Source organism: Gossypium raimondii, chromosome 12 (genome assembly GCF_025698545.1).
Source record: "Gossypium raimondii isolate GPD5lz chromosome 12, ASM2569854v1, whole genome shotgun sequence".
In the NCBI taxonomy this organism is placed as follows: domain Eukaryota; kingdom Viridiplantae; phylum Streptophyta; class Magnoliopsida; order Malvales; family Malvaceae; genus Gossypium; species Gossypium raimondii.
The window spans coordinates 20,078,624-20,150,712 of NC_068576.1; the positions used below are offsets into that span (position 1 = coordinate 20,078,624).

Below are 72,089 nucleotides of genomic sequence, written 5' to 3' on the forward strand. Positions count from 1 at the left end.
GATGGGATGATCGGAGATGGTGAGTAGAGGATGGGGGTAGGATTCGTATATCCGTTCTGTTTATCTGATTCTGATATCTATATATGTTATTGTCTTAGGTCTGAATCTGTATTTGACTGATCATAAGATTCTGTGTATGTTGCATGGCTATTTCTATTGCGTTACACACTAAGTTTACGAAAACTCACATCTATTTGTGTTCTATTCAGGTAATCCATAAAATTAGACGGGTCGGTGCAACGTAGACTCGACGGTGACCACTCGACAGAGAATTGTTTGATTATTTAGTAATATTGGTTTTATTCTAAAATTTGGTTTTTCTTGAGAGTTTGTAATTTTGGGGACTCTCTGGACTGTATGGTTTTAACTTTTGGACTTGGATTTTGGTTTTGCATTCTTTTCCGCGATGTGGACAAAAACGCTTTACGTAAACAAATGGTTTGGTTTTAAAAGAATTTCAAACTTCCGTTACGAAATGAATAAGTAACTTTAAAGAACATCACATAATGGTTTCAGTAATGAATATGCTTTACAATACTTGGACGTTTTATCAAATAAATAAACATGGTTTTATCGAAGTATCATCGATTTCAAAACCCTTCTTTGTAACACTTTTAGATTTAGCCATATGTCTAGGCCGGGTTAGGGGTGTTACATTTAATAGTATCAGAGTCGGGTTCCAAAATTCGGGATATGAATTTTGTGTTCCAAAATTGTGTTTTGAAAAAAGATTGGTTTTCAAATGATTTAGATAATATTTAGTAAGTATGTGATACACTGAGTTTCCGGCGCCGATCTTGTAAATATTTCTGAACTTAAAACATTCTGAAAACACTGTAGTTAGTACTTTCTAAAATTGTACTGAGTTAGTTAGAGACTAAAACCTCTGAAATACTTTGGAACTTCTGATAACTTGAGCATAAAATATCTGTTAATAAACACTGGAACTGATGCATAAAATTTTATAATGTAGATAAAATTGAAAATACAATAAGCGCTCGTGAAACTCGCGGTCGTGGTATTCGTGGGGCACAATGGGTGCCGTAGGGGGGCTCGAGCGGAGTCTTCCTCTATGGGCAGTATGCCGAATTTGGATACAAGTGAGACACTAGTTTCACCTGCTACTGAGACTGGGTCTCAAAGCTGCTCAGCTGGGGACGAAGCATTGTCCCAAACCATGTTGAGAGTTTTGGAGAGGGTCGTTGGACCCCATTCTAGATTTAAGGGCTGCGGGTCGGTAACTAAACGACTCTGATCCAATGGAGTTGAGCTGTTTAGGGGCATCACTAAAGTTGCCCCTACTGTGGCCGAGTATTGGTTGGAGGCTACCGAGATGATTATGAACGACATCGACTGCAGTCCTGAGCAGAAATTGAAGGGTGCAGTTGCTTTGCTTCTTGATGAGGCATATCAAAGGTGGTTGTCAGTTGAGGAGGGTACTCAAACGGATCGTCTGAACTGGGACTACTTTAAAACTACCTTTCAGGGGAAGTATGTGGGCGGGTGTTATGTTGATGGTCATAGGCATGAGTTCATGAATCTCACTTAATACACACTTTATTACTTACGCACTTTAGTCCCTATATGCGAACTAAGCCCTAATTCAATAAAATTTCTTAACCGAAATTCAATTCACTTCTAAAATAACTCTGTAAATATTTAATAAAAATATTTACGAGTTTGATTTACGAGAATGGGGTTTCAAAATCACACTTTTTGACACCATTGACTTTCGAATCGTTACATTCTCCCCTCCTTTAAGAAATTTCTTCCCCGTAATTTACTTGGAAAGAGGTGGAGTACTAAAATTTAATTTAACCTATTTATATGTTATAACTTTATTGATCTTTCTTGGAGTCATAACTTTATTGATCTTTTTTGGAGTCAAGTCAAATACATCGATTAACTAACTTGTATTCCAATCTAGCATCATAATTGCATCATCGTATAAAACCATTATAATCATATTATCACATAAGTGTATCATCGAATGAACAGACGTAATTATACCAACATGTAATTGCATCACCAGATGAAATTGAAGCTAATATACTAGCACACATAGTTCATCATCGGATAAAACCAAAGAAAATATGCTGGCACATATAGTGCATCATCAGATATACCGAAGCAAAGATACTGGCACACACAGTGTATCATCGGATATACCAAAGAAAATATACTGACACAAACAGTGCATCATCGGATAAACTAAAAAAAATATGTTGGCACACACAATGCATCATCGGATATATCGAAGCAAATATATTGGCAGACACAGTGCATCATCGGATAAACCGAAGTATAACCTGTACATCAATAGCATAACTAGTTTTCAATTTCCTTATAAATTCAATTCACGTTCTAACAATCTCCATTTACCATTCTAATACCATATATAAATATATATATCATAATTCAACTTAATTTCCTATCGAGTACCACCTATCAATTAAATTGTACTATTTTCTATTTTATTAAATTCAGTACCCATAGTCACAATTCAATTTATAAGATAATTATGAATTCATTTTAATTCACCATCATGCGAATAACATAATTTTATAACAAGTACATTGATATTAAATCTTGAAAATATGTACCAAATCCTCGTGCTTTTGATTCACCGATAATCTTTCCCTGACCTTTTTCTATCGGATTAGATCTCTAAATAACAGCAGGAATATTATCAACATTTCTTGGACAATTTCGAGTGATATGCTCTAAAGATCCACATCGAAAACATGCTCCAATTTTCTTCCAACATTCACTTCTGTGTTTTTTGCCACAAATTCCAAGTTCGGAATAGTTATGTCCTTTTTCAACTTCTTACTATTGCCAATAGATATTGATGGTTGTTTAACTTGATCTTTCTCAAAGTCTACATTCAGTGGACCTGGTGTCTTAGAATCTCGAGACTCTCTATTTCGTTTAAATAGAGGCTGTGAGCCTATAGTCTCTACTCTCTTTCCAAATGCTTGAAGAGGCTCGTCTTTCTTATCTAAGCCCAAGGCTTGTTCAACCATTTTCACTTGTTAAGCTAGGTCGGCAATTATACTTATATACATATACGCAATTATATTTATATACATCACATCTCAAAACAGATTCAATTTCATATTTAAATTATTATACGTTATTTCCAAATCTATTCACTTTAATCCTCATTACAAATAATAAATTTGAATTGGATCAATTAAGCTCTTTTTATCATTTATAGCTTACCTTATAATCTTCTCATGCAATATAGTTCATAAATGCAACAACTGAAGTTGTTCGGGTTATAAACAAACTGTAAACTCCGAGCTATTTGTCGATAACCTTGTCTTTTCCTTCCTTTCTCGGAGATTTCGAGTCGACGTTAGCTACGTATTAAAACAAATATAATAAATTAACACTACACATCCCAATTGGAATTCAATTGTTAAATTATACAACTTTACATATTATTCAATTTAGTCACCAAAACCGGGACTACAAAAATTTTCACATTTAATCCCTAAAATCTAATGCCAAATTTTCTAGAGTCCTTATAAGACTTCTTATTTCATAATTACACCTCCAATTTCAAATTTTGCACAATTTAGTCCTTATTGTACAAAATCATCAATTGACTTTACAAATTAGTCGTATTTCACATCTAACCTTAAAAATCTATCAAATAGTCCCTAAAACTTTAACTAATCGACAATAGTAACATCTTCAGTCTTAAGTAGTACTGAAAAATAGGACATGGGTCAGCTAGCTCTAGGTTTCGGGATTCCAAAAACATAAAAATTTCAAGAAAATTGACTAAATTAACTAACCGATTTAAACTTGAAAAACCAAAAACCCAAGGCCGTGAGTTCTCATTCTTCACCCTCAAAGTTTAGACCAAAATGCATGCAAAATGAAAAAATGTCTTTTGTTTTCCACTAATTCATGTTATTATAACTATTTACTTTCCATGTTTTTATAATTATTTTACCAAAATTTAGACACAATAAGTCATGTTACCGTCCACTACTCTTAAATTTGGTTTAATTACCTTTTTAATCCCCTTTATTAAGTTCTAATTGGAATTCTTTAACAATACACACTTTATCACTTACACATTTTAGTCCCTATACGCAAACTAAGCCCTAATTCAATAAATTTTTTTAACCGAAATTTAATTCGCTTCTAAAATAACTCTGTAAATATTTAATAAAAATATTTACGAGTTCGATTTACGAGAATAGAGTTTTGAAATGACACTTTTCGACAAAAATGACTTTCGAGTCGTTACAACATCCCTACAAGGAAATTGTTGGCAAAATCACGACATCAGGGGCTCAAAGTTGCAACACTGAAGGTGAAAGTTGCAACATTTTGTAGGCAATGTCAAAACATCAACAATAAGAGCCAGAGTTGGGAGTTATCGTAAGAAAGCATCAAAGTCTCGACATACACAAGAGGAAGTCATGACATTGAAGGCTAGCCACACGAACTCAAGAAAATTGTCCACAAAGTCGCGACATCGACCTTGTGATGTTGCAACATTGAAGCTTGATGGGCCAAATTTTTGAAGGGGTATTTCTATCATCATAATGCATCTTTTTACAAATAACTCAAGGAAGACTTGCACAATGGAGAAGTGGACTCACTAATAATATAAATTTAATTAAGAAAACAAGTGAAGAGAGCTTTTTTGGGGATTTTGTAACAGCCTGTTTTTCAGTGGTGTCGGAAACAGTAGTTTCAAGGCCACCAAATCCGATAAGTAAGTTTATAAATATTATTATTTAATATTTATGAGTAAAATATGGTTTTAAAAAGGTTTTTAATTTGATAATTTATGTTATTTAAGCGATTTATTAAGTTCTAGTGGTATGACCCTAAGGTCAAATGGTTTTAGAAAATAAGGTATCGGGACCTCGTTTCTATAAATCAAGTCATAAATATTTTTATAAATATTTACAGAGTGTAATTAAGGTAGTATTAAAGTTCCGTTGAAAAATTTCAACGTTTGATGAGTTAATTAATTAAAAGGACTAGATCGTAAAAGATGTAAAATTTAATCGCTATTTGATTTAAGTGATTAAATAGCTTAATGAATGAAAATATATAGACTAATATGGTAAATATACCATATTATATATGAGTGGGTGGTTGGCTTTATCTTATTATAAAAATATGTATGTTTTATTAATTAAAATAAAACAAATTAAAAGGAAATAAAATAAAGTTAAAAGATATCATCTTTTTCCTTTTATTGTTTTGCCGAATTTGAGAAAGAAGAAAGCATTGATAAACCTTCATGCTTCAGCCAAGCTTCATAGGATGCATGTAAGTTCGTTTCTAATAATTTTTATGTTTTTGAGATCGTTGCAATTAGATCTAACTAGTTCGTACTTTCGATTTTGAAACTGTTAAAGATTTTAATTGTTACCATTGATGAAGTTATTTCTAAAAAAATAGTATTCTATCATTCAACATAAAGCCTTTCAACCATCTTTATATCCATTTCAGTCGAGCTATATTTAAAATAATAAAACATAAACAAGAGAGGCGTGACCATTTTGTAACCATACTAAAAGAAGTTAAAATAGATAAAAGAAAAAAATAATTTTAGTATTAGATATAAATATTATAAATGTAAAAGAATAAAAATTAAATGTGAGAAATTTGAATCCAGTCTCTACTAATTTAAATGATTATACAATGTAAAAGAGCCGACTAGAAAATAATTTTTAATTTATGGACCAGATAAGCTCAAATATTAAAATAGAAATACAAGAAAGTGTACATTGTATTTCATCTTCAGGTTTGAATATTAATGCTTCAAAAGAAACTTCCTGGAAGGATAATATAGTATCAAAATGAAAAGAAAGAAGTAAATGTGGAATACAAATATTGTAACAATTTATCACAATAAACTAGCAAATTTATGCATTTACTAACATCTACACTAACTTCTCAATTTTTATCATATTCTAACCAATTAAAATAAAAAGATTTAACTTTTAATTTTTTAAATAAATGGGTGAAATTTATAATTAAAAATTTGAAACTTACGCAACCTAAAATTAAGTTTTAAGACAATATAAATTAAATAAACCTAATTAGCAAATCATGAACAAGCACAAATTGTGACAACTAAGGGTTCCGTTTTCATGTTTGAAATTTAGAATTAATAGACCGTTGTCTTTTCATATTTCTGATTACTGGTCATATGTATACATACACACATAGTGATCTTGCGAGAGCAAAAATCGAATCGATAGTAAGACAGTCAGACCACTGAATTTATTTTTAATTTTTTCTTAAAATTTTAAAATTATTTAACCTTAACCATGTGGTCGAGGGTTTAATCCTCATTTATGGTAATGGACCATATTTCATGGCCAATCATTTACCTCTTTGAACAGCATTTGTAGCGAGAGGATTAGTCATTGTTGTCGACGGTGGATACCAACAAAAAAAAATTTATTTCATATGTATGCATATCTATATATAAACTAGTGGTATATATCATGATCTCCAAATAGAAATGTTCATGAGCTAGGTCTAGCCAGGCCGATGTAGTGATATTAGCACACTTCATACTTCCTCAAGCTTGATTTGACTCGAAATATAAGTCTTGAGTTTTGCTCAAACCCACCCATATTTGAAAATGACTAACCCAAACTCGTTTTAGGCTTACCAATATTTTTAATTATTTTTAAAAAAATATGTTATTTTTAATTTAATATTTATTAATTTAATGTTTTTTTTGTGAATTTATTTTATTAAATTTTAAACATAGATAACTTAATATATTATATTATATTATATTATTTATTTTATTTTATACTATATAAAAATAAAATAAATATATATTACAAAGTAGAAAGCAGGTTGGGCTCGGGTTTTGAATGTTAAAGCCCAAGCTAGACTCATATTTTACAATGAACCTAATTAATTTCCCAAGGCCATTTTTCGCACCTCATACTTTTGTTTAAACTCTCCCATTTTTCGAATGCACCTTCAACTCGGGTGAGTAGTCCATTTCTTAAACAAGCCTATCTCCAAAAAAGTTTGTGAAAAACATAACACACATGAAAAGATAATATATTAAATATAAATTTATATTTAAATTAATAATATTTCATATATAAATTTTGAAAATAATAATCTTAAAATTTTGGATAGGTTTTTTGTTTCTAATAATGAGAGGTTACATGAATAATAATAATAATAATAATAATAATAATAATAATAATAATAGGTAGTGGTTTTTTTTTACAAAAACAATAGATAGTCTAAATTGAGAAAATATTTTTTACGCAGTTAGCTTGAGATTACTAGATATATTTAATTTATAAATGTTTAAATGATAGAAACATCTCTGTTTAAAAACAACAACTTTTGGCATTTATACATATTTTACTTGTGACACTAAACTTAATAAAATATTTTATTATGATGTTATAGATATATAACTATATACAAAGTAACTTAATTTTTAAATCATTACCCATCCTTTCATTTTTTTTCTTTTATAATTATTGTTTACATATATTTTTATAATATATATAATATGATAATAAATAAAACCATTAGTTATGGTACTTAAAAGATTCAATTTTTCCATAATATCAATAAAAATGAAGTTTAATAAATTACATTTTTTTCTTTTAATTTTTAATTTTTTAGCGGAAGATATTTTATATTAATTATATTATGAGAAAGTATGTTTTTGTTAATTATATTATGGAAAAGTATGTTTACATTTTGATATTCTCCATATTCATTTTACTGTTCATTTTAGAGTTTATAGCTGCCACTCTTTGCAATGTCATCTCTAAGATTTAAACATATGTCTCTCTTTAAGAGTGTGATTGTCTTCTTGTTATATTAACACTTGTTAGAAAAGTATGTTTGCATTAATTTTATGATCGGAAGAAAAAAAGAAGAAGGAAAAACCACAAAATTCTATCAATTAGGATATTCATGTAATCATATAGTTTCTAAATAAGTTCTAGATAAAAAAAATACCGTACATATAACAATTTATTTTTGGCAACAATCTCTTAACTCAGTGACAAGAGCATTATGTTGAAAATATGAAATTCTAAGGAATATTTAAATAGAAAAAGTAATGAGGGAATAAAGGTACAACCGTACAAAGTCATTTCACTGAAGGGAAGGAATTATTGTGCATTGATATGATTAAAGAAAAGGAAAACAACAACAACAAATATTAAAAATTTTGACCAAACTCACCAAACCTTCACCAACCCGTCCCAAAAGAAAGCAAAGTAAAAGGCCAAAGCTAACTTTCTCCTCTTTAATCCTCCATTCTCATCTCATCTACATTTTCATAGGTTGGCTTATTCATCTAAACTCATAAAACCGGTTCAAATATATACCTAACCTATATATATATATATATATTCCTTTTTCTTATTTCTAGTTGTTAATACACTCATCAATGCTTTTCACATTTGTTTTATAATGATTAAAGTTTATATAATTATTTAAATTCTACCACTTACATATATCTTTATCAGACAGCAATGGATATAACATTTGCAATTCAAACTACTCATCGTTTACCTTCACATTTGTAAGATTAATCGATAAATTGCCAAGGTTATAAATAGTAATTAAAGTTATTTTATAACTACTAAATAAATTGTATTTCTTAGCGACATTTAAAATTCCACAAGTAAAATTACAAATTTGTCATTGTGTCTCATGTTTTTATATAGTTTTTCTTTTTAAGTTTTTACTATATCTTATATACATCATCATCTCGATCTTGCTTGTGAAATTTTTAAATTCTATTCCCAGTGTATCAATTTTTTTTAAATGATAATAATAAATTGAATCTAAATTTACTAATAAAGGTTGGGTGCAATGGTAAGGTTGATTGCACTCTTAGGGGGAAACTTAGGTTCAAACTCATGTAGTTGACATTGTTGGAAGGACACCCACAAACTTTAAAAGAATTAGTCTTTATGAACCGTAAAAAAAACATGAATGATACATTAATGGGTTTTTTACAAAAATAATATAAAAAAATAAAAAATTACCAAAATGTTATAACTTTTTTTATTTACCAAAATATATATAATTTTTTTATTTACCAAAATATATAAAAAAACAAAAAAACAAAAAAAAATAAAAAACAGAACTGATTTGACAACTCCCTGGGTGTAGGGAAGCAGGTTGGCGGCACCAAACAAGGGATCCCTGTTGGCGGCACCAGTGGAGGGATCCCTGTTGGCGGCACCACCCTTGAATTTAAGGGTGGTCGGTTGGTGGGGGGAAGAAGGAGAGGGGAAGAAGAAGAAAGAAAGGAAGAAAGAAAAAGAAGGAAAAGGAAAGGAGAGGAAAGAAAGAAAAAGAAGGAAAGAAAACGAAAGGGGAGGAAAGAAAGAAAAATAAGGAAAGAAAAGAAAAGGAGAAGAGAAAAAAAAAAGAAGAAGAAGAGGGAAGGAAGGAAAAAAAAAAGAAAATAAGGTAATTTTATTATTAATTTAAGATTTTGTAATATTTGTGTGTTAAAAATAATGTTACGTACATTTTACGTATTTTATTAATTTATTTAGGATATATAATTTTGAGATATATTTAGCATGAAAAATTCATGGTATGTACATTATATGTTGATTAAGAATTTTTTATGAAATTGACTTAGGATGTTGAAATTAGTTTTGTTAGGAAAATAACATTAAAAGTAAAATGATAAAGAAATATATTCAAGAAAACATAAGATACGAAAAGAAAAACGAAAATTATATATTCACGAAAGTAAGAAAATGCGAAAAAATTAAATCTTTAATAAATTTTAAACATAATGCACTGAAAAATATAAAATTATAAAATTTAAAATGACGATATTTTTAAAATAATAAAATGCGGAGAGAAAAATACAAACAAATGGCCAAAATAATAGTGTATTACTAACTTTTAAAAATTGAGAAATAGTTAATACAAATATTTTAAAAATGTAATGAAATAATATAAAGTAATAAAATAAAAAATATATTTTTATTGAAAGTAATAAAATCGAGAAAAAATACGAGCAAATGGCGTGGATAAGGATTTTTTCTTACACCAAATAAAAACCCGTTTTAGTATTTTTTATTTTGGTAAATAAAAATATATATAATATTTTATTATTTTTTAATATTTTATTATTTTGTAATGTTTTATTATGGGTTTTATAAAAATAATATAAAAAATAAAAATTACCAAAATATTATAACTTTTTTTATTTACCAAAATATATATAATTTTTTATTTACCAAAATATATCAAAAAAGTAAAAAATAAAAAACAGAAAAAAACACACTAAATTTATAAATTAATTTTACACTAAATACACTAAATAATACGAGTAAATGGCGTGGATAATGGTTTTTTACACTAAATTAATTTTAAAACACACTAAATTAATAAATTTAAAACATTATGTAAAATTATAAAATTAGAAATGAAGATATTTTTAAAGTAATAAAATGCGGAGAAAAAAATACGAACAAATGGCCGAAGTAAGAGTTTTTTACTAACTTTTTTTTCAACTTGCAGGCATCGCAATGGCTTCATTGATTAGCAGCAAAAGCCACATATCTGATGCGGTTAATAACGCGGTATGAGTTATTATTTATTAATCACGGGTTTTAAGGGGTCGTGTGAGTGTTTTGAAGAATACTCCGGATGCACGGTTGATGCCGTACTTAGAGCTAGCCGGATTTGGGTCCGTAGGACAGATCCGGTACACCGTCTTGCACTTTGATTTATTATCTGCGCTAGTGGAGCGATGGCGCCCAGAGACCCACACTTTTCATTTTCCGTGCGGGGAGTGTATAGTGACCTTGGAGGATATAGCGTTGCAGCTTGGGCTCCCAATTGATGGGAGTCCCGTAACGGGATTATCTGCATTTACCGATCCGGATGCACTTTGCTATCAGCTTCTAGGAGACTCACCAAGGGACGATGAGTCATATTTTTCAGGTGTACAATTTACATGGCTGAAAGCCAAGTATGGACAATTATCAGCGACAACCACTGAAGGCGAGTTGATGTGCGCTGCTCGAGCGTACATCATGCATATCATAGGGGGAGAAATCATGCCTGATGCAAGCAACGACAAGGTGCATTTGATGTACTTGCCCCTGTTAGCTGACTTGTCCACTGTTAGCTCCTATAGCTGGGGCTCAGCCGTGCTAGCAGTTTTGTATCGAGAGCTTTGTCGGGCAACAGATCGGAAAGTTCGCGACATTGGCGGATGCCTCTCATTGCTGCAGTCCTGGGCACTGTATCGGATGCCATTTTTGGCATCGGTTAGACACCAACCGTATGTTTATCCACTGCTGAACAGGTGATAAAATATAACTTCTCGTTATTTGTAGTCATAATATATTGACTAATGTTACCAACCAACTCTAAACGATATATTTGTTTTTTGTAGGTGGAGTGGTCGTTCGGGTATAGGACAGCCGTACAATGTCCCGCTATACCGCCTCATGATTGAACAGTATGCCCGGGATGGGGTAAGATGCTATTCTAATATTCATGCTGTTCTAATATTCATGACATCTTACTTTCTATATCTTACGCACACGTTATGGCTAATGATAATCATGTTATTAATCATGCAGTTTATATGGACGCCGTACCGAACGCCAGAAATTACCGCCGTGGTACCCTCGTCTGCATACGTGCATTCGTACATATGGTGCACTAACGCACCAATTATAAATTTCAACATGGTCGAGTGATATCACGGAGATCAGGTGCTACGGCAGTTTGGCTTCATCCAACCTATCCCGGATCCGCCGTGTGAGGTGGGAGAAGTTCACGGCAAGAATAAAAGTGGAAAATCGATGATAGATTGGGAATTAAGCACCGAAAATTTGTGGCGCTGTGGAACGATCGATTTCTTCGAAGACCTTAGATGGTTATGGCTACCGACTCGCAACCATCAGAAGAGTATATGCAATGGTACTTTAGTTGCGGGAAGCCATATTTATACGGAGGCCAGTCGGTTGTAATCCCCCCGCACATGCAGCGACATGGGGGATCGGCCACAGCGGTCCAGCATGATCTGGATCCCATGGCATATTATTCTCCGGAACCACCGGAGCCCGAGCAGGAGCCCCAGCCAGATCCGGAACAATCTGGATTTGTCGGTTCAGATAGCTATCATCCGGATTTGTCAGGCACTGAGAATTTGTCGAGTTTCTCAGGGCCAGAATATGCATACGACTTTGAACTATTCGGATCCTACTCGCCCGGCCCATATCCGCAACATTATGGGACTCCCTCAGGTGCATCAAGTTTGTCGCTGTCGAACGAGGGACCTGCTCAAAATGATTTCCTCCCTATTTTTACTACACCACCACCTGTGCCAAATGATAATGTCGATCGTCGCGGGCACCCAGAACGTGACTGTCGACCTCCGAATAGGTATACCCCTAGGACTACACCATCGAACCATCAATTTTAGGGGTGTATGGCACATGTTTGTACATTAACACGTTTGTACTTTTTTGTATCAATTTAATTATTCTAATTTAATTATTCTAGTTTTAGTTATTGTGGTTATTGTTCAATTTCTTTTTACCAATTTAATTATTTTAAAGTTGCATTATATTAAAGCTTAATTTAAGGTTATATGCCTCCATTTTCAATATAATATTAATAATTCCAAACGCCATATACTATTTTATAACTTAATTTGGATACAATGTAATCATAATCATTTGTATAATTTTTTATCATTACACATAAAAATTTTACAATATTAGGTCAATTACGACCCGATCCGGACGACCCGATCCGGACGACTGTCCAACATGAAAGTTTCGGTTAGGGCATTTATTCTAACTATGACCACTTAACCTACATATTCCACAACACTTTCCGTCAGACTTCTCCCTGATGTCCATTTCATTACGGATTCTGCTTGACTGCGGACGACCTCTCGGATTCCTCCGCAGCCCTCTGTCTGGGAGAAGCTCGAAAGTCGTCAGAGGCACGAAATGTTTCCAGTCGTCGTGAATATATTTCTACATTCATTGACCTCGCCAACCGACAGTTTGCGACCATTGTATCCCTGACATGTTCGACAAACACGTGTCCCGCCTCAATCTGGTCGACTTGCTGCTGACCCATTCTTGGCATCAAAGTAGCCAGCTTGTAGAAAGTAGCAGAAAATACAGATGCAATCGGAAGATGACGTGTTTTTAACAAAACAGCGTTGATTCCCTCGACTAAGTTTGTGGTCATTTGGCCATAACGAAAGCCCTCGCTTTGAGCCTATTGCTACGGCTCCATTGTGCCCAACCATTGTCAGAAAGATGTGTTTGTCTGCCCCTCCATGTCACTCCCAAGTCGGATCATTTTTTGCCGGAACATATGTGGCTCTAACCCGTACGCTGCATACGTATTAAGAAAAATAAGTTCTAGTAACTCGATAACATGAAATATTACAACTTATATTGAAAATATAAGGTTATCATTTACCCATTGCCACGACTTGTCTCTTCCATCGCATTCTTGTAATCTTTGTGGAAGTTAGCATAATGTGACGGATGCAAGAACGGATCTCCACGGCACACCGTAGCGCTGATTGCTGCAATTAAACCCTTCCTCTATCGAGATGATGGAAATGTTATCGTTGCTAATAACATACCTCCGCAGGTTTGTGAGGAAGAATTCCCAAGACTCCATGTTCTCTTTATCTACGATAGCAAATGCTATCGGGAGCACGTTTCTGTTTCTGTGTTGAGCAACCGCAATAAGTAGGATCTGTGTATATTTTCCATACAGCCAGGTCCCATCTACCTGCACAAGTGGCTTGCAGTGGGGAAATGCCGGTACACATGGATCGAACGTCCAGAACATCCGATGGAAAATCCTTTTTACTGACTGTAACTAGCCGTCCGGGCCGTAATATGTTCTTCCCTGCAACTCAATCACAGTCCCCGGTACATAATCTCGCATAGCAGCTATCCAACCTTGAAGCTCGTTATACGATGAATCGTAATCTCCATACAGTTGCTCCATCGCCATCTGTTTAGCAATCCATGCCTTCCGATATGAGACTCGATACTGGAATCGTGCTTACATTTCGGCAATCAGTATCGAAACTTTAATGGTCGGCATGTCCTTCACCATTGGCATGATACACGTACAGATTGTTTTTGAATCAAGTTTTCCATGATCTTCTGTCATACGTGTTGATGTGCATGTATGAGGACCAACAAATTTTCGTATCTCCCACATCTGAGAACTTTTAATGAATGCAGCTCACACCCGCCAATTGCAGCCTTCCGCTGCCTTCCAACACTCCCCAACATATATTGTCGGAGTAGACACTGTAACTTTATAATCAACTGATATATTCATGCTGTACCGTTTGATGGCATATACGCACTCTTCTTTACAGCTGAATCTCTGGCCTATGAATAACTCATCATCATCAGATGTTACGGCCAGCCCGTGACGATGAACTATTTCAGGGTACTCTGGGAACTCAGCTACATACGCTGCGTCGGGGTCTATGAGCGACATGTGTGACCCAGGATTATTGTGTATCAAAATATGCCGCATCTGCTCCCCGATCGAAGAAGCGTTAATGTATTCATCGTCGATATCATCAAGTACATCGTCCACATCGGGATCACCGTCACTATCGACCTATTCATCCCAATGATCACCACCACCTTCTTCTTCGCAACCACATTCTTCTTCACCACCAACCATATCAACATCGGGTGTAATATTCAGGTCGATACTGATCCCACCCATAGTTGATTCACTATCAACATATGATATTGAAGCCACCATCCGCGGTTCTTCAGCCCCGTCTTCTTCATCAGATGCATTTTGCTCCATACCGACTAACTCAGCAAATAAGTGAATCGGTGCATTCTTGTCACTCCCATTCCCACAGTAGAGATCGACCATTATCTCAACGTCTTCGTCGTCTGCAAGTTCCATTTCGACGAATTTGACTAGATTTGTCGAAACTGGAAACTTGTAGAAAATTTTTACTATCCTTCTCCCACAACGTCTTAAAATTTTTGCATTAATCATTGCCTTCATTTCATCAAACGAGACATTTCTATTAAATCTCATTGCTATTTGTTGCTGACATTCAAATACACATCCAACACTTGTTGTCAAGATGACTCCGTCGAAATAAACGCATACAAAAACTTAGCATCCATCTTTAATATTTAATCATCAAAATAAACAAAATCTCGTAAAACATCTCGCACGGATAATAAATAACTTAAATAAAAAATTAATGTTTCAATATTCAATTTTGTACATGAAAGCCATTTAACCACTAATCCTAATAGCTAACACAATAATAATATTAATAATTCTATATACAAAATAATACTAACTAAAATTATTAATAACTAACTATAAAAATAATACTAGTTTTTACAAACAATAATACTAAGTAACATCTTAACAATAATAATAATAATAATAATAATAATAATAATAATAATAATACTATAAAATTTTATTTTTTGTAATATTTTATAATAAAACCCTAACTAAAACTATCAATTTGAGTTTTATTGATTTTAATCTTAATAACTAAACTAAAACAAAAAATACAAATTATACAAAACAATAACATAATCAATTATTTTAAAAAAATACCTTATTTTCTCTTCTCTTTTCTATTTTTCTTTTTTTTCTGCACCTCTTCTTTCTTTTCTTTTTCTTCTGATTTTTCTTGTTTCAGCTGGACAGAGTTCGTGTTTATAACACGAGTAGTGCCGCCAATCTGGTTGGCAGGACTGGTGCCGCCAACAGGGATCCCTTGTTTGGTGCCGCCAACAGGGATCCCTTGTTTGGTGCCGCCAACCTGCTTCCCTCCACCCAAGGAGTTGTCAAATCAGTTCAGGTTTTTTTTTGTTTTTTTATATATTTTGGTAAATAAAAAAATTATATATATTTTGGTAAATAAAAAAAAGTTATAATATTTTGGTAATTTTTATTTTTTATATTATTTTGTAAAAACCCTACATTAATCTTTACAAAAAAATACTAAATTTGCCTTTGATAAAGATTATCTATGGCTTGAAGCGAATATATGGATCTAAAATATTAAATCCATTTAATTACATAAAATAAATAGTTAGAAAGTTTTAGGTGTAGCTACAAAACTATATCGTTTTTCTCATTTAGGTACCTAAGACTTTTCCTTATTAAAAGTAACACTTAAATTATCAAATTTATCTTATTTTCTGAGAAAGTATACAACATGACACATGTCATGTTCTTATTAATTGATGGTTTAGATACCACTTTTAACCAGAAGAACTTAAGAAACACAAGTGAGAAATGTGATATAGGTCGAATGTCAATTTTACATTTAACTTTACATTTTAATTTACTTGATTTGTATGATATAAATGAGTGTGACCTAAAATATTTAATAAAAAATTTATGAAAGTACAAAATCATATTAAAATTTGAATTAGTTGCCTAACATTTAGGTGGGGGAACTCCAAATTTATTGGATAAATAGAAGCATTTAATTTGTGATGAAGTGGAACTATGAAAGATGTATGAAAAGGAAGGGCCTAAATTACAATATTCTACATGTATTTAGTGGTCAACCATTGTTCAGCTCATAGTCACCACGTAGGAAATAATATCAGCACCGACAATGATATTGGGACAAAGGTTGTAGCAACACGCAGTTTCCTGACTTTGACTCTATAATCTCTTGTTGCAGACTTCTTTTCATTACAAATGCTGTGTATTTGGTCGGTTTGGTTTCATCTGATTCATTAATTGCTAAATGTCGCCAAAACTGTTGGTTAATTAGCTATATCTTTATTTAGTCTTACACATTTGGGTTCTTCAACCCAATTCTTTTTGCTCGGCTAAAATTAAATATATTGTTATATCATAAACAGCCTACAACATGTGAACCCGTATTGCCAATCCAATATTGAATTGGAAAACAAGTGAACCCTGTCATTTGGTGACTACTCCTCCCTTTTCACTGTTTCACTTTCTTTTAATACCCTAAACTACACGACTTTCCCAGGCAACTCTCAACCTCCAACCTTCATTAAACTCGACTCCAGAAATCAATCTGCATTAATAATTTTCTCTATTTTTATTGTATTTATTACGGTGCCATCTTCCATTCAAGTAATATCTTTTCTATTCAATTAACAATTATACATTTCAACACAAAGCACCCCTTTATGCCTCATATCCTGCCACGGTATATCCCTTTCTCTACATAATTTTTGCTATCTCTCGAATAAAAATCTCACCGTTATCTAATGGGAAAGAGGAGGCTTGAGAAATTTCAAGTTATAACTTTAAAGGAGTTCATTTTTAAGTTATCTCTTAATTAATGCATGCCTTTTTGGTAGAAACAGTTAATGCTTGCTTTGAAACAATGTAAAATACACAAATATTCCAAAATATTTTGACAAATTATAACTTACATTAAAATTTTATGACAATATTTATTAAGTTTATGGGTGAAAAAATTTACGTAATAATTTATAATAAAAATTGATTTAAAAATCAAATGTAGTTTTTATTGAAATTTAAATTTTAAATTGTGTTTTTTTTCAAATTTTGTTATATATATTTTTCAAGATTTAAACAAAATGCCTTTAAAATAGTATTTATTGTATAAAAATAATAATTTTTTGTAATTTCATAATTGAATTGGACACTATTAATGATGACAGTTAATCAATATATACATGCCTATGAAACATAAATTTTATGTTTACTACATTATGTCACACTTACTGTATGAGTGAAAGAAAATATTATATTTAAATTTTTTAAAAATTTATTTAATAATGATTATAGGTGAAATAGTAAAAATTATATATAATTTGTACTAAGGATATATTTTATTTTTTTAATATATAATTTTAATTATTTTATGTAAATATTATATAAAAGTATGAAAAAATAATAATATTAAAAGAAAGGATATATACTCATATTAATCCTGGAACAAATTCAAAACCAGCACTTTTTATATATGATAAGTATAGTTGGAAACAGATATAGACTAGAGAAATCGAAGAATCAAAAAGTCAAAAGAGAGAAACTGTGGCATATTACAATCTCTCACAAGGTCTTCATCCGTCGGTGCCTTGCAAACAACTATTACAATCATCATTCCTCACCAACACATAATCTTCCTTTTTCTTCTATACATCATTTATGCTTGTAATCTTCTTCAAAATGATTTAAACTATATTCTCTGGCTTTGATAATTAAATTTATGTGCTCATCACGAAGGATATTTTGATAACTTAAACTCTCCATCTTGGTCTTGCTGTAATTTATGTTTCGCAGGAAAACTTACATGGGATGTCAAGGGCTCGTTGTGAACATGGTGTTGCAAGTTCATCACATGATGAACTTCAGCAAAGCCAGTCGTAGGCTTTTCACAAGATCTTTCACTGTCATTGAAAACTCAGCTTCCATCTGCAATATTGTATAATAACCATGAAATTAAAGCTTAAGTCTCAAGGGTTGTATAAACAAATACTTATCATATGTATAAGTTAGATTTGAAAAGCAAACCTGAATAAATTACCTGAGCAGTAATGGTTATGTCAAGAGTGGCTTGTCCAAAGGGCAAGACGTGGCTGTTGAGCACAAAGAGATGAAGCTTTTCGACCTCGTTTATGATGTTTGATATGCAACCTTTGTTGTTCTTGCAGTGGATTCTAATGAGCACATCCTTGTCTGAAACTCTTGCTTCGATCTCGGGGAAAGGGTTGTTGTTAGATTGTCCATGGACGCTCTCATCAGAAGAAGATGTCTCATCATCTGCATAAATTTGGGTTTTCCTCACAAAGATTACTGATTCCATTGTTTTCTTAGCAACTTGTTCCTCCAGCACATTAACTCGATCCTGAAGTTTTTTCAAGTATGTGATAGCGTCTCCCAGAATTGAAGCCTTATCCGTCTGCGTAGGCACAATAGTCCAAAGATGTCTCACAAGTTAATTTCAAAGCCCAAACTAGACTGAAATCTTTGAATATATATAATTAGACAGAAAGACTTGCTACCTTTTTGAGGCCAGGAATAAGTGCCGAAAGAGAAATGAAACTCTGGCTAAGCTTTTCACGGCGTTTTCTTTCAGCAAGTACATGATCTTGAGCATGTAATGGGATCCTTGTGAATGAACCCACTTCATTTTTCGGTTTCACGTCATAGTCTACAGCATAGTATGAATTGGAGTTGTCGAAGGAGATTAAATGAGAAGACGAGGAAGAAGAAGAAGGCTTTGGCGGTGGTGGGATATTATTTTCTGTAATGCAAGAGTTCCAACTGTTGGTTTTGAGTTGTTTCATTTGCCTTTTAAAATCGTCGACCTCTTGAGAAGTTTCAATGAATGAATTACCAATGGTATAATATGGATTGGATGAATAGTTTTCAGAGTGAAAATTGAAATCATGAAATGAATAGTCAATAGGGTTTATCATTTGGTATTGTGGGAATAAAGTGGGATCCTCCATTTCCTGCCAATCATACCATCATAAAATTCATATAATAAAATAAATATGTATATAATATCTTGAGATGATTGGAAGCAATGGAAGAACAATATTTACCAGTTGAGATAACCATTTGCCTGAAGCGATTTCCATTAAAGAAGCTTTAAATGTTAGAAATGAAGTTACTAAGATTTGAAGGTATATAAGAAGGAAAAACACAGAGACCCAGAGCTAAGAATGAATTTGATGTTTAATAAATGGAGAATGCAACAAACATCAGTTGAGTTGGGAGTTGAAAAAGAAGAGCGACCTGCAGTCCGGAGACAAGTGTGTTCAGACGTGGGTTTGATTGATTGAAACTATTCTCTTCCAATCCGGTAGCTCATAATGAGACATGTGTTTGAGTATACCTACCTCCGCACGCAAGTGTGAAATGAAAACACTTTCTTCCTTTTCTTTTCTAGTTTTAAATCTTCAACTGAAGCCTCTGTTTCTTGACTACTTCCGTCCAATGCGTTTATATTAATCTATGGCAACTTAAATTATTTATGAAAAATTAAATTAAATTAAATTAATTTTTATGTATTTAACTAACATTGTTAAAATACACTAACGTGATAAAATTAATTTAATTGACCAAATCGAGCTAATTCAATTAACCAATGAATAAATTTGATTTTTCAGTTCAATGGGCAGTTTCAATTTAAGGTCGGGTTATGTATTTAGTTAATTTTTGAAATTCAAAGCTCTTTAAATCAAATTAACCGACTTTGCATCTATTAAATCTAATATATATTTAAATTCAAGCCCGAACTTAAATCTAAACTCAATTTAAACTTTATTCAAAATCCAATTTAAATAAAGATAAACCTCTATAAATCTAAAAATTATATTAAGATAATACTATTAATAAACATTTAATATCAATTAAAACGTTAAACATTAATCAATCAATAATAAAAGTAAAACCTAAGTTCTCAAATTATTAAAAAATAAAACAAAAGTACAACCAAATTCACAAGTCATCAAAATTAAATTTATTAGTAATGTTATTAATATTGTATAATAAATCATGTTTAATCATCTAGTATAAAAATAGTTATTATATTATTAAATTAATATATTATGTCAAACATTTTATATTATCATTAATTTTAAATTTTATAGATTTTAGGATATACATATATAATTATAGTATTAAAAATATTTTATATTTAATTAGTATTTTAAAGACTTATTTGACATTATAATTTAACATAAAATTTATTATTAATTACTTTTTCTATTAATAAAATTTTAATATAAATATGTAATGCTATGAATACATTTTTCATAAAATAAATAAATATATTTTTATGTTGTATTTTTATTTTAAATAATATCACAAAGGCATAATAACTTATTTAGCCATTCAGCTTTATAAAAAAAAACAAATTATTTTTAACCCTAAAGTCTGCCGCCTGGCAAGTTTGTTTCTGTCTGCCGCCTGGCACATTTCCTTTGGTTTCTCTTTATTTGGTAGAATCTGATCTCGATAATTAATCCAGTCCTGTTGGTTTTGTTGGCATTGACTGCTTTTCTCATGGAAGATGACTTGGCAAATCTGAGGTTAGTGGATGAGGAGGAAGAAGCGATCTAAGAGGATGTAGCAGCGGTGGAAAATATCTCCCAATTTTATCTTGTGGGGCGTTGTTTAACAGACAGTGTTGTGCACTTCCCGTCATTACGGAATACGATGGTTGATCTCTGGCATCCTATTGGAGGAATCTGCATTACGGATATAAGGGAAAAACAGTATCTATTCCAATTTTTTCATGAAGTAGACATTGCTAGGGTGCTTGCTGGAACACCATGGTTTTTCAATAACCATTTGATTATTCTGAAAAGAATTCCGTATGGGGGAAATCCGGTGATGTTGGAATTAAATTCTACGGAATTTTGGGTCCAAGTTCACGAGTTGCCTCCAGGACTGATTTCTGAATCGTTGGCAAAACAATTAGGGAACTTTTGTGGAAGATTTCTCGAGTATGATTCTGCTCCCCAGTTTTGGGTTCTAAGAAGTATATGCGTATTCGGGTTTGTTTGGATGTGTCTGCTCCGTTGAAACGGAAGAAGAAAATTCAAGTTGGGAAGGCTATGACTGCTTATGCTCGCTTTAAGTATGAAAAACTAAGTCTATTTTGCTTTATATGTGGAAAACTAGGGCATGGGGAGAGTTTTTGTCCCTTCAGGCTAAAAATTGAGCCTTCAAAAATTGTTTTTGGTTGGGATTTATCATTACATGCAGTGGTGAGGCGCAGGACTTCGGAGGTGAGTAAATGGTTACGTGAAGCTGATGGCTCACAGTTTTTTGCTGACAAATTACAGAAGGTTGCTGGTGATCAACACAATTGGCGTAACTGGGGACAAGATGGTTTGGCTATCAACGGATTTGGGAGGGGGCCCATGGACATGGTATTGGAAGAGGAAAATGATGTTGTAGCGCTGGTGGAAGGAAATAAGCGACAGAGGGTGGTGGAAAAACCGCTCAATTTTTTGGGATCTAAGGAGGGCTCAAGTTCTATGCACTTATCGGCTAGCTCTGGTAACCAGAGCAGCCGGGACCAATGAAAATACTAAGTTGGAATGTTCGTGGTTTGGGGAGATCACGAACAGTAAAGAGGCTCAAGAATAAATTGAGAGCCATTAATCCCCGAATTTTGTTTCTTATGGAAACAAAGTTAAGTTCAAAGAAGATGGAACTGGACAGGCTGAAGTGTGGTTTCGTGAATGGTATTGATGTTTGAGCGATAGGCTCTAAAGGTGGTTTATCTTTGGGTTGGAATGGAAATGCCTTGATTAAGCTTAGGAGTTTTTCCTCTTTTCATATTGATGTTGAGGTTCATGATACCGAATGTAGTAATTGTTGGAAACTAACAGGGTTTTATGGGAATCCAGATGAACGGAGTAGAAGTGCTTCATGGAATCTACTTCGACAATTAAACGATGAGCAATCAATTTCTTGGGTTGTTCTGGGGGACTTTAATGAAATCACCAAGTCGTTTGAGAAGAAAGAGGGTCGCCTTAGGTCAGAACGTCAGATGAAAGATTTTCGTATAGTCTTAGAAGATTGTGGTCTCAATGATTTAGGTTTTATTGGTCGGTGGTTCACATGGGAAAGAGGTAGATTCGCTGCTACAAACATACGTGAGCGGCTGGATCGGGGAGTTGCTACGTTGGGCTGGGTAAGTTGTTTTCCACATTATCAACTTGAACACTTGTGCCACTCCTTTTCAGATCATTGCCCCATTCTTCTTGATACCATAAGGGTGAGATGAGAAGCTCGGAGCAAGAGTAACGAAGCTTAGACTTTGCGGTTTGAGGCCAAGTGGTGTTTGGAAAGCTCATTTGAGGAAAGGGTTCGAAGATAGTGAGAAGATACACCTAGTTTTGTACCGAGCAAGGTTGAGAGAATTGGTCACCAAATGCAAAAGTGGAGTAAGTCAAGGGATAGAGAAGAGAAAAAGATTCGTGTGGATCTGGAAGAAAAGTTAAACAGTCTTTATAATCGGGAAGTTTCTGACGAGACCCTTGAGGAAATTATGGAGGTTCAATTAGGGCTTAATTTGGAAGCTGACAAATAAGAACTATTTTTGGAGCAACGAGCCCGAGTCATCTGGTTGAAGAATGGCGATCGAAATACCAAATATTTCCACACGGTTGCGGTGCAACGCCACCTCTGTGGTAGAATTTTTGAATTAGAAGACGAGAATGGTAGACGAACTACTTCAACTTTCGAGTGTATCAAGATAGCTTCAGATTATTTTGGTAAGTTGTTTACAGCATCAGAAATGGGATCGGATGAGCATCTATTTGGATTAGTAGAGAAGCGGATTTCTGATAGCATGAATGATAGCTTGTTAAAACAATTCACTGAGAAAGATGTTGCCAATGTTCGTTCAGTCAATGACCCCTTTGAAAGCTCCTGGTGTTGATGGATTTCCTGTAATTTTTTTTCCAAAGATACTGGCATGTTATTGGTACAGAGATTTCACGGTATTGTTTATCTATCTTGCATGGTCAGATTGAAATAGGTGATATTAATAAAACGTGTATCATTTTGATTCCCAAAGTGGACAAACCTAAGAATATGACCCAGTTTAGGCCTATAATCCTTTGTAACGTTATCTACAAAATTGTGGCGAAGGTCTTGGTTATCTGTATGAGTGATATTTTGGGAAATTGTATTAATGAAGCTCAAGGAGCTTTCATCCCGGGAAGACTTATCTCGGATAATGTGTTGATTGCTTATGAAGTCCTCCATTCACTCAAAATGAAGAGAAAAGGCAATAAGGGGAACTTTGCACTTAAGCTTGATATGAGTAAAGCCTATGATCGTGTTGAATGGGATTTTCTGGCTAGAATGATGAAGTATCTAGGTTTTTATGCTGATTGGATTGTGCTTGTTATGAGGTGTGTTTGTTTCGTTTCTTACTCAGTTAGCCTTAATGGAGCAAACAGTGAATGGTTTCTTCATTCAAGAGGGCTACGACAAGGCGACCCTCTTAGTCCATACCTATTTTTGATTTGTGCTGAGGGCTTTTCTACGCTTTTACAGGATGCGAAACAGAAGGGTCGAATGATGGGTGCATATGTCGGTAGGGAACGGTTGACCCTTAATCATTTGTTTTTTTGCGGATGATTGCATTCTCTTTGGAGATGCTTTGTGTAATGGGGCAAGAGTGGTTCGAGATATAATAAGGGAATATGAAATTGTTTCAGGACAGCGGGTGAATTTTGATAAGTCTCTTATTTATTTTGGTGCGAATGTAAACTCTAATGCCAATGTGGATATTGTCAACCTGTTAGGAGTTCAGGAGGCTGTGAACCTGGAGAAATATTTGGGCTTGCCTATGATGGTAGGCCAGAGGAAAACGTGGGCTTTTGCTAACTTTACAGATCAACTCAAAAAACGCGTGGAAGGATGGAGGTTGCGCTATTTGTCTATGGGAGGGAATGAGGTGTTTATTAAATCGGTTCTACAAGCAGCTCCAATTTATGCTATGCAATGTTTTTTATTGTCGAAGTCACTATGTTGTAAGCTCGAAGGAATTATGAACAGATTTTGGTGGACAAACAATAAGTCATCGAAAGGTATCCACTGAAGCAGTTGGGAGATGTTATGCAAACCGAAGTGCTTTGGGGGGTTAGGCTGTAAAAATTTGTTTTTATTTAATAAAGCTTTATTAGCAAAGCAGGTTTGGCATATTTTTGATCAACCTCATTGTTTGTTAGCTAAAGTCTTTAAAGCTAGGTATTTTCCGTCTTCTGATATTTTATCAGCAAAAATTGGATCTTACCCCTCATTTACCTGGAGAAGTCTCTGCAGTGCTTGTGAGGTAATTAGAGAATGGTTGCTGTGGCGGGTTGGGAAGGATGATCGCATCAACATCTGGAATGACCCCTAGTTACATGGAAGAGAGAATAATCGTATTTCAGTACAGATGATTAGGTCTAATTGGACTACTGTCAATCAGCTAATTAACACGGAAACTAGTACCTGGGATAGGGATCTGGTTTATTACTTGGTGGATGAGAGTACAGCGGACCGTATTTTCGCTATTCCCATTTTTGGAAGTGGTCAGGAGGATAGGTTGGTTTGGAAACATGAGGGTTCTGGGGAATACTCTGTTAAGAGTGGATATCGGGCTCTTAATACTGACTACTTACGAGACTCTACTTACAGATCCTCTTTTGGTGAGGATTACAAAGTATTTTACAATGCTTTATGGTCATTGAACATTCCAGGGAAAATTAAAACACATATTTGGAGGCTGGTGAATAATTTGGTGCCTCATTTTGGTAACTTGTCGTGTAGGACTTTGTGTTCAGCAGTATCGTGTCCGCTGTGTAAGGAAGAGCTGGAGGATTCCGATTACCTTCTGTGGTCTTGTAGTATCCTGCAGAGGGTGTGAGCGTTGTTAACAGTGCGGATTCCTTCATTCGAAGATTCGGTGGGTCACATACTCCGTTTTGTTAAAATGTTCTCTGCAACTGATGAACAACAAAAACAAATCATCGTGATCTCCATTTGGAGTCTTTGGTTCCATAGAAATAAGCTAGTTCATGAAGGAGCTTATTTCTCGATGCAGGAGGTGCTAGGGTTTATTCGGGGATATGTGCACAACATTTATCTTAGTTTTATGTCTCCTTGTTCCCCTCCTAGACCACTGATTAAGGAGATCTGGAGACCACCGGACCCAGGAGTTATCAAGTTAAACTTTGATGCGTTATTCCTAAAGGAGGAGAAGCTTGCTGTAACAGCAGTTCTAGCCAGAAATTTTACAGGTGAGATTGTAGGGGCAGAAACTTATCTCTTTAATGATGTTGTCAATGCGTTTGTGGCAGAAGCTAGGGCTTGTGAAAGGGCGCTAATCTTCGCGAGTAGGATGTGTTTCCGTCGACTAGTTGTGGAAGGCGATTCGCTGACAGTTATAAAAAATGTTAAAAGAAAGGAGAAGGATAAATCAATGCTCAGACCGATTACACATCACATCTATATTTTGGGTATGTCTTTTGAGGAGATATCTTACCTTGCAGTGACTCGATTGATTAATGAGGCGGCTCATACACTGGCATTGGAGGGCCGGAGATGAAAGATCTATGGGGATTGGCTCACTGGAGTGCCTGAATCAGTCCGATTAGCGGCATTGTAGGACCGTTTGGCTTGGGACCGGCGGAGCTGAGTTCATCTTGGTGTACTTTGGAAACGGAGGAGGGTCGTCCTAAGTGCTTGTTCTCTCGTTATACTTCTTCCAGAATCTGATGGTGAGGAGGGAAATGGCTGATATTGGGTGTAAGACAGTGGTTTTCTTTGGCTCAGGTGTTGTTTTCTGATGGTTTGGTATTGATTGTTTCTAGGCTTTTTTTTTCTTTCTTTGTTTTTTGTTGGTGCTTGCCAGCTGTTTTGTTAGTTGTTTCATGTTACTTTCCTTCTAACGTTTCAGATACTGTTTGTCTTGAGCCATTTATTAATATCAGTCTTTTTTTAGCTAAAAAAAAAAACAAATCAATTTAGTGCTCCATTTAACTTTACAACAAAAAGTTAACGTTTGTTAATTTTGCTGACATGGCATACAAGTAAATTATCATATGGATTCCATTTCAACAATTAATTAATTATTTAAAATTTAAAAAATTTAAAAATATATTTAATTTTAAAAATTAATTAATTGATTATGTGGCATATACGTGGATGTCACGTCAATAAAGTTAACAGATATTAACTTTCCATCTATTTTTGGGTTTGTAGACGAAGAAAATTCTCCGACCAATTACAAAGTGGCATTTGTCAAGTTCGAAGTTGGTATTACCGTGGGTCAAACTAAAACTACCATTGATAAAAATAATAACATCATATTTGTGTCATAATCAATTTTCTCTAAATAATTTAAATTAATTAAGAGATAAATAATAAAAATTTATGTTAAGTGATAATATTAAATGATTATTTTATTTCTAATTAATTAAATTAATAAGAGATAAATAAAAAATAAAAAATTTAAATTTTTGTAGAACTATCAAACGAAGCAGTTAAATTCTATCAGTACTCCCTTTTATTCAAGCAATTAACACCATAAAAAGAGATAATCTTAAGCCATTCGACACATACACAAGTTCAAGAAACCCAAAGCTTGAAGAAATTCTAAAGAAAAGTCGCCTTTCGGTCTAGTTTAATTGCGGAGAGGGAGCCAAAATATGGATAATAATCACCTAAACGATATCCTATTAGTTTTAAAATAAACCATAATCTCTAATGGTAATCTAATATTTATTCTAATATTATCATTGGCACTAAAAAGAACAAAAAATTGAAACCCTACCTTGTCACCTGATTGAACTTTGAAAAAATAAACTTAAAAGCATGTAAAGTAAGAATGTTAATTCAGTTACTTCATTAAAAAATTTAGCAATGTTAGTAATTAAAGGTAAATGATGTAATTTGATTAATTATATTCAAATTAACAAAAGTTGCAATGATTAAGAAACTAAATTTATAGTTATACCTATTTTTCAACAGAGTTAACTAAATAGTTGATTACATGTTAGCATGTCTTCCAACAACACTCAACAGTTAATTAATTCCTTTTATAGGAAACAATTATTTTATATATAATTTGTAATCTATAAAACACTATAAAAAGAATGCATAGAATTAGGAGGCAGTGTAGCAAGAGAGGAAGGACAAACAAAGAAAGATAAGAAAATAAAATACCCGCTTCCTCAAATTTATTATATAAGTTTATATGTATGGTTTGTGTTAAGATATTCATGTCTTTATTTTATTTATTTTCCCCTTTCTCATTTCATCATATATTTTATAAATTCATTCACTTAAAATATCAAATTGCTTAAAAGATATTAAAATATTTTTTTATAATAATTCAATTATATGAGCTAAAAACTGAGCAAAATAAAATGGTGTATTTGGCTTGGAGCAAAACGGAACCTTTCTACCTTAATGAAAATGATGCGTTTTAATCTTTTAAGTAACAGACGATTAGTTATTTTGGCAGGACAGTTGTCAATTGTTTATTTTATTTCTTTTAAATATTGTCTGGATGTAAGGAGAATGACGAGCAGTACAATTTTTATACATTTTCCTCTCCTCCTCTAAGTTCTCACTCTCCCCTTTTCTTCCTTTCAACCTTGTTTCTGCAAATTTCTACATTCTGGTTTAACTCTTAACAGGGTGTCAGAGCTACCGATTCCGATGACCGGGGAAGGTGTAACTACTTGTTTTCAAAAGGAAGTCAATATTTTGCAACAAGAAATGGCGAAGGTGCAAGGTGAACTATCACAAATGGAGTCAAGATTGGATCCCAAGTTTGAAGTTCGCTTACTTGGGTTCAAGGAAGAATTCAGATTCGGACTCCCCGATTCATATGAACAGTACTTTGGTTCATCGGGGTCTACCAACAATGAAGCAGCTCAAGGAAAAGGAAAAGGGATTTTAAGAAGACGTCCCCCTCGTTTTCCTCTTAAAGAGACAGGAGAAGGTTCTCACCACGAAACACCATCATTGGTGGAAGGAGACCTAAATCATGCCCAACTAGAGGTGTTGTTAGAAAGAAATTACTGAATGGCTTGTCCTCATTTCGATGATTTTGACTTCAGGGCATGGTGGTTCAAACTAAGATAGTATTTAAAGTTTGAAGCTAGCCTGAAGGTGACAAGATCAACACTATGTTGTTACATCTCGAGGGAAGGGCTCTAGAATGGCACTACTTGTAACAACCTGATTTTTAGTGGTGACGGAACAGTGGTTTGAGACCACAAAATTCCATTGTGTTGACTCATAAATATTATTTTTAGAATATTTATAGATTCATTAAAGTCGTATTAAAATTTGGTTAAAAAATTTTAACGTTTAGATAGTTAATTGAAAAAAAAGACTAATTTGTAAAAAGTACAAAAGTTAGAAATTATTAAAATTAGGTAATCAAATTGATTAGTCAATAGTTGAAGAAGGACTTAAGTAACAATTAAACCATAATTAATGTGTGGGACGGCAATTAGAATTAAAAATGATAGAAAATTTAATGATAATGGTATAATTGTAAATAAATGGAAATTAAAATAAAAATTAGAAGAAATAAGTTTTCTTCTTTATCCATTGCCAAAACACCATATAAAGTAGCTTGGAGAATCAGCTAAGTATAGAAGCCTTGCATGTAAGTGAAATTATTGCATGTTTCTTGTAAATTTTATGTTTTTGAGATTGTTGCAGCTAGGTACAGCTAGCACATACCTTCGTTTTTGAATCTGTTAAAAATTTTAGAAGTTTCCATTGATAAAACTTGAATTTTTTTATTATAATTGTGTATTTGAAGCTTTGGTTGTGTTGTTTAATGAAATTGTGAAGTGATTTTTGTTAGATTTTTAATTAAGGATTAAATTGTGAAAATGTCAAAATTTTAGAGTTTTATAGTGAATTTGATGTTTAGTGAGGACTGTATAACTATTATATTCGGCTATAACTTTGACTTGAGAAAAGCGATTAATTTGATGATTTTCAGTTAATGGACTAAATTGCAAAAATTTTAAAAGTTTAGGTAATTGTGTAAATTTAAAAATGAAAGCATATTAATTTTAAAATGGATTGGAATGTGAAATGTAAGCTTATAATTGAGAAATTTTATATTTTAGATTAAGACCCCGTAGAAATTCGTGGAAAAGGAAAAATTAAGAAATAGTCCCTGAACTTTAGCAACTACTACAATTCAGTCCAGGTAAGTTCATACGGTTTAAAATTTAACATCTATATGAATTGTTGAATAGTATAACATGATACAATATATATATATATATTCAATTGTTGATAATGAATGATTATTTGAGATATGTTATTGAATTTGATGTTCGGATTGGATTGAACGCGGGATAGAGTACAATTGTGATTTGGTGTGATGTGGGGGATTGGAGTAGAGATGGTTTTGGAGGGATGTGTTTATATATTTCCCGAGTAAATTGAGGTTTAGCATTTTTGCAAACTCTCATGTTATAATATCTGATTGACGTGTTTCGGTTTGACTTAGCTCTTATGAGCATTGGTGTGTTTCGGTTGGACTAACTCTTATGAGTATTGGTGTTTTTTGGTTGGACTATCTCTTGGGAGCATATGGCATGTTTTGGAGGAATTAGATCATATGAGCATCTGGCGTCTTATGGTTGGACTGACGATGTGCTCCTATCCGTAATTCGTTCTTCGAATAAAAAATCTTGGTAAGGTAATTAGTTTAATGAATTTGATGGATTTGCTATACATTTGAGTATTAAATTGAACGTATGTGATTTATCGATTGAGATTGTGGATGATAGGAAACCTTCGTGGTTAAATAGTTAATGTTTGAATTGTTGTAATTACTTCGATAAGATTTATCGTTTAAATATGTTGAACTTACTAAGCTTCATTGAGCTTACTTGTGTTGTTTAATGTCCTTGTAGATACTCGGAAGGTTGGACAATCAGATCGGCACTCAAGTCGCACTATCCAGCTTAATTCGGTAGTTTTTGAAATGTTTGATTCGGTTTATATGGCATTAATAGGCTTTTGTGTAGTTATTACTAATCTTTTGGAATAAGTAAAATATTATATAATATATGTGAATGAGGTAGATGTTTTAATGCAAATAGAAATGGTATGTATTAATGATATGTGTATTTGAGTTACCTATGATAGGTACATTGGTTAGGTGTTGATTTGATGACTTAATAAGTTGTGTTTTAGGTTTTATTTTGATGTACAATTGTATATACTTGTGGTACCAATGAGGGTACATTGGTTAGGTACTTAATAAGTTGATTTGGTATGTTTTTGGCTTAATTAATGTCATTTTGAATAGGTGTTTTGGTTGGTAAATGGATTACTTAGAATCCAAGTAAGCTTGAAATGGTAAACTTGTTGTTTAAGGTTCACTTTAGGTTCACACAGCTTGAGACACGGGCATGTGACTCAGCCGTGTGTGACACACGGTCATACGACATGGTCGTGTGTCCCCTGTAGGTTTTAAGGCTCACAAGTTAGGCAGTTACACGACCTAACACACGGCCTGGCATAGGGGCGTGTGAGGCTATTTCAAGTGTTACACAACCTAGCATCGGGTGTGTGGCTTGGTCGTGTGACCCAACTCAGAGAGTTACATGGGCGAGGACACGGGTTGGGGTACGGTCGTGTGTCCCTATTTTGAAGGTTACACGGCCTAGCTACACGGTCGTGTGACCCTTGCAGTCTAAATTTTTTAATTTTTTCTTAAACTTTCTAAATGTTTTCAATTTAGTCTCAGATTGTTTCTAAAGTATTTTTAGGGCCCCAAGGGCTCGATTAAGGGACGTTATTTATGTGATTAAATATAATTAGATTATGTTTGAATTAATGTATGAAATGAATGATTTAATGTTCTATTTGCACGATAATGCTTCGTAACCCTATTCCAACGACGGATACGGGTTAGGGGTGTTACACTACTTTTATGTCCACAAATAGGGGGGATGCAGGCGTTAAACTGGACCGACTATGGTGAAGCTTTGAGAGAAAGCTTTGGGTCCAACACGTTCAGGAACCCCATATCGGAGCTGGTCTCATTAAAGCAACAAGGCTCGATTGAGAGCTACCACAACTCTTTTGTAAGCATTTTAAATCAACTCAACTTATCTGAATCTTATGCCCTAGATATTTTTGTTAGCAACTTGAAGCATGAGGTAAGTCAATATTTATAACTATTTGAGCCTTAAACTTTAGTTGAAGGCTTTAAGTTAGCTAGGAAGGTAGAGTTTATTGTGAGTGACACTCCAAAGAGAGCTTTTCTTGCAGCCTCTAGTCCGGTAACTCATTTTGGATATTCATTGACACCATCTGTTGGTTCTGTTAAACCTGTCACTTCTACATGCTGAAACAAGCGCTATTTCAACCCATGGCTTTGTCAATACTTCCAATTTTTCCAAAGCCTCGTCCAAGGGAATTAACCCAGCATTGATAGCTAAACGGAAGCAAAAAGGTTTGTGCTTTTGGTGTGGAAATAAATACCACATGGGTCATAAGTGTGTCAAGGGCTAACTTTATCAAGTGTTGATAGACTCACAGTTTGAGGATGAAGGGGATGATTTTCATTAATACACGAAGCAACTAGAGGAACCTTCAAGAGACGTAGAATAACCCTAGGAGCCTGTCCTGTCATTACATGCCCTAAAAGGGTCTCAAGGCCCTCATACCATAAGAATCATAGCTACTATAAGAACCTGTAAAGCGATTGTGCTAATTGACTCAAGTAGTACCCATAACTTTATAGATGCAAAGATAGTGAGCAGATTATCTTTGCATTTGTGTCATCAGGAGCAACTTAAGGTAAGAATGGCAAATGGTAGAAACTTGATGACCAGAGGAACTTGTAGAAAAGTGAATTGGGAAGCTTAGGGATTTTGTTTTGTGATAGACTTTATGGTACTATCGGTAAAGGGGTGTGACATGGTCCTAGGAGTACAATGGCTATCATCTTTGGGGTCAATTACTTGGAACTTTGAGTTTCTGACAATGAGATTTTTGTTGGATCAGAAGGAGTGCACTTTGAAAGGGATCTTACCTGGGAGCATCCAAATCATGTCTGCGAGCCAGTCCTCTAAATTTCTAGCTCAGAATGGTCAAACTTTGAGTCCTTGCACTATGGTTATGACCTCCACAGCTCAGGTTTGTCTGATTGCAGCTCCTCCAATAACACATTCGGGTTTAAAGGCACTCATTGATGAGTTTGCTGACATCTTCAGCACTCCTGTTGGTTTACCACCGAAAAGAGCACAAGACCACAAGATCCCTTTGAAGGACAAGAATATGATTGTTAAGCTTCGACTCTATAGATATCCAACAGTCCAAAAGACTAAAATGCAGAAAATAATTAAATACATGTTAGCTGCTGGTAGCATCAGAGATAGCACGAGTTCTTTTGCATCTCCCATAGTAATGGTGAAGAAAAAATGGTAGTTGGAAGCTCTGTGTGGACTATCGGTAACTCAATCAGTTGACCATTAAAGATAGGTTTCCTATCCCCATTATCAAAGAGCTATTAGATGAGCTAAGTCATGCCAGGATCTTTTCTAAGTTGAACCTTAGATCGGGATATCACCAAATCAGAATGGATGAATCAGACATCCATAAAACTGCCTTCAAGTCCCATGAAGGGCATTACAAATTTTTAGTGATGCCATTTGGCCTCACGCCCCTTCAACCTTCCAATCCCTTATGAATGCTATTTTTAAACCATTACTAAGAAAAACAATTTTAGTTTTCTTTGACAACATTTTGGTATTCTCAACATCATGGGAAGAGCATCTATCACACCTCAGGACATTCTTTGAAAATTTGAGGCAACAGACACTTTTTGTAAAACAAAATAAATGTGCATTTGGGATAGAACAAGTGGAATACTTAGGCCATGTTATATCCAAAGGAACAATAGCCATGGACCAAGCCAAAATTGAATCTGTAATGAACTGGCTTATGCCAACCTGTACCAAGGACTTAAGGGGATTCTTGGGGCTGATTGGTTATTATAGGCGTTTCATCAAGAATTATGGGCTGCTGGCTCGACCTTTACCGATCTCTTAAAAAATGCTTGGAATTGGGTGATCCAGCTCTCAAAGCGTTCCAATAGCTTAAGGAGTCCCTTTGTTCAGCACCTGTGCTTACCCTTCCTGTAACATCCCGACTCGTGTCCGTCGCCGGATTAGAGTTACGAGGCATTACTGATCAAAACCCAACTCAGAAATTTTTTTTCATAAATTATACTAACTCAACCACGAAATTTCATTCTATATATATGTATAAGCACATAACCAATTAAAATCAAACATGCATCATTAATCAAATTACATATACTAACCATGTTTCAAAATTTCAACCATATCATTATCATTTACCTAATCAAAATTTAATATCATTCAAATTCTTAAAACATTTCCAAACATATATGATTATATATCATAAATAAAGCATATATCCAAACATTTATTTGTACACATATTTCATTTCAATTTACTAACTATACTACATATTACAACATAGGTAATCTACCTGTTTGGATGACTCTTATACATCAATTTGGACAAGATTTATATACCAAACAAGACAAAGATTTTCACACCAAAATTTGGACAAGATATATATACAACAATTTGGGCAAGATATATACAACAAATTGAGCAAGATTTTACACCAAAATTGGACAACATGTATACAACAAATTGGGCAATATATATATACCAAATTGAGCAGCATTTTTACATCAAAATTGGACAGCATATATACAAAAATTTGAGCAGCATAAAAACAACAAATTGAGCAGCATTTTTTACACCAAAAATTGGACAGCATATATACAACAATTTGGACAGCATAAATACAACAAATTGGGTAGCATTTAAGCATCAAAAATTGGACAGCATATATGCAACAAATTGGGCAACATTTAAGCATCAAAATAACATGAACATATACTACATTTTAGACCATTAAAGCATATGCATTAATACCAAATTCAAACCAAAAGAGATAAGCCATTTTCGCATGGCTATTAATTACACCTATATACATTGGTTCCAAAATCAACATTTCCACTATGCTATACATGCCATTTATTCGAAAACAACTTATTAAAGTACCAAAATATAAACGATAGTGTGACAAGCTTCACAGACGATCCTCGAACACGTAGCGATCACCAAAATCTATACATCAAAACAATTATCCAACACATTGTAAGCTAATTTAGCTTAGTAAGTTACAAGCAAATAAACTTTACAATTTAACTTGATATCTTGAATAATATTTAACCAATTCATACTACTAAATCATCTTACCTTTAGCTTACCATATCATAAGATAATTATTAACTTAATACTATGATTTAACTAAAATCAATATAATTACTCAACCATAAACATTTCTTCAAATTTAAATACAAGGCCAAATACATTATGCATTTCATCATCATGTGATATAAAGAATCATCTTATATATTTGATTCCAAATATAATCACCACATAGGTTTAATACTTACAAAGCTCAACCTTGAATACAACCATAACAGTTATTACTCAAGAACTCCAAGTATTTACTCATTATACTAATCATGATTACTCAATAAGTCAAACACTCAATACTAATAGTTATTCGAAAATATTTAATAATTTTGCACACTTAGTGCTTAATAATCAATCTCGCACACTTAGTGTTTTACAATTAAACTCGCACACTTAGTGCTAATCTCATTATCATAAATTTTTATACCCGCACACTTAGTGTCGAAAGTCAACAACTCAATACATCTTATTTCAATAATTTTATCACTACATGTATATATATACCATTCAATTCAGAATAATTACATAGATACTAAGATGATTTAAAACGATGCAAAATATATGCTTAATAACTTACCTCGGATGTCGTCGACTAATAGATCGGCTACTCAACTACTTTCGATTTCTCCCGATCTAAATCTAATTTCTTGGTTTATTGATCTAAAAATATTCAAATAAATCTCATTTAAACATATTTTCATTCAATTTAGTCTAAGAACACATAAATGGGAAAGTTACATTTTTGCCCCTGACTTTTCACATTTTTCACAATTTAGTCCCTATTTCACAAAATACAAAATAAACAAACTTTCATTGCAAAATAGCTTGGCCGAATATGCACTAAGCTCATATAAGTCTATGTATGTCATTTATTTCACATTTTAGTCCATCAATTCATTATTTTCGCAATTTAGCCTAATTACTCAAAATCATCAAAAATTCAATTACAACATATGTTTATCCATTTCATATTTTTTATTTTCTATCATTTAACAACAAAATATCAAGCTTTCAACAATGGCAAAGTACAAAATCATCATCAAATTCAAAAATTCAAGCATGGGTCGAGTAGTATTCGAAGCAACGATCTCAAAAATATAAAAATCATCAAAAACTGAAATCGAAACATACCTCAAATTGCTTGAACAAGTGCCGAATACATAGCTTCCTTATTTCTTTTTCTTTTCTTTTTGTTTTGGTTTGAAGAAAGATAAAAACATGGCTTTTTAAGTTATGTTTATTTAATATAACATTATATTATACTTTTATTATTTTAACTTTTATATTTAATATATAAAACTATATATTAACCATCATGCCGTCCACTATCTTTATTATTGGCTAAATTACAACATAAAACCTCCAAATTATAAAGACAACAATAATTAGGCACTTTCATATTTAACCATCAAATTTTCATTTTACGCAATTAAACCCTTTTTCTCAAATTAATCACACAAACAATAAAATTAAATCACGAAACTTTCACACAATTAAATTCACACATCATAAACACAAAAATAATATTAAAATATTTTTTAGACTCGAATTTGTTGTCCCGAAACTACTGTTCCGATTAGGGTCAAAAATCGGGCTGTTACACTTCCAGACTTTCAAATAAAATTTTGTGTTGATACAAATGCTTCAAGTTTCAATGTAGGAGCTATACTTCAGCAACAAGGGAAGTTAGTGGCATATTTTAGCAAAGGTCTGGGTGTGAGGCATCAAGCATTGTCGATCTACGAAAAAGAAATGCTAGAAGTACTGTTGGCAGTAAGAAAATGGCATGCTTATTTGGTTGGGAGACATTTCAAGATTAGGATAGACCACCAAAGCTTGAGGGTTTTGTCAGATCAACAAGCCATTACTCCATTCCAGCAAAAATGGGTGGGAAAAATGCTGGGATATGACTATGAAATCGTCTATAGGAAAAGATCTAATGATGTTGCAGCTAACTCCCTTTTTAGAAACAAGTCTCTCCTAGTGAGTCAAATATGGCAGCTAAATGGTTCCACGGTGGTGTCTGAATTGTTGAATAAAGTCTGAGCACTTTATTCATCCGATAACCTACTGCAAAAGCTGTGCGAAGAGGTTCAACAACCATCTTCTTAACATTCTAAATATATATGGGATATGCGGTTTTTAAGAAGAAATGGGAGGATAGTGGTAGGGAAATATGAAGCAATCAAAAGGGGACTATTTCAACACTTTCATCCAAGTGCCATAGGGGGTCATTTGGGTATCCAGGCTATAAGGAAAAGAATGTCATTAGTACTGTACTGGAAATGACTAACTATGGACATCAAAAGTTGGGTTAAAAAGTGCTTTGTCTACCAAAAGTGCAAAAATGAAATAGTAGCAAAACCGGGTCTGCTGCAACCACTACCTATAGTAAACAGAGCTTAGTCATCTATCAACATGGATTTTATTGAAGGACTTCCCAAGTCGAAGGGTAAGTCCATCATCTAGGTAGTGGTGGATAGGCTCACCAAGACATGACACATTTTGGCTTTATCCCATCCATATACCACTTCGACCGTGGCTAAGAAATACATGACTCATATATTCAAGCTCCATGGACTACTTGATTAAACCATTTCAGACAAAGGTAGGGTGTTTATCAATTATTTTTATCAAGACCTTTTCCACCATGTTGGTACGAAAGTGCAACTATCCACTGCTTACTATCCCAAATCAGATGGTCAAACTGAGGTTTTGAATAGGTGTCTTGAAGATTACCTTAGGTGCATGACAGGGGAGCATCCGAATGTATGGGTGAATTGGCTTCCAATGGCAGAATGGTGGTATAATTCCACTCACCACTCAGTCGTTGACACTACACCCTACGAGGCCTTGTATGGCCAACCTCTTCCTCATCACGTTCCCTACTTAGCTGATTCTTCCTTGGTGCCTAGTGTGGACGAAACCTACAATAGAGAGAGGCAGCCCGAAAAATGCTCTAATTCCATTTGAAGCGAGCTCAGAATCGAATGAAACAACAAGCAAATAAGCATAGAAGTGATAGAGAGTTTAAGGCAGGTGATTTGGTCTACTTGAGATTTCAACTGTATAGGCAGCACTCAGTTAGAAAAATACTCAATCAAAAACTTTCCCCCAAGTACTTTGGACCCTTCCCAGTTGAAGCCCGAGTAGGGAAGGTAGCTTACAGACTTCAGCTTCCTTCTGGTTTGAGAGTACACCCCACGTTTCATGTGTCTCATCTTAAGAAGCACGTTGGGTCCGCACCAGTTTAGGCAGCCTTACCTGTCATTGATGCTGAGGGAGTTTGGACTAAGGAACCAATTCGAGTGTTGGACAGACTTATTGTGAAGAGAGGCCATAACTTAGTCACGAAAATCCTGGTGAAATGGGCAAACTCATTTCCGAAAGATGCAACTTGGGAGTCTTTTGACCAGATCAAGAACAAGTTTCCTCATTTTAATCCTGAAGGACAAGGATATTTTGCAGGAAGGGAGTGGTTTATATGAGCTAAAATCTGAACAAAATAAAACAATGCGTATTTGGCTTGGAGTAAAACGGAGCGTTTCGACCTTAATGAAAACGATGCGTTTTAATCTTTTAAGTAACTGACGATTAGTTATTTTGGCAGGACAGTTGTCAATTGTTTGTTTTATTTCCTTTTAAATATTGTTTGGATGTAAGGAGAATGACGAGCAGTACAATTTTTATACAGTTTCCTCTCCTCCTCTAAGTTCTCTCTCTCTTCTTTTCTTCCTCTCAACCTTGTTTCTACAAATTTCTACATTCTGGTTTAACTCTTATCATTCAATTTAGAGAAAGATTCATTACTTAAACATTTTTCTTTCAAATAATACTATATTTATAGCACATCATAATCTGGATGAAAAGTTATAGTAAATATATTTATTAAAATTTGAATAAAAATCAATGATAAAATTAATTGTTTGATATTTTAGGTTCAAATCTAGTTATGATCAATTTTATTGATTTATTATGTAAAAAGACAAAACACCATATAAAAATATAATTTAATTTGTATAAGAGAGGATATTTTACTAATTTCATAATGAGTTAATGTCTGGTTAACTCATGACACCAAATTAATAAAAACTTGAAATAAGTAGACATTTAAAGATATCTCAGTAATTAGCAAAAAATAAAACATAAAATACTTTATTATTATATTAATTTTAATAAATTTAAAATCTCAAATCCACATAGTCACTCTTTTTATAGTATGGTATTTAACTTTATCAAGATTTTTTAAAATAATGTATTTAAATATTTAGGTTTACATATCAGCTTATGTATCTATTTACGAATTGTACCTAATTAAAACAATTATTCCAAATTAATTTTTTATACTTAACACAAATTTTAATGAATAATTATGATTTAATATAATTAAATTAAACTTTTATTATTAAATAAATAAAAACCAAGACCCAAGCATTGGCGGGGTGATCAATGCTAGTTAATAGATAATTAAGACCCCCATGGGGGGGGGGGGATGAAACAAATAAGTTATAGACATTGAAGAAATAGTCGGATTTTTTTTTTCTGCCAGAATTAAGTTCATTTCCAATGAGGAAAAAAGGTCATTTTTTTCTCTTTTAGGAAATTAAAATGGAATTTTCAGCAAGTTTAGTCAGATATCAAACTGAAACACTAAAAAGAAGAAGACAGCAGTCTTCCTTGAATTGCAGCCATTACTTCAACCAACAAAGCAAATGAGGTTGATCAAATTTTGAAGCTCCAATCTAAATACCATTCACAATACAATCTGCAAATAATGTGCATGTGACAAAGATATTAGTTGATGCAGTAAGTTCCACAACATCAAATACCTTCGGTATCATCTCTTTCTTTTTCTCTGTACCTTCCCGGAGATCGACCTATATTGAAAGTTTATCTTCACATGATTCATTACACGCGATCTCACCATCACGAATGCAGAATGCCTTTGTACATTGGGGGATGCAACCAAAATCTGTCATTTTGCTCCCATTACTGATTGCAGAGACTGCATGAAGACAAACTAACCTAAATAAATATGCAACCTTCTTACAACTAGGAAAAATAACATTTGAAACAATATATATATATTTACATCTGACAGCCTGCATTTAGGTCTGAACTTAGGCTTCGTAAGAACTTTCATCCCCATTTCCATAAAGCAATGGTGTTCCATTGTCTACTGTGACTGTACAGACTTGACTTTCACTTCTGTCATTAGATGCGTCGTCACTATGTAGAGAAACACCTGCCAAAGAGAAACAATAATAGTCTTTTTTAAAGTAACAAAGATATCGGAAAAGTTCAGGGTTTTTATCAGGCTATCATGTTTCGGTAAAGGAAATATAGCTGCATCATGCTTTATTTCTCAAGATAAAATGTTCTCCGATATCTTGACAAACAAATCACAAGTCCTTTTTATTTTTATAAACAAATACGAACATATTATTAATCAGTATCACTTGGATGAGTCCTGCATCGTTGGTAGCTTTGAGTATATTTGCATGCTTAAAGGAGGTTTCACTACCTCAAAAAAAGAAATATATATATGTATATATATCATCAGATCTTCCAGAAACAATGTGAAGAACTTATAATTACTCACCTATAAACCATATCCCAGCAGCAAGAAAGAGAATAGAAGTCAAAATAAGTGCACTTGCCCTCCAATTGTTAATATTATCCTGCTCCAAAACATCATCACCAGTCACAAACAAGGCTCTAAAAAAAATAAATATACATAGATAGATTTATAGACATTTCATGGTTCATAAGAGCCTTAATTGAAACTGAAAGAAAATGAGTATGTTCAAATTCCTGCATCCAGTTCTCCTAAAGCGATTGTTAGACATGCTTTAAATAGAGATAAAAGGTAGGTAATAAGGCAAAGATAAAGGGTTTGCCATTTAACACAACAAAAAAATCCATTAGAAAAGGGCAAATTAATTTTCCAGAATCTATATATAGTTTCATTTTCATACTTCACTAACTTGCTATGATTTCATTTATAAATTTATTCAACATTGAAATCTATGCAAGATCCAAGAATCAATTTTTCAACCTAAAACTTTTTAGTAGTTGATAGTATTTTTCTAAAATAGCGAGCTATATTGCTATGACTCTTCATCTTTCTTGAAGTATCCATGTCAAACATCTATATTTGATACATATCCAGACATGAGTACGAGGATATAATCCTCCAAAGACCCTCCAAATACATGGAAATCTTAAGAAAAAGAAAATTGAAAATATTCATATTGCACACGCATACCTGAGTCTAAAACACCCAAGTTTAAGTAATATGGATAGACGAGATATTGTGAATTTTGTTTCCCAAAAATTTGAAGGACAACTGCAAAGCATACTGCATTCTAATCGATTGAAAATTACGTTTAGAATTAAGAACATTTTAAAAGCTGAAAGATTTTGGAAATTGTGTTCAAAGTTAGCAGGAAAACTTTTTTCAAAGCAAAATACATGAAACAGCATATCGATGTAAATAAACATCTACCACATCAAAACACATGTGACTGTGCAAGCTCATATATATATTTTAAAAAAAGCACCTGGAGGACCCCCATAAGTGGTGAGGAAGGCACATCGCCAAAGATGTGAATTGAGACGGTAGAGATGGCCATAGATAATGGTCTCAAACTTGGTTTGACACAATGGAGACTCACGTAATTCACTGGAGCCTGGAAAATCAATGTATGATGGGAAAGTAACACCATTAATATAGTAGAACTGGATAAATATTTCAAGATAATATTAGTCCAAAATCGAAAAATATTGCTCAAGCGTCAATGTATTCACTAAAGAGACAATAATGGATCAGAAAAGCTCTTTCTATTATTAAATAAAAAATGTAGTTCAACTTCCACAAAATATGCTATAGCTGCAGTGAAGCAAGTTGGTAAAACTCAAGGCATAACTTCCAATTAAATCCCCCTTTTGTATCTTTTAATAAATGAAGCTAGTTGAAAAAGGGGCAGAGAGTTACTACATCTCAAGAAATACAAGTACATAATAATTTGGAGAAAAATAATATCATAAATCTAACACACTCCAATTTTCTATTTTACCTGTGTTGCAAAAACAAAAAATTTCACCCAATGCGAAAAAAACTATGAAACCATACAAGCTCCTGAGACAGAAGGCAAGAAAGCAAAATATTGCACCCAGACACGTTGCCCCTGAAAGAAGCAGTTTTAGAAGAAAGTAAGCCATAAATAATGTTATAAACAGAAAGCAAAAATGAGACAAATTTCAGACTAAAATTCATAGCTGATTGTTAGTTTCAACTATGGAAATCACAAACATTAGTTTGTCTGTCTCTTTACCAGTTAAAGTCACTATCATGTTTTTCCTCCTTTTCTTTTTCTGGTTGCAATTTTTCTTTAGTAGTCTGGATTTAAATAAGTAATAGTGAAAGAGGTAATTTTACATTACCAAAATTCTATATCCATCTGTTATTTATTATTAATCAGAGGTTGTATTAGGCAAAATAACAAAGAATACCACTTAGTTTTTAATTAAGTTCTCCAAAACTTACACTTTATTGACTTACTTTGTCATATCCAAACGAAAGGAAGCGAATGGATCTTTTTGTTCCAAATAAGCAAGTTAGAAAATACCATTCACATACAACATCATCAAGGAGAAATAAAACTCACAATAAAAGCTTTATATATCGAAGCACTCAAGCGATCTAGTATGAAGCCACCAGATAATGTTCCTAAAATCCCACAAACAATTGTAATCCCTCCAAACATCATATCTGCATTCTCCTGCAAAAATCACAACTAAAATGATTACAGCACCGAACAGAAGGGAATAATAATTCTTTATGGTCTCAAAAAGAAAATCCTAAGAGTTTTCTATAGAAGGCAAGTAAGTTGTCAGAAACAGTTCATATGATTCATTGTGATACCGAAAAGAAAATTCTAACAGGAAAAGATTTTGATAGAAAACATAGTGCATGTAATTCGTCAGAAATTGTACCATATGATAAATATTATAACCAGCCTTTGGCCCCCAATATGAGTATGCTCCAATGATGAAGTTGTATGCTATGTAACCTGCTGGAGAAAATGTTAGTAGTCATTCTTTACAAGCCAAAACAATCACACATGAAACTAACTTAGCTACAAAGAATTAATAAGAAAATAAAAATCACATATTTTATAGATTGTCTTGGAAATATCCAAGAAGAAAATAGTGACCGAAAAAGAAAAACTCATGTAGCATCTTATTGGATTTTGTTTTCTAAGAGCATTTCTGAAATAGATGTTAAGGGTGCCAAGAAAAATACCAAAAATATTTACAGCATAAACTTTGTCCACCAAAAGCGCTTTCATATCTTTTGCAAACTGAGAAAATTGATTCAAGATATTGTGAATGTTTACTGACCTGCCAAAGAAATGTTTCAGTCCTTAATCATGATATGGAATGGAATGAATCATAAATATTATTAACATATAGAGAAAGTTTTTATACATCCATAAAATTAATCTTATTTTATGTGTGTTTTTACAGGATGCAATATAGTTGTTTCAACCAAAGCCACATAAACCACTTTCAAAACTACATCAATCAGCCTATTTCCTGCAGCCTACATTTTACATGTGCTCAGATTGTCATTATCTCCCAAGTCATAGCTGTAATTCCCACATTTCCCACTTTCTGACTAGAGGCCTATTGTTCCTGTTGGGTACCGTATGGAGAAGGATGGTGACCCAAATGTGTCCACCATTCTTCATGCAACTAGAATCCTAAAGCCTTACTACCTAATTATAGTTCCTTTAATCTTTCTTATTTGATGACTCTTCTCTAATTTCTTTTGTAAAATTTCTGATTGCGAATAAAGGTTTGTGAGTAAACATTACTTGGAACCAGCTTGCACCATTATAAGGAATGCTGTTGCAATAGAAAGCAGGACTTAACAACTCACTTTGAAGTTTTCTTGAATTCATCTACACTCATACTGTCAGCTCCAACCAAAATATGATCATGTAATTTTGATGCCTCTGAATCTGCAACTATGATAGGTTAGACTTAAAATAACATGAGTTCCTTAGAGAAAAAGAGGAAACTTAACTGCTGGTAGGCCAGCTTATTACAAGAAACAAACTTATGAATCATTTTGCTTCTTTTTTTTTTTTTTTTTTGTTCGATTCTAAGTAATGTGTATGTGAAAATTTTCTGGTCTAATTTTGACTGAAACCATAAGTTTTAGTTGAGTTCTGTTTAGGTTTAGAAACCCACCCTTTTGTTTCAGTTTAAATCAAAATCAACTACATTCTGCTTGATTTCAGTTAGCAACAAGTTAAACCAACCAAATTACATGCACGTTCTAATGATCACCATATTTGCATTAGTGATTATACATGCTAGAAGGTGGTTTAAATATTTAGTCACAAGTGAAATGACATTTATTGGGAGCAACAAACTACAGGTGTTGGAACTAGAGTATAAAAACCTTAAGTTTCTTTGGATGATATGAATAAAAAGATTATGCAAGAACATTAGGAGTTAAACAGTCACAGAAGTTCTTTGATTTAATCTATTTTATCTGAAAAGTGCTTCCCTTTTTAGTTTTCTCTTTCAATTTGTCTGATTTTGCTAAAAACAAGCTCTTTTACTTGTTAACGGGAGGACCTAAGACTTCCTTTCTAGTCTGTCCATTCATATTCAAATATTTACCGTGACATACACGCATAGCATGTGTTTCTCACCCCACTATTGCAAGCAACTTCTCACTAAATAGTGGAACCAGTTGATACAAAAAGAAGAATGATAAGGAACATGTACCATCAATTACAGAAGAAACTGTCTCAATAAATTTAAACACTTTCTTTGATTCAACAGGACAGAAACTTATTATTTAAAGTTCAGTAATGCGGATGTTCAACACTTAATTTGTTGTGAGATAATAAGACATAAAACTCTGGAATGCAGACGACGCATATAAACAAATACCTTTCAACTGTAATGGTTCAAACGCAAAGCCAAAAACCGCGAATGGAAGCATTAATAATGCCTCTCCCCAGAAAGCATAGCGCCAGTTAAACTGGCTCCCAACCTATATGATAAGCAGACATAGTTTATGATTAATCATCAAGCATCCTGCAGACTATCTAGACAATACAGAGGGAACCACCAAGTGATATGGTCTAGGAATCACTTCCTCAACGTAAAAGCAACAGTTATAGTTAGTGAGAAAAAAAAGGAAGGGATATACAAACTTACAAATCCACCATAAACATATCCAACAGCAATTCCAGTAGGTATGCAGATATAAAACATCGCAAGCCAGGCTGTTTCCTGGAGTATTACAGTGGATTATCATGATCGTGTAGTCCGGGCATGAAGATATGTATTCAAGAAGCTATAAGTTCTGAAGTTAAAGAATAAATAAAATAAATGAACCTGAGAAACGGGAGCACTGTCGTCAATAAATGGAGCTGCAAGACTTATGAAGGAAGCTTCCCCAACACCAACCAACCTAAAACATCAAAGACAGAGCAACAATTAAAAAACAAACACACACAAACAAAAAAAAAACGTACAATGTAGCATAAGAAACTAGTTTAGTAAGATTGAACTATAACCAGCTCCCAGAGTGTATTGAGAATGCTACACTTACATGCGGCATATTGCAATAAACCAAAAGGAAAATGCACTACCACATCCAGCTGCAGCTAAGGTCCAAACAGATAATCCAACTCCAATAAGCCTAAAAGGATGGTGGCTGCAATCATATAAATCAACTAACATTATCAACCAAATTGACATGTAATTAACAGCCAAAAATACAACGGTAGCTAAACAATCAAAACAATAAGATTTAAGTAGTATTTAACATCGCAGTGCTACTAACAAAAATGCCAGTTTGAAAATTTTGAAAATTTTTAAAGGTACAGAATGTAAAGAACCATGAAAGGTAATTCACCTCTTTGTTAAAGAGGCAAATATTGGGGACGCCACAAGAAATCCGACCATGAATGCAGATGATAAGAGACCATCTTGAAAATTAGTCAAGTCAAACTCCCCCCTGCAAGCAAACATCTTTCAGCAAGACAATTAAAACAAATACTAAGCAATAAACAAGATCTTACGAAAGCTGAATGTGCGCAGCAAAACAAACAAACAATGTTAAGTGAAATCTTACTGAATTCCACTACCAGATGTGCAAATTCCCTTGTCATCACAAGTCCTAATACTCCCATTCACACCATTACTCCCTATTACTCCTTGATCAACATAATTTATCATGTTTATTACACAAAATAGAATCAATAACCTGCAAAATAATAATAATAATAATATAAATCAGGAATTAACGTCTCTATTAAAACAAAAAATAAAAGAGACAACTGAAAGAAGTTCAACCTAGACCTAACTCTTCTTTCATAAACCCAAACTGCATTCAGAATCAGCCTTAACAAGCAATTGAATTCAGCTAAATTGAAGAACAAGCATAATTTCCGGATAAAACAGTTTAATAAAGATTTTTTTTTTTAAACAAAGGAAGAATACCTCTCGGGAGTGAACCAGGAAGGAGTAGCAGGAGGATCCTTGGTAATGGAAGAGGAAGAAAGACCCATTTCTTCTGGCGGAGCAGCAAAAACCTGCCTTTCTCTCTTCTTTTGGAGATGCTGACGGTAGTAACACAATGGCATCGTAAAAATAATGGCTTCTATATTTATAGTTTTACATTCTTTTATTATTATTATTAAAAAATTAAATTAAAATAATAGATTGACGTTTACATCTCTTTTCGTTTCGTTGGTTACGCAATCAAGCTCTACTTGACACCCACCACGCAACGTTTGCTTTTCTGTTCTCTGTTTTTTTTCTGTTTCCTTCTTAAAATTAATTTTCATGATTTTTAAAATTTTTTGCATTAAAATTATGAAAGAGTAAATACCACTAATCTTTAATTATAAATATCATAGTAAATTGAATTATTATTATTAAGATGTGACTTATATTCAAGCTTTTTAGTTCCACATGTAAAGAAACCATTTTACATAAGAATTAAACTCAGGACTACATTTAATATTGCAAACAAAAACCCTTATTTGTGTCACTTTCCATCAGTTTATTCGCAACGTTATTGGTTCTTGAATTAAAAGTTTGGACCGGCTGCTAAGATCTCTTGAGTCAGCTTGGTGTCCTTGCCAATCTTGTAATTTGTGAAGGTCTCAAAGTTGTTCTTGAACAGACCACCTAATTTCAACAATGTGCTTTTGTATGCCTTCTTGTCACCCCACTGCAATCCATGAATCAAAATACATCAGCATTCAGAGACAATTCAAGCTATCATCACTAATAAAGAATAAGGTAGGGCCAACATTATGCTCTACAAGGTTGAAGAACGGATATAGCTTACAGTGTTCTCTGGACGCAGGATTTCCGAAGGCACTCCCTCGATCTCAGTGGGGATCTCTAGCCCGAACACATCGGTTTTCTCATAAGTTGCATTCAAGAGGCTACCGGAGTGAATAGCATCGATGATTTTTCGGGTGTAGGCTAATTTGATACGGTTTCCAGAGCCATAGCTGTAAAAGAAAATCAACAGTTCCAGGAATTAGTGTTGGATGTTATCCCAAAAAAGGGTTTCCAATAAAAAGAAATTTACCTTCCACCAGACCAGCCGGTGTTGACAAGCCATCCTGTTGCTCCATGCTTTTGCATTTTCTCAGCAAGCATGGCTGCATACTTTGTAGGATGCAACATGATAAATGCTGCCCCAAAGCAAGCTGAGAATGTAGCTGTCGGCTCCTTAATACCATCTTCTGTGCCAGCCACCTATATGGTTATGCATCATCATCAGACAAGTTCAGGGGCTTCAAGCCTTTTTTAGTTGGACATGGAAACGTACCAGAGCGGTGTAGCCACTAATGAAATGGTACATGGTTTGTGCCAGGTTCAGCTTGCTCACAGGCGGAAGGACACCGAAGGCATCGCATGCCAAAAGGATGACATTCTTTGGGTGTGGTCCAATGCACGGTAACTTGGCATTGGGAATGTATTCGATAGGATATGCAGCTCGAGTGTTCTCTGCAAGAAATGGAAATGGTTGTAAATATGATGTGTAAAAATGATTTCCCTGCCAAATTGTTTGACATCAAGGAATTTTCTTTTTTTCACTCCCAAATTGTTCATAATATATATACCTGTAACCGATTTATCCCCGTACTCAACCTCTCTTATATGTTCATCAAACACTACATTTTCCAAAACTGCAGAAACAAAGGAATTAAAAGAATGAAACCAAGCACCACAACTGTATTCCAGTAAAACATAGCCTGGAAAAAAAAGAGCACAAAGAATTTTCACCAGTGCCAAACTTAATGGCGTTCCAGATATCAGGCTCCTTCTCCCTGGAAAGATCAATGCACTTGGCATAGCAACCTCCTTCAATGTTTGACACGCCATAGTCACTCCAACAGTGCTCATCATCTCCGATCAGATACCGGTTGTGATCAGTAGACAGCGTAGTCTTGCCAGTACCTATTAAGAAAGTTATCCAACTAAACACATGAGTGACTTAAATCCTTTTCTTCCAAAACAAGTTTATTAAGGCTTCAAGAACAAAGTAAGGACTAAGACCTTGAACCGATGACACTACATACCTGACAGTCCGAAGAAGAGGGCAACATCTCCATCTATTCCCATATTGCAGCCAGAATGCAAGGAGAGGATTTGACGCTTAGGCATGAGATAATGCATGACACTGAAAAGACCCTTCTTCATCTCCCCGGCGTATTGAGTGCCAAGGATGACCATTTCCTTCCTAGCAAGATTAAGGTCTATGCTAGTGGAAGATGTCATGTAGTGTGTATAACGATTACAAGGGAACTGTCCGGCGTTGTATATGGTGAAGTCCGGAGTACCGAAATTCTCCAGCTCTTCATCAGTGGGTCGGATACACCTGCCAACCACCCCACAATTCATCCATTTCTACACTAAAGCTTTTACCAGCCTTTTCTATCTTAATTCCTCCATGGGGTTCTTCTATTTGAATCATAGAACTCAACAAATGATGCACATATATTTTTTAAATTTCTTAGCTTTTACTTACATGTTGTGCATGAACAATGAATGATAAGCTCTAGCAGAGACAATCCGTACTTTAATTCTGTTCTGTGGATCCCAGTTTAGGAATTGATCATTCACAAAAACCTGGATAATCATATACATCCAATTACCATCAATCAGATTTCATTACAGTTATTATTATTATTAAATGAAATAAAGTTTTAAAAGAAAAAAAAAGTTGACCTTGTCGAGGGAATTCAAGTAATCAACAGCTCTTTCCCTGTTAACAAGAAAGGTATGCTCGTCCATCTCAATGTTGGGTGAGCCCCTGCCATGCAATTTCCCTCAATTGTTCCTTCAATTTTTCTATAATTCATAACATAAAAATTTACTATTATATATACATACACTTACCTTCCCCACCAAAGCTCATTTTGGGTGGTGTCATCCATAACAACCCTCTTATCTCTCGGAGACCGCCCCGTCTTGGCTCCTGACAAGGTGGCTAATGCACCTGACGACGTAATAAAAGACCCTTTCTCATACTTTACAGCCTGCTCGTACAACTCTGCACACAAACAATACCCATTTTTTTTACATAACGTTATGTTACTTTATCATGTGATGTTATGTATACCTGCAGGGGAGAGGTTGTATAAAACATGGGTGAATTTCAAAGAACTGTCGTCACTGACGCTGATGGCGGGTGCTTCCACGTGGTGGTGGTGGTGGTGCGCCACATGCTCCACCGCTTGACTACTCTTCGCTGCTGGATCTCCCCTTACCACCTTGGGGCCTGTCCCTCTCGTCAGCGACGCCAAAGATGCACTGTTTAAAAACTCAATTAAAAACAAAATCACTGATCGCTGTGTGTCTCCCTAAGATGATCTTCATATTACTACTATTTTTTAAATAACCATCTTAATTCTTTAGGATGATAAGAAAATAATTTAAGTGTTGGAGAGCAGTTGCATGAGTACCTGATGGACTGAAGCTGCTGCCTGCGGCGCTCGTCGTCGGGCAAGCTAGCGAAGGCACCCTGGTTCCCTTCGAGAGGCGTAGTTGGCGCAGATCTCTTCTTTTGCAAAAAGTGAAGCTCATCAATAGTGTGAGCCTTAACGCCTTTTGCACTATCATCGTGACACATCCCGTTTCCCTGCTTATCATCCGTAACAATCTTCGCCAACGGCTTCCTTGCCATTGGCAATCCGGTTCCGTTTGCCGCCATATCTTGTTCTTTCTAAAAACAAAGTGACAATAAAGAAATACAGTAAGACTTTTGTTTTGCAGTGTTATCCAGTATGTCTCCAAAACAATCGCTTTTGGTGTTGTAAAAAGAAGCAAAAGAAAAGAAAGGAAAAGAAAACGAGTGAGAAGTGAATTGGAGTTTTCAAAGTTGAAATTGAGCGCCAAAGCCAAGGTTGATGAGAAAGGAAGGGGAGGAGGAGTCCAATTTAAAGGGTTCAGTAGGGTAGGGGTTAACTAAAGAAAAGGTTAGAGTTGACTATGGTTAAATCCTTATTCAAATTTACCAGTAGAATTACAAGTATACAACCTAGTACAAAGCAGATAAAAGATCCAACTGGATTAGAAACAGTCAATTCAGCTGGTTCCTTCCCACACACGCACACAGACCTGTAACTGGTTTGTTTGTTTGTTTGTTTTTGTTTGGTATGATCACTCGTTTTGTCCTTTAATTTTACAAAAAAAAAAGTTTTTTTAGTTATATATTGTCTTTTTTCTTTTTTGTATTTTTTAACCTTTAAACCTCTTTTTTTTATCAAATCACATTAAAATGAATAAAAAACTTAATTTCTTTTTATCTTTTCTCAAGTTGCATTCGCGTGGATTGCCACATGTATAACACATTAGCATTTAATTAATTTTTAAAAATTATAAAAATTATTTTTAAAAATAAAAAAATTAATTAAATGCTAATGTGTCATCTATGTGGCAATCCACATGTGTGCCGCACCAACAAAGGTAACGAACATTAATTTTTCCATCCATTTTGGGGTGATTTGACAAAAAAATTACAAGTTAAAAGGCTAAAAGAAGTGAAAAATTAAATGGATGGCTAAAATAATTTTTTCTGTAAAATTGAAGGGCCAAAAAAACAATTATGCCTTTTTATTTTAGTCAAAATCTTTTGTGCCTGTCGTAGAATTAGGTTAGGGAGGGTTAAGATCGTTTTCATGATTCTCATTCTACATTTATGATATCATTGAAAAGGTGTAGCATTGTCATTTGCAAAAGTCAATTCTTGTTTTCCTTTGTCATTCTTTGGTTGATATTTTTTTGAATCATTTTTCTATTTTAGCATAAATGTTATAATTTATTATCAATTGAATCTAGGGGCGAGGAAGCAAGGCTCGGCCCCTAAAAAATTTTTAAGAACATTGATATTGATGGATTGTTTAGGCAATTAAAAAGGGTACAATTGCTTTTGGCCCCCCAAAATTTTTAACATCATTACATTGTTCTTGTACCATTACTTTTAATAATGTAAAATTAGATTTGGCCACACAATTTTTTTAATATTTTAAAATTACCCTTTATCGTTATTTAAAATTATATTTGACCCTGCCAAAATTTTCAATTTAATGCTAATAAAATTTCAATTTAATCTAATCAATTTGGCAATACTTTTAATATACATAATTGATTACTTTGAATTTTTTTACATTGATTATTTACATTGGTTATTTTATTAGTAATATATTTTTCATCCATGCTCATAATGAAAAGGGAAAAAAAACTAGGATTATTCTTAATACAAATTGGATATTACGTATTTCACTTCTAAATTAATATAATTTTATGTTTTTATATTATAATATTAAATAATTTTATTCATATTTTAATTGTATATTATTTCTTAAAACTTGAAACTTTATAATTGTGGAGTATGTATCGCATTTCAAATGAAACAGAATCGACATTGTGACGAAGAAGAGCCGATGTCATGATGACACGACAACAATGTCCCAACAAGAAGAGTTGCCTCGTCCCAACGAGGTAATATTCCACGTCACGACATGGTGACATGTACTCAACTTAAATCGAACTTCCTCTCTTTATTAAACATTGCTATTTTTTCTCGGTTAAACTCTGACAACTCTAGGAATATTCTAATTAGATTAGCAACGAAATTTAGTCTATAAATATGGTTTTTAGCAACCCAAGAGAATTGGATTCAACAACATAATTAAGAGAGAGTTTTGTGGGAATTTCGGGAGAACTTTGTATTTTTTGGATTCGAATTTGTTTGTTTCTGCATTTTGTACTCCTTTTCGGTTTTTTCCGTTTTAGTGAAGTTTTCTTTACCCGTAGTTTTTTATCTTCTTTGGAGGGTTTTTTCCACGTAAATATTTGTGTTCGATCTTCTTTACTTTTATTTATTTATTTCATTGTTTATATGGATTGATCCCAACAATAATTTATAATATTGATTTAAAATGAGCTATAGGAAATATTTAGATAATGAAAAATTTTAATTAATATAGTACGTATGATGTATAAAGATATTTTTCAAATAAAAGAATTTTTTAAAATAAAAATAAATCTAAGTTCATCTGAATTTAAAAAGAAAAATCAGGTGAAGCCATAAAATTAGACAAATAATTTAATTTAACAACTTAATTTTTATTTAAATCTATATGTCTACAATCATTTTAACTTTGCTTTTAGTTCGCCCTAACAAAATTTTTGACTGATTGAATTATTGGTAAGATAACAAATATTTGTATTCCGACCTTGAATTTACACTCATTTTAAAAATTAATTTATAAATATTTAGAATTATTTCCATCTAAATGTATTTTAAATTTGAAAAAGCATTACTTATTTAAAATAGAAATGTAGGATGAGAATCGTCATCTCGTGTTATATATGGTGTTGAATTGCATGCGTTAGACAATGATAACAAAATCTTCCTAAATAATCATTATAAACTTAATATTCAATATTTTAATCTTGATCTTCACATATCTGTTTATGAATATTATACTTTTTATTTTTATTTTTTCATAATATAATTTAAATGATCAATTGTGTTTAATAAAATTATAAATAATGTGTTCTTTAAACAAAAACCATTCGTTGATATCAGCGCCACTTGGTTTCGCCGTAATTGGAGGAATCCGATTCCAAAGGGGTTGTACAAAGAACAAATCCCTCCACGTCTCCAATTCCAAGCACCTTTCAGTCATCACGTGATGTCCACCTCATCAGTCTTTTCTTAGAAATCGTCCGAAGTTTAATCTTCTGCTGATGCCAATTTTAGTTTTTATATTTTTAAATTCATTAATTTTTATTTTTACGTTTTTCAAATTTTAACTTGATCTAAATAGTAATAACTAGATCTATTTTGTTAAATTCGATTATTATTCAAAAAAATTTTAATCAATATTTTCAAATTTAATCATTTTAGTGCATATAGTTTTCAAATTATAAAATTTTATTATTAATATAAACAATAACCACTAAATTCATTAACTAACTTTTTTTAATAGTGCGAAAATAAAATATTTATATGTCATTACACATGGAATAATATATGTTTGTCGATAATATATTGGAAATAGCATACTTTAACTTAATGAAACTAATATTTACTATTTGGTCAACACTAAAATTTTAAAATTTAAAAAAACCAAGAATAATCAAATTAAAGTAAAATGACTAAACCAACAACTTATACATAGTAAAAGAATTTTTCTTCTTTTTTTATTTATCAAAATCTGGATGTTCATCGTTGGTAGTAATAACTAATTTTCTTGTCACGAGTGCTCTCTAAAGAAATAAATAATTGATTATAAAATGTGCGTCATTCCCATAGACGAAAATCAAACTCTCAACTTTATAATTAAAGAATAATGTGAGCAACCATCCCATTAAAATATCATTGATATTTAGATGTCAAACTTAATTATTAGTTTTAATCAAAATCGGTCCCAGATTCCCAGTTGCCTTCTTTTAAATCCACCGATTAATGCTCAGTGTGTCAACCGTATTTAACTACGTATCCAATTGGGGAAATAAATGGAAGGTGGACACTGAATTGGACCATGTTAATTAATCACTTCAAGAAAACTAATAATATACCCCAAACTATCAAGAATTTCTTATAAGAAAAAGTAAAATAATATAGTGTATTAAAGTGAAGTGATAAAAAGCATAATTATGTTGAAGTTTAGTTTATATCTGAATAATCTCTTTATCCTTATTTGTTGTAAAAAAGGTTAGTGTAGAGTATGCCTCACATTTTAAACAAAATAGTAAGTGACATTTCGACAAGATAAAATTCGACGTCACGACGAGAAAAAAATCTCCGTCCCGACGATGCGGTCATTCTTCCTCCTAACAATGCAAAAGCCACGTCACGACATGGCGATATGTTCCTCAAGTTTCTCGGTTTTCTTCTCTCAATTAAACTCTGTTTTAGTTTTCCACTTAAACTCTAATTAACCTATGGATATTCTAGTTATAAAAGCTACGAATTTCAGCCTATAAATAGACTTTAGTTACCCTAGGTTTATACAATAGAAAATATAAAGATTGAGAGAATTCTGTGTTTTTTGAGTTTGAAGGGTTTTTCTTTTAGGGTTTCAAGTTTTTCATTTTTTTGGTTCTCTCCATCTTTGTACTTCTTTTACATTAGTGAAATTTTCTTTTGCCCGTGATTTTTTATCCTTTTCGGAGGAATTTTTTTCACGTAAAATTTGTATGTTCGAATTTTTCAATTTCTTCTTTATTATTCTTGTTCGTTGCATACACAGATTTATACCCAACAAACTAGTATCAGAGCTTGGTTTGGTTTCCACATTCAGCATGTTCAAATATGGCTACGACAAGGTTCAACATTGAGAAGTTCGATGGAATCGTAAATATCAGTTTTGGCAAGTTCGAATGACGACAATACTGGTCCAGAATGGCCTGAAAAGGTTGTTATAGGGAAGAAACCTGCAAATGCGAACCAATCAGAATGGGAAGAGCTTGATGAAAAAGCTTTATCTGCAATTCAACTATGCCTTACAAATAATGTGCTACAGGAGGTATTGATGGAGAAAACAACATCTGGGCTATGGAGAAAACTAGAAGCCTTATACATGAAGAAATCTCTAGCTAACAGGTTAATGTTAAAACAACATCTCTACACGTTCAGGATGGCTAAAACTGAGTCCATTAGGGCTCACATGAGTGAGTTTGTTACCCTTCTCAATGACCTAAAGAATCTCAATTTAAATATCAGGGACAAGGATCAAACTATGTTACTGTTGTGTTATTTGCCCCTTCTTACAGAACTTTCAGGGAAACCCTGACTTATGGGAGAGATAATTTCTCATTCAAGGGCATGAAGGGAAATCTATTGAGCAAAGATAAACTCGATAATAAGTTAGGCCCAAATAAGAAGTTAGACAAGCAGGCTTCAGTCCTTGTTGCAATGGGCAAACTACAATCTAAAAAGTCAGATCGGAGTAGCTTTAGAACAAGATCAAAATCCAGAAATCGAGACAAACAATGTGGCTATTATAAGAAGATGGGTCACATTAAGGCAAAGTGTTACAAACTTCAGAATAAGAATAAAAGGGATGCCGAAAATGACGAAAATTGTAAGCAGAAAGCAGAAGTTGTTGATACTAGTGTAGCCGATGACAGAGGTGATAATTTTTTATTAGTGTCGACAAGCAAAAACTCTATGGAGCAAGAGGTTTATCGATTATCAAAGATCCATGGGAAAACATGACATCATACTGTGTAAGACCATAACTAGGCTATGAAAACCTATGAAGTCCGCCAGGACAGTAAACACGATATCATATTATGTAATATCATAGTTGGGTTATGGCAACATATGAACTCTACCAGGACAGTAAACATGGCATCATATTGTGTAAGACCATAGCTGGGCTATGACAACATATGAAGTCCGTTAGGACAGTAAACATGGTATCATATTGTGTAAGACCACAGCTGGGTTATGGTAACAAATAAAGTTCGTCAGGATAGTAAAACATGACATCATATTGCGTAAGACTATAGTTGAGCTATGACTGTTGGAAAAATGAGTTTGAAAAATGTAGCGAAAAATAAATTTAAGGAAAAACCAAAGTTTAAAATTTTTTTTCTAGAACAAGATCTTGGTTGTGATATCTAAAGTAATAACCACTTAATCAAAATTGTACCTTTTCGATTCGTCTTGGATGAGCACTTTGACCGAGTAGTCTTCTCCGTTATCCTCAAGCTCACGTCTGTCGAGTGTGGGCTCGCTTCGAATAAAAAAATTCACAAAAATTACCACCAGGGTAATTTTGCAATTTCTCTAAATTTTTGGGTCAAGTTGTAAATCAGAAAAATATCTCTAGAAATTTTTTGGAATAATCCCTTCAAAGAATTTTCTCTCTACAACTTTCTATTGAATTCAAGTGTGTGTAAATAATGACCCAAGACTCTCCTTATATAGGGAGAGTTTAGAGAGTTCAACTATGATTAAACTTAATCACTTTAATATTAAATCTTATTAAAATAATAGAATGTTTATCTACAAGATAAACATTAAATTAAATTTAATATTAAATTATTAAAATACTATTAAGATAAGTATTAAACTAAATTCAATATTAAACTATTAAAACAATATTATTTTTGGAATAATTAATCTAAAATCAAATTCTATAGTAGAGTCCCAATAGGAGTGTAACCCTTCCACTACTCAACCATCGATGACCAACCGCCACTGGCCACTAGGACGCCGCTGTCACAGCTACCGGCACAGCCAGGTCTAATGGTACAGGTGCGACATCCTTACAACACCCCGAGCTGGTTCGACTATTGTCGATTCAGTTCGAGTCAATGATGAACCAACCAGTTTGGTTTAGCCATCGGTTGGATCGTCGGCCCGATTTCAAATGCTGAGCCCGATTCGACCAGTTTTTGGGTCTTGGTCTCGATTTTGGGCTCCTAGGCCCAATATACGATCTCAAGTATAATTTTCAAGTTTAATTACCCATTGGGCCAATTTTCTGACTTGAAAATTAACTTTCATAAATATCATATTAATTTTAATTAATTTGATTAATTTAATTTTACTTGATAAAAATTAATTTTTCCAAAAATCACTTAGATTTTCTAAATTAATTTTTCAAGAAAATTCTTTAATCAAATTTTCTAGTTGAACAATTCTTACGACCACCTAATTTAATTCCACATCGAATAAATCGACTCAATTAAATTATTCCCAAAGTCATAGAATTTTCTTTTGATTCAAATACAGTTCGATCGAGCTTTTATTGAGCTAGCGGAGGGACCAATCAGACATATAAAATTAAACTCTAGTGATTACAATTATGTCCAGAAGCATCGTTCCGATAATTTGTAATTACTTAATCATGGAGCCAGTCCACAAGAAGTATCATGATTGAAAACTCCTTATTGTATACTCTTTACGAAAGTAATTCATCCAACTGCTTTGTCAATGACCTCGTCATGTACGTGTTACCCTCATATGATATCCTTGATTTCTTTGAGTTAAATCTGTTCACTCAATACTATCCTATTTTATCTTATTGTCACCATTGTGTCTTCTTAATGATTAATATGATTATTGCCAACAAATGACTATGACAAATTGCTCGTTCGAGAACTAGCAACTCATGGCCACATTTCATATTTATCAATCCACACAATACCAATGAGAGGATATCATTAACTCATTAATTGAGCTATGCATTCCACTGTTCCTAGTAAAGCCATGCCATACACAAGTCATGTACCCAACATACCGGCTATGGGCTCGATCATCTTTAGAGCATAAGCCTCCACTTATATCAAAACACATGAGTTGCATATACATGGTTAGTGACTAACTCAAGATTTAGGTAAATCACACCATGAATGTCACAAGTGAATGAATTCATCTTGTGTCTAGTCCAATGTATCATTCTACTAATGAATACATTTATGTTTCTACTCGTGGAGTCAACTGCTCCAATAGCCAATACTAGCCATCTCTCAAATTGGAATTGTAGACGATATAATAATCCTTCTTAGTATTTGAATCAAATGATCACTTTAATTCTTTTACGGGATTACAAACTCATTTAGATTATCTACTGAAGTAAGTTGTCTTCCTCACAATGTAAACGTCCTTTACAATGCCACTTATCTTCGGTTTGAAATTTAAACAATCAATAAGCTAATTTTTGCTTGTCACAATTTCGCTATGCATGCAAAATATAAAAGATAGAAAATGCAAAAGACATAATAGTGAAATGTGAAATTAACTTTATTTATTTATTCATTGTTCAAAAAAATAAAAAACCAGTTATATGTTTATTACAATATGGACATATTTCCCAACAATGGCAACATATGAAGCCCACCAAGACTGTGAATTAGGAGGCCCGAAGTCGAGATAGGGAACTTTTGGTTTAAAAATTAGTGTCTTTCTTGTAAATATTTTTCTTTAAATGAATAGGTGATGTAGTCTGATTTTTAAACAGTGAGGTCTAAATGTGTACATTAACTCGGTTTAGGTGTGGCGCTCCATACCTGATTTTGACTAATGGATTAGGTAAGGGTGTTAAAAATTTAGTGGTATTAGAGTACGGTTTAGTTGGTCCTTTGGACCTAGGAATTGGAAAGAGTACCCCTTATGTGCATGATGTTCGATCTGGATAAGTTCCTCAAGTCCTTATTTTATTAAGTTATTAAGTGGTGAGCGTACATATATTCACCTAAATTGGCAAAAATGAGAGTAAATGCAGTTGAATTGGAAAAAAAGATATAAAGGAAGGATAAACAATTACATTGATTGAAAGTACAAGCGTTGGAGAAAATAGATTTTATTAAAGAAGAGATAAAACGAAGGTAAAGTATAGATATCTGCCAAGTGAGTTGTTGCCTTAAGGATGTCTTCGCTCATTTTCAGCTAAGTGTTTGAAAGAGTAAAAACAATCACACTTGAATTTTAAAAATGAGGACTAGATGAGAGAATTGAGGGGGAAGGTACACTTGAATGTCAGACTTGGTGTCTGTTGTACATTCCTTAATGGCTTAGAGACCCTCCATTTCGTAAGTACACCTGTTCACTAGGGCACAGTTCTCACCAACCCTTTTTCTTTTTTGCAAACCCACAGAGAGTTTGAATTTAGGTCTCCAAGAGGGGAGAGTATAAGTAAACCCCCAACACTGGCGAACAGATTCTTATGAATCTAGGAAGCTGTATGCGCCTTTGTCTGTAACATCCTGCCCGGCGAGACCTTAGAGTTCGAGTACTGTTCATAGAAGTAAGGCGTAAAGGATAAGTTTTGAATGCATAAACTGCTAGGTATGACTAATTTCTTAAAGTCTATTAAATGCGCCCTTGGGTGAAGTTTATGCTAAGGTGAGCTTGGTGGTCTAGTAGGCTCCTTTACAGGGTATATGCCACCCCAGTTGATAGACGTTAATATTTATTTATTTATTTCTCAATGTTAAGCCTTTAGCTTGAAAGAACTGTTAGCTATACTATTATCTTATCGTTCTGGTTAAACCAACTGGTTAATGCAAAAAGATTAGTTAAAAAGGGACAAGGGTTCTAAAATAGAAAGGACATGCATTTAAGATGAGAGAGAAAGTTATTAGTCACAGGTACCAAAAGAAGGGTGGTAGATGAAATGAGACTTGCCCACTAATTTTTCCTTTCGTGTACACCTGTATAAAGCCAACATTGGCTTCCTAAGCAAGTTTTATGCTTTCTTTTAGCAAACCTTATTTTCTCTCCAAATCTTCATTGTATTTTCTCGAAAAACTCTAGAACTAAGACTTTCCTGAAGGATCGAGTTTGTTATATTCATCAAACTCCACAGACGTTGGTACCTGGTAAATACCAATAAAACTTAACTTATTTTCATAGTTATTTGCAGGGCCCTAACGTTTTATGCTTTAGGGTCAGTTTAAAATAAGAAAGGAGGAAACTTTCAGATTCTAAGTTTCCTATTCATGTTTTTGTTAAAACTTGTTTAGTTGTTGGTAAAATGATCAGATAAGATAAATCTTGACATTATAGCTCAAAAGACTCTTGAAAACTCCCCAGATAAGGGCAAGGGTCCTACTATCTGAACTTTTTTACAATCTCTGGTGAGTTCCTCCATACCCCTTATATGTGTAATGCTTTTGTTTCATATCTGGTATAAGGTAAATTCATATAACAACCCATTTTTCATTGGAGTCAGAAACTGTGATTTTGGGGCCACCAAATCCGACGACTAAGTTCGTAAATATTATTATTTAATATTTACGAGTAAAATATGGTTTTGAAAGGTTTTTGATTTGTTAATTTATGTTATATAAGCGATTTATTAAGTTCAAGTGGTAAGACCTTAAGGTTAAGTGGTTTTAGAAAATAAGGTATTGCGACCTCATTTCTATAAACCGAGCCGTAAATATTTTTATAAATATTTATGGAATATCATTAATGTGGTATTAAAGTTTTGTTGAAAAATTTTAACGTTTCGATAGTTAATTAAAGAAAAGGACTAAATTGTAAAAGATGCAAAACTTAGTAATTATTACATTTAGATTATTAAATAGCTTATTAACTAAGTGAGGAAGGACCTATGTGGTAATTTAGCCTTAATTAATATGGTTGGATGGCAACTTGAATGAAAATGATAAAATAAAATATGTTTAATCGTAAATTTGTAAATAAGTTGAAATGTAACTTAAAACATATTGAAATTCATCAACAGTTTTCTTCATTCTTCTTCTTGGATGGCCAAACCTCCATAAAAGAATACTCAAGCTTCGACCAAACTTCACAAGATGCATGTAAGTCCGATTTAGCCCCATTTCTAATAATTTTTATATTTTTGAAATCGTTGCAATTAGGTCCAACTAGCCCGTACCTTCGATTTTGAAACTGTTAAAGATTTTGAATGTTTCCATTGATGAATCTTCTAATTTTTTATGTTAATTGATGAATTTTAAATATTAGTTATTATGTGAAAATATTTTGTTAAATGATTTTTGATGAATTTGTTGATCGTGGACTAAATTGTTAAAATAGTAAAAATACAAGGATTTTTGTGAAATTATTGCATTAATGAGTTTTTCATGTGCCATGAATATTTAAATGATGTGAATTGGCATTAAAATGGTTAATTTGTATGCTTTAGGCTCAAAGACTATATTGAATAAAAGTAAAATTTTAGGGTAATTTTGTAAAATGTAAAAATAACTAAATTGCATAAAATAGTTTTTTACTATCTAAATTAATGAATTGAATGAAATTATTAATTTAGATCAAGATTGAGTGGAAAATTGAGGAAAATAAAAAATTACCAAAAAGGCCATATACTTTGATATTTCTGCAATTTAGCCAGGTAAGTTACTTATACGATTATTGTTAACTGAATTGAATGTGTCATACTATTTAATTATTGGTTAAATCTTGAATGTGATTTAGCTATGTTTTAGGAAATAGAAACGTAACGTTATTCGGGCTCTATGCCTAACAGGCTTCGTGCCAATGTATTATATCAGGCTTTGTGCTTAGCAGGCTTCATGCCAGTGTATCATATCAGGCTTTATGCCTAGCAGGCTTCGTGCCAGTGTATTATATCAGGCTTTGAGCTTGGCAATCTTCGTGCCAATGTATTGTACCAGGTAAGTTGTACTGAAAATATTATTTTCATTATTCGATGTTATTTCATTTGATTCAACGGGTATGAAAAGGAAAGGATCGGTAAATATTCAAAAGACTTATGTCATGAATCTATGAAAAGGAATAAAAAGGTAATGTTCAATGAAAGTATGTTTATGTTCATGAAATTGATGATTTCAAGTGGTGTTATTCATATATATATGACTTACCTTATGATATTTCGAGTGAATTATGAGTATATGCACTAACTGGTGTATTGATGATGATATATAGGCTTGTGTCAAGTTTGCGTAATTGGTCTATGTTTATGCTTATGTCTTGTGTTATGCAAATGATACGATGAGAAAATGTAATAAAACGGTAAGTTCATAATTGAGATGTAATGTGATAATGTAAATGCATTGATGAGTTAAAGGGTTTACTTATATGTGAGAAATTTACTTAAGTTATGGATGAATTTATCTAGGTTATGGATAAATACACTAATTTGCGAGTTGATAATGTCTTTTAAGCTAAAGTAAGTAAATGAAAGGTTTGATAAATCTTGTGGCATTGGTATAGGTTTATGTTTACCTTATAAAGTTCATTATTCAAATGAAATGTTATGTTTAAAATTTATACGAGCTTACTGAGCATTCATTTCTTACGTTGTTATTTTTCCTTTAATTTTCAGATTATCGAAAGCTTGATCGGTTTGGAAGTTCGTCGAAGATCTATCATACTATCCAGCGATTATATCGGTAGTTCTTAATGTTTTAGCAAAGGTTATAATGGCATGTATAGGTAGACTTGTGTTTGATGTTTGTTCAAATGCTTAGACATGGATTTTGGTATGTATAAGTTGGTTGTCTGGTGCCAATTTGATGATGGTTACATTTTGATAGTTTGGTACTTATAATGTGTGAATGGTATGGTACAAATGGTTAGTTTAAGCTGAAGTGATATAGGTCAATTAGTGATAAGTTTGAGATTAAAATAATTTAGGTGTTGATGAATGAAAAGTGTCAAGTACTTGTATATGTTTAAGTAAATTTGTATGTTTTCTTTTGAGGTGCCTATATGGCATATCGGTTGAATAGTATTTGATCATTTGAATTGGTCATTTTATGCATATTTGAATATGTTTTGTTGCCTTAGTCATAAGTACAAATTATGTTTAGGTGTATGCTTGAGGTAGGTGAAGGAGATGGCTTGATTTTGGCTAATTTCTTGTCCATACAGCCTAAGACATGGGCATGTGTCTTAGCCGTGTGTGACACACGGTCATGTGACACGGTTGTGCGTCCCCTGTATTTTAAGGTTGCATTTTGAGAGTTACACGACCTAGCACACGGGAGTGTGGTTTAGCCGTGCCACTTAAGTTAGAGAGTTACACGGGCATAGACATGGGCTGGGACACAACCGTGTGTCCCTACTTCGAATATCCACACGGCCTGGGACACGGGCGTGTGTCTCAGTCGTGTGAGTCACACGGTCTGGCCACATGATTGTGTGACCCCTACAGTGTGACTATTTTTATTTTTTTCCATGAATTTTTAAATGTTTTCGATTTAGTCCCGAATCGTTTCTAAAGTGTTTCTAAGGCCTCAAGGGCTTGAATTAGGGACGTTATACATGTGTTTGATTGGAATTTGCAATGATTATGAAATGTTGAGAATCAATGATTTGAATTACGTTTTTATGGTAATACTCTGTAACCCTATTCCGGTGACGGATACGGGTTAGGAGTGTTACAGTTCACCTATTTTGTGAAGGTAAAGTGTTTGCACTAAAGTAACGAATGTTCACTGTGAAAAGTCTGGTCTGGAATGTCTATGTAAATGTTGTAAGGGCCTTGCTTCGTGTTAAGTCAGTATCCCTCCTTACTTTGAAAGGAACTTTATGGTCTGAACAAAAAGGAAATGAACTCATGGCGTTACCTTCAATGTTATAAGCATTGAATTGGCAGATCGCAATACATAAGAATGGTTATGTAGCCTCTGGTAGGTCAAAAGAAATTGCAAACTAGATCGACAAAGCATGACAAGGAAGGGAAGGCAACAAATGATATGATATCTGAACACGGACTAGGGTGTTTGATATCATGAAGAAAGGTGTCTGCATGTATGCATGGGCGTAGTATTTGCACCAATAGAACAATGTCAATCGTAAGAATTGTGCAAGTATGGTAATCGCTAATGGGTGAACTATGTACAGTTTGCTTGTGTATGGTATTCGTATATAGGAGAACTGTTTGTCTCACTGAGATGGAAAGGAATTAATTGTTCGTTTTATGTATATTATTTGTTCTATCTACTTTGGAACTCATTAAGTTCTTCAAACTTACTCCATTACCTTTCCTTCTTAGGTTTAACGAAGAAGTAAATGATATGCCTAGGACTACGCTAGAGGATATTTACTGTTGTGAGACTCCTAATGAATTTGTGTTACGCATGATAGTGGGGGATGGCGTTTAAGCTTAGAATTCTAAAGAACAATATTTTGTAATTAAGATTTTTCGCCAAACTACGATTTTCTCAAACTTTTGTATTGAAACTTATGGTTTTGATTTAAAATGGTTTACATCATGATTCAATATTTTACAATTTGTTATTTATGGTAATTATTGGCGAAGTCTAAATTCTTTTCAAACTAGGTTTTAAGAATATGTAAGGATGTAAGGCTATAATGTGCCATCCTGGATCCTCCTTGAGGGTCGGGCATGGGGTACTACATTGTTTGCTAAGGTAAGTGATCCTCCTGAAATTAGCCTGTTTGGCTTTACTTCCACTTTTATTAACAAATACACTTGTTGCATTCATGAACTTGATGAATTGAGTGTTCTATAAGTATTTGGACCAGTGCGTAGTGGTCTTCATAGATGATATTCTAATGTATTTGCAAACTGAAGAAGAGCATGATGCTCACCAGCCAACTGTGCTACAGATTCTGTGAGAGTAGCAATTGTTCACAAAGCTTAGCAAGTGTGAGTTTTGGCTTAAAGAGGTGACATTCTTGGGTCATGTGGTTTCGGGAAAGGGTGTTCACGTAGACCTTAAAAATATCGAGACAATTCTAGAATGGAGATCACCAAGGAGTGTTATTGAAGTACGAAGCTTTCTGGGGCTCGCTGGATACTATCACAGATTTGTTAAGGGGTTCGCCACCATAACAACATCCTTAATGTTGACACCATTTTTTGGATGAAAAACGGGGTCGACTTGGGTTTTGAAAAATGAAACGGGAGTCGCCACCAATCCTTTTTTATGAGGTGTGATTGGATCACCTCGAAAAGTGGTTGTTTTTAATAAACGGTTTGATTTTATTAAAACAACAAGTTTGGTCCACGAAATTTAGAAAAACGGGTTCGGGAGTCGGTTACGCACGAGAAAGGATTAGCACCCTCGATACGCCCAAAATTGGTACCTAGTTGATTACTTAATGTCTTAATATCGAAAATTGAGAACTTTGAAGAATTTTAAAAATACGATCATTGTATTAAAACGTTGAAAATTTTCAGGAAAAGGGGGTATTTCACGTTATTCGAGGAAGAGAATCATATCCAGTAAGTTAGGACACAATATCTCGAATTTCAGATATAATTTACAACTTGAGTTTGAAAAGATTCGTGTAATAAAGTTTAAAATAATATTCAATTGTTTAAATCAAATGAAGAAATCGCAACCCAATACGTTAGGGCACAATTTCTCAAAATATTAAACATTGAATATTGCATTTATTTTGAAAAATCCTCATCTCGAGAAAACAACGTGTCACATCCAATGCGTTAGGATACAACGTATTGAATTCTTGATAACGAGCTTTTTCTCATTTTTTAAAAGAGTAATTTCGATTATTTAGGTTCAACGAAGAAAATCAGAACCCAATACGTTAGGGCTCGATTCTCTCAAAGATTCCAAATACCGAGTATTACTTATATTTTTAAAATTTCTTTTTTGAAATCCGAGTAAAAATTAATGCAAAATAATAAATGATGACAATGTAAATAAAATGATACAAGCAAAACAATAAACAATAAAACAACAAATAATAAGAAACTAAAGTAAGAAAACCGACAATAATAAGCATGTAAATAAATGGGTAACAAAATTAACAAAATCATACAATTATAAAGATATATAAACATATATATATATATATGTATAAAATGATGAAGGTATGAAAACATATACATGTACACATATTTGAAACTACTATACAAGAAAATATATGGAAGTATGTATATACGTACAAATATATATATATATATATACTTATAAAAATTTAGAAAATATGTATATGACATGAATATATGTATATAAATAGGGTTATAAAATATATGCATATTATAGAAAAGTATTTATATACATATTAGTGAGAGAAAAAAACATGTATATATATATCGTATAAATATGTAGATAAATTATAAAATAAAAAACATTTATGTATATATTAAATAAGTTAATTAAAATATATGTATATATATAAGTATGTATGTATAACCAAATCCAAAAACGATGCGAATGGGTAAATGATAATCGAATAATAAATGCAACAATAATAGTAATAATAATAATAATAATAATAATAATAATAATAATAATAATAATAATAATAATAATAATAACAACAACAACAAAAATGATAAATGATAATACATTAAAATAATTAATCAAAATAAATAAGATTGCTAAAAAGGGACTAAATCAAAATAAAAACAAATATACTAGGCAAATTTGAAATAAAAAACAGGAATGACCGAATTGTAACGCGCGCTGAAAAGGAAAGGGCCAAAACTGCAAATAAACCACAACCCCAAAACGCAGCATTGAAATGGACCAAGTCGAAATAAAAATAAAATTGCAGGGGCTAAATTAAAAATAAGAGAAAATAACGAAAAAGGATCAATTTGTAATACGCTGCAAAATCAGGGGGACTGCGCGTGCAAATAGCCCAAAAACTGAAAACACGTGGATCCTCCGGGTCGGGTCGGGTCGACGCGCGGATCCCCTTTGCTAAAACGGCGTCGTTTCACGTTTAATATAAATACTAAAAAAAAGCTTAAAAAAACAGTTTCATCTTCTTTTTTTTAAAAAAACAGAGAGAAAACTCTCTTTTTCTCTCAGGTCCGGCCATGGTCCGGCTTGAGATTTCCGACGAGTCTCCGCTGCAGAGCCACCGTGTGTGGCGGCCGGAGGTTCAAAATCGGACTCTTGAATCTCTGAATCAAAGTCAAGACCAAAGCTGGGTGAAATCTTCGCCTTCCTCCCCTTCCCAGGCAGTACAGTAAGGTTTTTTAACTCCTTTTTTACTATCTTTATTTATATATATACATGAAGAGAAAAGAGAGCAAAATAAATAAATAAAAAACTTCAAAACTGAAGAGAAAGAGACCTTGAATCTGCCTTTTTTATTTTCTTTCGGTTGAATCTGTTTTTGTTTGTTACAAAAGTTGCCAGGGAAGAGGAAAAAAAGAGAGTTACATGCTTGGCTTTTATAGCCGATATTAATTTCTATTTTTTGTTTTCTTTTTCCTTTCTTTTCTTTTGCTGTTGCGTGTTTGCTTCCTTGTTGCAGGGTGATTGACGGGAGTGGTTGGCGACAGAGTCGGTGGCCACTTGCACTGATGAAAAATGGCCATGCCAGGCTTAGGGTAGGCTAGGGATTTACGGCAAGATACTAGGGTTTCAGAAAAGCTGAAACCCTAGTTTGACAAATTGGTTTCGGGCCTGTTGGGCTATAAATTATAGGCTTTGTAATTGAGTTTTGGGTTTAGGTGATTTGGGTTTAGGTGGTATGGGCCCGGGTCAAATTTTGGGTAATGGGATTGGGGCAAAATTGGGCTGTGCACTTAACAAAGTTGTCATAGAAGGATGAGGAGTTTGCATGGATTGATGAAAGACAGAAGAGCTTCAAAAAACTTAAGGTGATGCTTAATAAAGCACCTGTACTAATTCAACCAGAATCTAGAAAAGACTTTGTAGTTTACAGTGACGCTTCACACATAGAACTTGGTTGCATGCTGATGCAAGAAGGCAGGGTAGTGGCTTATGCTTCAAGACGGTTGAAGCCTCATGAGTGAAACTACCCAGCTCATTACCTAGAGTTAGCAATAGTGGTGTTCGCACTCAAGATTTGGTGACACTACTTATATGGCGAGCGATGTACCATCTACACAGACCATAAAAGCCTCAAGTAACTTATCATACAGGAAGAGCTGAACTTACAACAAATAAGGTAGATCGGGCTGTTGAAACATTATGATTGTGTGATAGAATATCACCCTTGAAAAGCGAATGTGGTTGCAGATACCTTAAATAGAAAATCAATGAGTGAGCTATGAGCTCTGTTCTTGCGTTTGAATGTAATGAGTGATGGGGGACTGATCGCTGAACTACAAGTGAAGCCTACCCTCTCACAACAAATAAAGGAGAAGTAAGTCACGGACAAAGACTTGGTGAAGTGGGTTCGCCAAGTAGAACAGGGAGTTCAAAAGGACTTCATATTAAATAAAAAAAGGGGTACTTTGTTTTCATGGAAGACTCTGTGTACCATGTGATGAAGAGCTACGACATGTGATCCTTATTGAAGTTCACAACAACCTTTATGCTATGTACCCATTAAGTAATAAGATTTACCGTGACCTTCGTGAACTGTATTACTGGCTTGGATTGAAGGGAGATGTCACCAACTTTGTGGTGAAGTGCTTAGTCTGCCAGAAGGTGAAAGCAAAGCATCAATTTCCCTCAGGATTATTTCAACCACTCAAAATTCCAGAGTGAAAGTGGGAAAGGATCACTATGGACTTTATTTTAGGCTTGCCCTTAGCTTCGACAAAGAAAGATATGATATGACTGATTGTGGATCGAGTCACAAAGAGTTTGCACTTACTGGCAGTTCGTACGTGCTATACATTGCAAAAACTAATGGAGATATACATCGTAGAAATAATGAGACTTCATGGCGTACTGGTTTCCATTACTTTCTGTTGAGATCCTCGTTTACTTCGAGATTCTTGAAATATTTGCAAGAAGCTTTAGGGTCAAAACTTAACTTCAGTACTGCTTACCATCCGCAAATAGATGGTCAATCAGAGAGGATGATACAAGTACTAGAAGACAAGCTATGAAGTTGTGTGTTAAAATTCGCAGGAAGTTGGGAGCAATATCTACTTCTTAATGAGTTCACGTACAACAATAGCTACCAAGCAAGCATCCAAATGGAACTATTTGAGGTGCCGTATGGAAGAAAATGTAAAACCCCTTTGTGTTGAACACAACTAGATGAAAGGCAAATGGTTGGACCAAAGTTAGTTCGCGAAACAAAGGGGAAGGTAAAGATGATATGCGAAAGACTAAAGATTGCATCAGACAGACAAAAGTCCTATGCTGACTTAAAATGGTGAGATGTTGAGTACCAGGTAGGCGAGCAAATGTTCTTAAAGGTCTCGCTATGAAAGAAAGTCTTAAGATTTGGGCGAAAGAGGAAGCTAAGATCAAGGTTCATAGGTCTATATAAAGTGGTTGAAAGGATTTGTCCAGTGGCCTATTGACTTAAGCTGCCACCAGAACTTGAGTGAAACCATGATGTTTTCCATGTGTCCGTGCTAAGGAAGTATCAAGTAGATCCATCTCATGTTGTGTTAGTGGATGAAATTGAGGTGCGATCTAGTTGTGGATATGACGACGAACTAGTTAAAATCATAGCTCATGAAGAAAATGTCTTGCTAAACAAGAGAATTCCTTTCATCAAAGTGTTTTTAGCGAAAGCACAAAACTAACAAAGCCATATGGGAGACAAAAGAAGCAATGAAGCGTCAGTATCCTCATCTATTCTAGGTAATTTCAAGGATGAAATTTATTAAGAGGGAGAGAGATATAACATCTTAAAATAGGGCCTAAAAGTTTGAGCTCGACGAACTATGATTACCAGTAGGTTTGGCGAGTTGGAGTTTACTAGAAGGCTTGACAAGCTAGTATACGCCAACAGGTTTGGCGAGAAGGTATACACCAACAGGTCCGGTAAGAAGATGTACGTCAGCAAGTCTAACAAGATGGTGTAAGCTAGCAGGGTCTGGCAAGCTAGTGTTCGATAGTTGGTCTGGCAAGCTGGTGTTCACCAGTGGATTCAACGAACTATGATCGCTAGTGGGTTTAGCGAAGTAGGGATCGTCAGTGGGTTTAGCGAAGCAGGGATTGCCAGTGGGCCTGCGATCTATTATCTTTGTTTTGGGCCAAACATCAAAAGTAAGAGTAGTCAAACGGTAATTATACCAAAAATCAGGAAGTCAACTTACTTTTCTCTTCGCAGCACCATTCATGCACGTAACTATTTCCTACTGCTACTACGACTAGGGTATCCTAAGAACACCAAAATACTAAGTGCCTATAAATTAAACCCTTTTCATTAGAATTTCATATTTTGTTAAACAAAAAAACTCTCTGAAATTCTTTGTCAATTATTCTATTTTCAAGTTCTAAGAACCTAAAACTTAGCTCTTATGATCTAATGTAAGACTCTTTTCTTATATTGTGTTTAGAAGAATTTGCAACAAAGGAGATTAGGTTCGCTAAAAAACAAGCATGTGCAAACCTAGGATCGATGAGTTTTTATGTGCTTTGTCTATTAGTGACTTGTGTATATTTATGAAATTACGAACTTGACAGAACTGTCTACAAGCAAAGAAAAGGGAAAAGCGAAGCTTGTCTAAAGGTTTTCAGTAAATTGTTGAGTGTTCAGGGATCGCCACATGTATGGGCAAACCATAATGTTAATTTGGAGCTTAGGGTCTTAACCTAAGTTCTAAGAGTAAGCTTTCTCTACAAACTCTTTTTTTGTGGTTGTGTTTTGAATATGTGTTTTTATGAACAATGACATGCGAGCTCTTTATTATGAGCTCAATATGAACAATTCTGCGAGCTCCTCACAATGTGCGACCTCTATGTTTTAAGTACATGTTTTGACAAATATGTTTTTCCTGAAACCATTGGATATAATGGCTTACTATAGGATTTTGAGTACTCACCTTTATGTTTTGTGATTTGAGCGAGAGGCCCTGAGACAAGTTGGAGAGATAAGGGAATACTGAGCTAAACTTCATTCACTAAGACATGTTGGCGTGTTGGAGAGTGTTTAGCTTTATACTACATTTATGAGACATATTAAGACTTATTGAGTCATTCTGAGGCGTTATAAGGAGATTCGCTTATCCAATAGGAAAATAAATTTATGTTTTCTGAAATAATGTGTTTTACTATTTTTAAGCTATCTAATAGTAGGTATTTGTGAACCAGAGTTCACGTAAGTATGGCGAACCGTGTTCGTAAGTTCTATAACTTTGCCAAAGCTTTTGTTTAAATTATGTTTTTTGTATGCTATGTGGTTATTCTTTCTTGTATATTCACTAAGTTTGCGAGAATTCACACACTCCTCTTTATTCACTACAGATAGCTAGATCGCAAATTGAGCAGTGGCGAGGCGAGTGATCCAAGTGAAGTATAAACTTTGGATTAAATGCAATGTGAAAATACTATTTGGGCTTAGATATATAATTCTTTTGACTTCGCTGATTGTTTTAAGACTTAGTTACTAATATGCTTCTTTATGTTTTTCCTTAAGTTTTTATTCGTGAATCGATAATGTTTTATAAATGCATCTAAAATTTAAATTTATAAAGATAGTCCAAATTTGATTGATGTTCTCTTAATTTTACAAGTTCACCTTAAATAAGTAATTTATAACATAGTGTTTGCCATAAGCAATAACATAAACTAATCAACCTGACAAAACTTAAAGTTCACCAAAGTTGCTGTAAAGTGACAGAGTTGCGAACTATGGCAAGTGTAAACCCCAGTGATTGGCAATCTGTTAACTGCGAACCTTTAAAGGATTTGATATGTGCTATAAAAGAAACCTTGCGAACCATGTTCATGGTATCCAAACACATAGGGGTAGTTCGTGAATACCTACTCTGTTGAAAGAAACTTACCCCATGAAAGTCTTAGATTGTGCAAGCTAGCAGGGGTGTGAACCTCTGTATCAGATAGATGAACTACTGTATACTATGAGGTACATTGTTTTGAAAAACCTAAGGCTCACATTCCTTTCTTCAATTATTTAAGACTTCTATAAAAGAGTAGTTAAGTTATGCATGTGAAGTAGGTTAGCATATTTATGTCGTTGCGTATCATGAGGCAAGTGAAGTGAGTTCACAAGCTTGTGCTTTCTTAAAGCTATACATGTTTTGTTTGCTTTAATTTGTGATGTGCTGGAGGTTAGGTTGAATGTTAATGGAGAGTCACTTAAGTGACTAATATAGTATTCCATAACTCAAGTTTGACGATTGGACCTGATATAAAATATTACTCTCCCATTAATATATATGTTCACATTTACTCAACCTAAATAAATTTTAGTGAACAAAAATTCAATGGTGGTGGTTGGTTTTGACAAGAATTAATGGATATGGATAGTGGAGATCATTGTATCCCACTATCGTAATATTAACTATAGGATGATTAATTTCAAACACTTGGTTAGTAACTTTGTAA

At 33.6% G+C, this 72,089-nt stretch overlaps 4 protein-coding genes across 4 annotated transcripts; 1 reads left to right on the plus strand and 3 right to left on the minus strand.

The window, feature by feature from the left end:
* Positions 1-10,679: 10,679 nt before the first annotated feature.
* LOC105762042 (protein MAIN-LIKE 2-like) lies at positions 10,680-11,732 on the plus strand. Its single transcript, XM_012579964.1, has 3 exons — positions 10,680-11,332; positions 11,423-11,504; positions 11,613-11,732. The coding sequence occupies exons 1-3, from the start codon at positions 10,680-10,682 to the stop codon at positions 11,730-11,732; spliced, it is 855 nt and encodes a 284-aa protein (XP_012435418.1).
* Positions 11,733-17,984: 6,252 nt separating this feature from the next.
* Positions 17,985-19,952, minus strand: LOC105763496 (transcription factor bHLH19). The gene is made up of 4 exons (XM_012581734.2): positions 19,599-19,952; positions 19,053-19,505; positions 18,575-18,949; positions 17,985-18,462 (listed from the first exon to the last, which is right to left on the minus strand). The coding sequence occupies exons 1-4, from the start codon at positions 19,632-19,634 to the stop codon at positions 18,385-18,387; spliced, it is 942 nt and encodes a 313-aa protein (XP_012437188.1). The 5' UTR covers positions 19,635-19,952; the 3' UTR covers positions 17,985-18,384.
* Positions 19,953-39,517: 19,565 nt separating this feature from the next.
* Positions 39,518-46,741, minus strand: LOC105763499 (probable sphingolipid transporter spinster homolog 2). Its single transcript, XM_052625345.1, is given in 17 exon segments — positions 39,518-39,876; positions 39,964-40,116; positions 40,474-40,552; positions 41,435-41,563; positions 41,951-41,968; positions 41,970-42,071; positions 42,542-42,655; positions 42,870-42,946; positions 43,180-43,277; positions 43,819-43,900; positions 44,847-44,949; positions 45,117-45,191; positions 45,297-45,372; positions 45,514-45,618; positions 45,820-45,921; positions 46,039-46,170; positions 46,407-46,741. Coding segments are annotated over 16 exon segments (1,560 nt in total). The 5' UTR covers positions 46,550-46,741; the 3' UTR covers positions 39,518-39,876; positions 39,964-39,991.
* Positions 46,742-46,805: 64 nt separating this feature from the next.
* LOC105763500 (phosphoenolpyruvate carboxykinase (ATP) 1) lies at positions 46,806-50,348 on the minus strand. Its single transcript, XM_012581737.2, has 12 exons — positions 49,895-50,348; positions 49,552-49,742; positions 49,329-49,482; positions 49,158-49,242; positions 48,958-49,058; positions 48,509-48,807; positions 48,213-48,386; positions 48,050-48,115; positions 47,755-47,933; positions 47,512-47,681; positions 47,263-47,431; positions 46,806-47,142 (listed from the first exon to the last, which is right to left on the minus strand). Exons 1-12 carry the CDS (start codon positions 50,140-50,142, stop codon positions 46,999-47,001), a joined length of 1,980 nt encoding a protein of 659 aa, XP_012437191.1. The 5' UTR covers positions 50,143-50,348; the 3' UTR covers positions 46,806-46,998.
* Positions 50,349-72,089: the final 21,741 nt, after the last annotated feature.

What these genes read in the sequence shown, in the direction of transcription:
- LOC105762042 (XM_012579964.1), top strand. Translation starts at nt 10,680, where the DNA reads ATGCCGTACTTAGAGCTAGCCGGATTTGGGTCCGTAGGACAGATCCGG. An exon ending in GTTTATCCACTGCTGAACAG is followed by an intron (nt 11,333 to 11,422) that starts GTGATAAAATAT and finishes TGTTTTTTGTAG; the next exon opens with GTGGAGTGGTCGTTCGGGTA. An exon ending in AACAGTATGCCCGGGATGGG is followed by an intron (nt 11,505 to 11,612) that starts GTAAGATGCTAT and finishes TTAATCATGCAG; the next exon opens with TTTATATGGACGCCGTACCG.
- LOC105763496 (XM_012581734.2), bottom strand. Translation starts at nt 19,634, where the DNA reads ATGGAAATCGCTTCAGGCAAATGGTTATCTCAACTG. An exon ending in GCAAATGGTTATCTCAACTG is followed by an intron (nt 19,506 to 19,598) that starts GTAAATATTGTT and finishes TATGATTGGCAG; the next exon opens with GAAATGGAGGATCCCACTTT. An exon ending in ACATAACCATTACTGCTCAG is followed by an intron (nt 18,463 to 18,574) that starts GTAATTTATTCA and finishes ACAATATTGCAG; the next exon opens with ATGGAAGCTGAGTTTTCAAT.
- LOC105763500 (XM_012581737.2), bottom strand. Translation starts at nt 50,142, where the DNA reads ATGGCGGCAAACGGAACCGGATTGCCAATGGCAAGGAAGCCGTTGGCG. An exon ending in AATGAGCTTTGGTGGGGAAG is followed by an intron (nt 49,243 to 49,328) that starts GTAAGTGTATGT and finishes ATTGCATGGCAG; the next exon opens with GGGCTCACCCAACATTGAGA. An exon ending in ACCGGCTGGTCTGGTGGAAG is followed by an intron (nt 47,432 to 47,511) that starts GTAAATTTCTTT and finishes TTTCTTTTACAG; the next exon opens with CTATGGCTCTGGAAACCGTA.